This window comes from Pseudophryne corroboree, chromosome 5 (genome assembly GCF_028390025.1).
Source record: "Pseudophryne corroboree isolate aPseCor3 chromosome 5, aPseCor3.hap2, whole genome shotgun sequence".
NCBI classification, from domain to species: Eukaryota; Metazoa; Chordata; class Amphibia; order Anura; family Myobatrachidae; genus Pseudophryne; species Pseudophryne corroboree.
In genome coordinates, this window is record NC_086448.1 from 110,725,241 (window position 1) to 110,797,329 (window position 72,089).

Genomic DNA, 72,089 nt, shown 5'->3' on the forward strand with positions numbered 1-72,089 from the left:
CGTGTCAGGGACAGGGGGTTCCTCAGTAATATGCAAAACCTCTTTAATGGCAATAATCATGTACCGTATACCCTTAGCCACCTTTGGCTGTAAGTTTGCATCTTCATAGTCAACACTAGAGTCAGTATCTGTGTCGGTATCTGTGTCATCGATCTGGGAAATGGTGCGCTTCTGAGATCCCGAAGGACCTGGCGCCCCAGGGACAGGCATGGACTGGCTACCTGACTGATTCCTAGCTTCTGCCTTGTCTAATCTTTTATGCAATAGACTGACATTTGCATTCAAGACATTCAGCATATCCACCCATTCCGGTGTCGACGTTGCCGACGGCGACCTGACATTCAAGCACTCCCCCTCCACATTAAGCGAGCCTTCCTCGTCAAATATGTCGACACACGCGTACCAACACACCTCACACACACACAGGGAACCCCTTTCGTGAAGACAGTATCCCTGTCAAGGGCCTTTGGAGAGACAGAGAGAGAGTATGCCAGCACACATCCCAGCGCAATAACCCTGGAGACCAACACAAAATGTTTTTCCCCAGCAGCGCTGTATAATATGTAAACCGTCAATTATGTGCCCCCCCCCCTCTCTTTTAAGCACCCTTTCACCGTGTGTAAGCAGGAGAGAGTCCGGGGAGCTTCCTCTCAGCAGTGCTGTGGAGAGAAAATGGCGCTGGTGAGTGCTGAGGGAGAAGCCCCGCCCCCTCGGCGGCGGGCTTCTGTCCCGCTCAAACTTAGTAAAATATGGCGGGGGCTCTTTTATATATATGTACAGAGCCCACCTGTACATGTATATAGTCTTTTTGCCATGCAGAGGTTTATATTGCTGCCCAGGGAGCCCCCCCCCTGCGCCCTGCATCCTTACAGTGACCGGAGTATGTGAGGTGTATGGGAGCAATGACACACAGCTGCAGTGCTGTGCGTTACCTCAGTGAAGCTGAAGGCTTCTGCCGCCTGACGACTTCTGTCTTCTGTACTTCTAGCTCTGTGAGGAGAACGGCGGCGCGGCTCCGGGGGTGGACGCCCAGTAAGAACCTGCGTTCACCCCCTCTGGAGCTAATGGTGTCCAGTAGCCGAGGAAGCAGAGCCTATCTTTGACAAGAAGGTCTGCTCCTCTCTCCTCAGTCCCTCGATGCAGGGAGCCTGTTGCCAGCAGTGCTCCCTGTGAAAAAGTAGTAAAAGGTAGAAAAAAATCCAAACAAAAATGCTTCTAGGCAGAGAACTCTGGAGAGCTCTCTGCAGTGCACCTATCTTGCTCTGGGCACAGTGAAAACTGAGTTCTAGAGGAGGGGCATAGAGAGAGGAGCCAGTGCACACCCAGAGTCCAAAGCTTTCTTAAAGTGCCCTATCTCCTGCGGAGCCCGTCTATTCCCCATGGTCCTTACGGAGTCCCAGCATCCTCAAGGACGTTAGAGAAATAGGGTGTATAATCCCCAGGTGTATCTCACACATCACACAGTACAGTATATAGGGTGTATAATCCACAGGTGTATCTCACACATTGCTCAGTACAGATTACAGGATGTATAATCACCAGGTGTATAAAACACGTTGCACAGTACAGTATACATACTGGTCACAACAATGCAGCAGATATTGAGCACTGATCAGGATACTAGAAGTGACACAGATCTGCAAGATACAGCAATGGCCTACTGTACTGTACTATATATGTATACTGCTGGTCACCAATATGCTGCACTTTCCTACTATATACTGCTCACAATAATGTAGCACAGGTATGGAATGGATACTTGCAGTGACACAGAGCTGCAAGATACAGCAATGGCCTACTGTACACAACTATATACTGTTGAATCACCAAAATGCTGCACTGTAATACTATATATACTGCTCACAAAAATGCAGCACAGATATGGAATGGATACTTGCAGTGACACAGAGCTGCAAGATACAGCAATGGCCTACTGTACACAACTATATACTGTTGGGTCACCAAAATGCTGCACTGTAATACTATATATACTGCTCACAAAAATGCAGCACAGATATGGAATGGATACTTGCAGTGACACAGAGCTGCAAGATACAGCAATGGCCTACTGTACACAACTATATACTGTTGGGTCACCAAAATGTTGCACTGTAATAATATATATACTGCTCACAAAAATGCAGCACAGATATGGAATGGATACTTGCAGTGACACAGAGCTGCAAGATACAGCAATGGCCTGCTGTACACAACTATATACTGTTGGGTCACCAAAATGCTGCACTGTAATACTATATATACTGCTCACAAACATGCAGCACAGATATGGAATGGATACTTGCAGTGACACAGAGCTGCAAGATACAGCAATGGCCTACTGTACACAACTATATACTGTTGGGTCACCAAAATGCTGCACTGTAATACTATATATACTGCTCACAAAAATGCAGCACAGATATGGAATGGATACTTGCAGTGAAACAGAGCTGCAAGATACAGCAATGGCCTACTGTACACAACTATATACTGTTGGTTACCAAAATACTGCACTGTAATACTATATATACTGCTCACAAAAATGCTGCACAGATATGGAATGGATACTTGCAGTGACACAGAGCTGCAAGATACAGCAATGGCCTACTGTACACAACTATATACTGTTGGGTCACCAAAATGCTGCACTGTAATACTATATATACTGCTCACAAAAATGCAGCACAGATATGAAATGGATACTTGCAGTGAAACAGAGCTGCAAGATACAGCAATGGCCTACTGTACACAACTATATACTGTTGGGCACCAAAATGCTGCACTGTAATACTATATATACTGCTCACAAAAATGCTGCACAGATATGGAATGGATACTTGCAGTGACACAGAGCTGCAAGATACAGCAATGGCCTACTGTACTGTACAACTATATACTGTTGGTCACCAAAATGCTACACTGTAATACTATATATACTGCTCACAAAAATGCTGCACAGATATGGAATGGATACTTGCAGTGACACAGAGCTGCAAGATACAGCAATGGCCTACTGTACTGTACTACTATAAGTATAATTATATACTGGTGGTCCCCAGTCCCCACAATAAAGCACACTGAGCACAGATATTTGCAGCACACTGAGCACAGATATGGAGCGTTTTCAGGGAGAGAACGCAGCCACGTCCTCTCCGTTCAATCTCCAATGCACGAGTGAAAATGCCGGCGACGCGCGGCTCTTTATATAGAATACGAATCTCGCGAGAATCCAACAGCGGGATGATGACGTTCGTCCGCGTTCGGGTTAACCGAGCAAGGCTGGAAGATCCGAGGCTGGCTCGGAACCATGTAAATTAGGTGAAGTTCGGGGGGGGGTTCGGATCTCGGAGAACCGAACCCGCTCATCTCTAAGCAGTACCTGTGGGATTTTCCAGTTTTTGAGTTATCAGTGAGTTGGATGTAACTGTCAATATATTAAAAATAATAGCTTAGTAGCTCTCAGTACCCATGAGGTGGCTGCCCAGTGTCGTTTTGTGTTTCTGGGGTGTTACCAGTAGCCCTGATCCCCATCTTTTCGTTCTGTTCAGTTTTATAATCACTTTTCCATTGCGAGAGGGGTTTACAGTTTTCCTTCTGTTATCAATGTTGCTATTCAAAGGCTTTTGGGCACACAATATTTTTGTCTTCCCACCTCAATTTCTGTCAGTAATTTTAGTTAATTGACTTATGGTTATTGCAGTCAGTTATTTCAGATCTTTAAATGATGGTTATTTCTGTCAGTTATTACAGTTCATTAACGTTTTCATCTAAACCCATCCAGTGGAAGACCAAAAACAGGCTCCCAGGCAGAGGTGTAACTGTGGGAGGCAACGGAGTAAGCTGCCACCGGGCTCTTGCTCTGTGGGCGGGCACCTCTCCTCCTGTTCCATGTTCAGCGACACCATTCAATTAAGTTAATTAACAGCTGCCCGCTATCTCTTCTGTGTCGACTCCCCTCCCTTACTAGTCCCTGCACCTTACAAGTCACACCCTCTTTATTATGGAAGAACATTTTAAAAGTGTCATACCCATGATTAGAACCCAGGACCTATTACACTGGAAGCAGGAGCTATTTGCTTCTGTATAGGAAGCATGAGAATGATATAAAGTCACTTGATATAGTTATAATACTCATGCTTTTGATACAGAAGCAAATCGCTCCATCAGTAAGGCACTTGCTTCTATTGTAATAGGGCGTGGGTTCTAATCCTGGGTATGACACATGCAAAATAAATTAATTGACAGAAATGATCAGCATTGTGAATAAGTGAGCAGATCTATGTAGTGTGTGGCTGCACACTACATAGATCTGCCTAGTTGCAATGGTTTTGAATTGACTATTCTGCATAGCTTCATGTAATTAGAATCTGCAGGCTTGCTATGCAGGAGCAAATAGCTTGATAAGTAAGGTGACGCAGGTCATGGGTTCTAATCCTGTATATGGGGGTCATTCTGAGTTGATCGCTAGCTGCCGTTGTTCGCAGCACAGCTATCAGGCTAAAAATTGTTTTTTCTGCGTATGGGACGCAGTGCGCACGCGCAAAGTACTTTCACACAAAACTATGCAGTTTTACACAAGGTCGAGCGACTCATTTCAGTCGCACGGCTGATCGGTGAGTGATTGACAGGAAAGGGGCGTTTCTGGGAGGTAACTGACCATTTTCCGTGAGTGTGCTAAAAAATGCAGGCGTGTCAGAAGATAACGCAGGCGTGCCTGGGGAAACGGGAGAGTGGGTGGCCGAACGCAGGGCGTGTTTGTGACGTCAAAACAGGAACTAAACTGTCTGCAGTGATCGCAAGGTAGGAGTAGGTTTGGAGCTACTCAGAAACGGCATGAAAATTTTTTCGAGCAGTTCTGCTAACCTTTTGTTCGCACTTCTGCTAAGATACACTCCCAGAGGGCGGCGGCTTAGCGTTTGCACTGCTGCTAAAAGCAGCTAGCGAGCGATCAACTCGGAATGAGGGCCTATGACTGTTAAGAAAATACATATACATACAGATGGAGCCACGCTCGGCAGGGTGTACCTAGTCACAGATGGAGCCATGCTAATTAGCATGGCTCCATCTGTACATATATTTATTTATATATGGGGGGGGCACCAATATTTATCTTGCATCCGGGCAACTGGAAAGAACTTACGCAACTGCTCCCAGGGTCGATGTTCTACCCAGCATACACCAACGGGTGGTCCGACTGGAAGCCCATTCACCTAGTATGTCTTCTGGGATCCAATGTTACCACTTTGAGAAGTTTTCATCCAAATCTATGCAGTGGCAGGCCCAAAACAGGCTCCCTGGGTCAAAGTTCTGACTAGCATACACCAAATGGGTGGTCTGACTGGGACCCCAACCCACTAGTATGACTTTTTAGATCCAATTTTATCACTTTGTGATGTTTTCTTCCAAATCCATCCAATGAGTGGCCCAGAAAAGGCTCCCTGGGTCATAGATCTTACCAGCGCATTCCGCCACGAAGTCCGACTGACCCCAACCACTTAGTATGTCTTCTGGGATGCAATGTTTGCCCTCTGTGAAGTTTTCTTACAAATCCATTCAGTAGTAGGCCCAGAACAGACTCCCTGGGTCAAAGTTTTGGCAAGCGTACACTAAAGGGAGGTCCGACAGTGACCTTAACCCCCTAGTATGTCTTCTGGGATCCAATGTTACCACTCTGTGATGTTCTCATCCTAATCCATCCAATGGAAGGCCCAAAACAGGCACCCAGAGTTAAAGTTCTGCTCAGTGTACACCAATGGGTGGTCCGACTGGGACCCCAATCCTCTAATATGTCTTTTGGGATCCATTGTTACCACTCTGTAAAGTTTCTTCCAAGTCCATCCAGTGGAAGGGCCAGAACAGGCTCCATGGGTCATAGTTCTGCCTGCCACATTCCGCCGTGAGGTCTGTCTGACCAATGTCAGACTGTGGCATAAAGGGCCCACCATGGGAATGCAGTGGTAGGGGCCCATGCTTAGGGGTGTGGTCATCCACCATAGAGGGTGTGGCCAGGCAATACAGATACTTACCTAACCATTAGAGAGGGTATGGTCTGGGCCCCTTTATAAATATACAAGCTGAAGTATCTGACGTTGGCCGGGTTTAAATTTTCAAGTTCTCAAGTTATCATTAAGCTGAATGTAGCTGTCAACATTAGCAGCTCCTCCCAAATACCCATGCTGCCCAGTGTACTTTTTTTTTTTTTTGAGGGGGGGTGGGTGTTGCCATTCGATAATCCCCAGTTTTCCCTCCTGTTTAGCTTTACAATCAGTTTTACATTGCGAGATGGGTTTACAGTTTTCCTTCTGTTCTCAGTGTTGCTATTCGAAGGCTTTTGGGTACACAACATTTTTTGTCTTCTGACTTCCATTTCTGTCAGTTGTTTTAGTTTATTGATTCATGGTTATTTCAGTCAGTTGTTTCAAGTAATTTAATTATGGTTATTACAGTTCATTAAATTTTTCGTGGCTAATTCAGCATGGATCGCTATTCTGAGAAATTGCAGTTGTCTGCGAGTAGAAAGGCAAAGCCCTGACAGGAAGAGAAAAAATGCCCTGTGCAAGTTTGTCAATGCATCACAGATGCATCCATCGCTATCCATTCTCAGATGCATATGCAATTTCCGGAACATCGAAGATTTTTTGCCATCTGAGCAAATGAAAGTAGGTCGGTGGCTGCCACTAATCTGCGACTGAGATGGCCAGGAAGTGGTCTGCGCTGACGTCAGAGACCCACCCCAAAAACGCCTGGGCATTCCTGCGGTTTTTCTGACGTCAGGTTTCCGCCCAGAAATGCCGGCTTCCTGTCAGTCAAACAGCAGTTACACTATGATTATGATCTGTACGCAATTTCTGTTGCTATTACCCCTCACGCGTGGGAACTGCAAAGGCTGCGCATGCGCAGTCGTTCGATAATCACTCAATTTGCGATTTTTCTAAAAAGTGATCCATGCTGAATTAGGCTCTTCATCCAAATCGATCCAGTGAAAGGCCCAGAACAGGCTCCCTGTATCAAAGTTCTGCCCAGTAAACACCAATGGGAGGTCCGACCAGGGCCCTAAGCCCCCTAAATCCTGGCCAGAATCCAACTCTACCACCTCACATTGGTTTCATGTGGGGTGTCTGAATGCATAACTGGACAGACTGGACAGACAAGCAAACAAATGAAGAAACAAACAGACAGACCAATTAATTTTATATATAAGATTCCATGAATGATAATTTACCAGAGTAATACACTGCAGAAAATACACCATAGTCCTGTGCAGTATAATGTAAAATATGTATAATGTATAATTCAAGTGTACAGTCTCGAACCTGATCCCCACAAGAGGGGTGGGCCCTCAGTTAGTCGACGCCCTCCGGACGTTTCCCCTGTACCTCTGTGTGCCAGTCCGACACTGGGTCCAACCAACCCACTAGTATGTCTTCTGGGAAACAATGTTACCACACTATAAAGTTTCCTTCCAAATCCAGTGGAAGGCTCCTGGGTCAAAGTTCTGCCCAGCTCATTCCACCAGAAGATCTGCCTGGGACCCCCCCTTAAAAGTGGCTAGGATCCAACTGGACCACCTTGTGTTGGTTTCATCCCATTCGGTGCAGGGGTGTCCAAATACCTAACTGGACAAACAAACAGACCAATGAATTGTATATATAAGATATATGGCTCTGGTCCCATGGGTGGATTTCTTTTAGTTTAAACCCTGTCAGTATTTTAAGTTGGATAATGAAGGGATTGGTTGCCATGGGCAACTTCTCCACTGGCTCATTTCTCCACACATTTCACTTCTTCATGAATAGACCACCTATCCAACCATCTGACTTGCCTTTCTCATTGCTATGTTGCTTTGCTGCCCTGCCTTTAAAAGTATATCCAGCAATTATTATTATTATTATACCAAACAAATTAAATAATCAGAATTCCATCGTCAGCAAATCACACGACACAACATTCCAGATTTAGCAAATGACCAGCTTAATATACAACAGTACATTAAGCGGTATCCGATCTTTAGGGGCGACCATTTAGGTCGACAGTCATTAGGTCGACCACTATTGGTCGACATGGTCTATAGGTCGACATAGTCACTAGGTCGACATGGGAAAAGGTTGACATGAGTTTTTCACATTTTTTTTCCATTTATTGAACTTTTTCACACTTTACCATCCACGTGGACTACGATTGGGAATGGTAACCTGTGCCGAGCGGTAGCGGAGCGAGGCACCTTGCCCGAAGCATGGCGAGCAAAGCGAGCCATGCGAAGGGACACGGTGCACTAATTGGGGTTCCCGGTCACTTTATGAACAAAACAACACAAAAACAAACAAACTTATGTCGACCTTTTTCCATGTCGACCTATTTCAGGTGTCGGCCTAGTCACTGTCGACCAACCGTGGTCGACCTAATGACTGTCGACCTAAGTGTGGTCGATCCTATGATCCACACCCCATTAAGCATAGTAAAACTCCAATGAAAATATTGAACAATGCCCATGAAGGTAGTATAAAAATATAATGCATGGATATGCAATGTTTATGCTAGTACATAAAGATGGCAGTTAACAAAACTAAGTATTGTATACTGCTTTTATTATGTTGTCACAGGTCCCCTAGCTATTCATTGTATAGTCATTTGGGCTATAACATTTATACAGCATTTCCCATCAACACATACTGTCATCTTGCAACTGTTGAACGGTAGTTCAATAGTATAATCAGAACAATATTTTGAAGATCAAGGTTCTTATTCCGTGAACGTCTAAGGTGTTTATAGGAACTGCATAAATGTAAATGGTCTCTTGCACAAATTCTTTATTATCTATTGTCCCCATTTGTGTCATTTTCTGGTACCCATCTCCCCCGTCCCCTCCCTTCCCTTCTCCTGTGCACTCTGGAATGCTAGACCAATCTACAACAAGTTGCCAACTATCCACGACCTCTTCATCTACCTCTCTTTTAACCTTCTCGCTATCACTGAAACCTGGCTCTCCTCCTCTGACACCACCTCCCCTGCTGCCCTCTCCTACGGAGGCCTCTCCTTCACCCACACGGTCAGACCTGATGGCCGCCAGGGTGGAGGCGTGCGCATCCTTCTCTCCCCTAACTGCACCTTTCGTGTCATCCCTCCTGAGCCCTCCCTCATTTTCTAAACCTTTGAGGTCCACACTATCCGCCTCTTCTACCCCATTTACCTCCATTTGGCAGTGATCTACTGCCCCCCTGGCCGATGTTCACCTTTCCTTGACAACTTTGCTGCCTGGCTTCCCCACTTTCTCTCCTCCGACTTCCCTCTATCATCCTTGGTGACTTTAACATCCCTATCGACATCACTAATGCAGCTTCCTCTAACCTTCTTGCCCTTTCCACCTCCTTTGGACTTTCTCAATGGTCCTCCACCCCTACTCACAATCTTGGCCACTCCCTCGACCTTGTCTTCACCCACCAATGTGATCTCTCTGATTTCTCTAACTCTTCCTTCCCTCTCTCGGACCACCATCTGCTTTCTTTCACCCTCTCATCTTCCCCTCTCCGCTCCACACCCAGACCTACCCTCACCAGACGCAATCTCGGGTCCCTCAACCCCGCTATCCTGTCCTCCCTCGAGACCTTCCTTTCTCATCTTTCCACTATGACTTGTCCCAACCACGCAGCATCCTTCTATAATGCTTCCCTTATTGCTGCTCTTGACTCTGTGGCCCCGCTCTCCTCTGTCCCCTTCCGCCGCTCCAAAGCCCATCCCTGGCACACCAAACTTACACGATTTCTACAAAAATGTTCACGCTCCGCAGAACGCTCCTGGAGGAGATCCCACTCTCTGGCGGACTTTCTCCATTTCAAGTTTATCCTCTCCTCCTATAGCTCTGCTCTTTCTCTCGCCAAACAATCCTTTTTCCAAACACTCATTTCTTCTCAGTCCTCCAGTCCACGCTGACTCTTTGAAACTTTCAACACTCTCCTTCGCCCCCCTCCTCCTTCCCTCCCCTCTACCCTCACTCCCACTGACTTTGCCTCCTTCTTTATCTCCAAAATTGAGGATATTCAAAATCACATCTCCTCCCGTTACCCCTCTGCTGCCCCCCTGCTCCCACCATCCCTCCCGTCCATCTATCCCACCCTGTCCTGCTTCCATCCCACCTCAGACAAGGAAGTCCACTCCCTCATCTTATCCTCCCCTACCACAACCTGCTCCTTGGACCCCCTCCCCTCCTGTCTTCTCCACTCCCTTCCCCTCCACTGCCTGCTCCCACCTTGCTCACCTCTTTAACCTATCGCACTCTACTGGCATCTTTCCCTCACCATTCAAACATGCTCTGGTATCCCCTATTCTCAAAAAAGCCAACCTCGACCCTTCATCACTCACTAGCTACCGCCCCATCTCTCTTCTCCCTTTCGCCTCCAAAGTACTTGAACGACTGGTCTACAGCCGTCTTACAAGCTACCTCTCTGACCACTCCATCCTTGATCTACTACAATCACCAGTGACCTGCTTTCGGCCAAATACAAGGGCCACTTCTCTTTGCTCATCCTTCTGGACCTCTCTGCTGCCTTTGACACCGTGGATCACCCTCTTCTCCTCCGCACACTCCAAAACGTTGGCCTCTCTAGCACTGTCCTTGACTGGTTTACCTCATACCTCACTAACCGCTCCTTCTCCGTGTCTGCCTCTGGAACCACCTCACACCCTTCCATCCTTCCTGTTGGTGTCCCTCAGGGTTCTGTCTTAGGCCCCCTTCTGTTCTCCCTGTACACCTCTTCCCTGGGTGCATATTTACTGTTATGCTAAGTTTTGTCTCCCTGTACTGTCCTTTGTACGGCGCTGCGAAACACTTGTGGCGCCATATAAATAAAATACAATAATAATAATAATACAGAAATATTAGCTACATAATATAACAAATAATTTTAACATCCTTTATGATGGAAAGCATAAAACATAGTATGTAATAGGCACAGTGGCGTAAGTTCGTCACTGTTGCCCGGAGGCAAGATAAATATTGGTGCCCCACTATTTCCTATATTAAGACAAATATATGTATGTATGTGTGCGTATATATGTGTGTGTGTGTGTGTGTGTGTGTGTGTGTGTGTGTGTGTGCTGAAAAAATGTATATACTGTATTTATACATTTAATTGTCTTTTATTTTAAATCACACATTTCTTAGCAGTCATACCCAGGATTAGAACCCATGACCTGTTACACTAACAGCAGACACTTTACTGATGGAGCTATTTGCTCCTGTAGAGGAAGCATGAGAATTCTAACTTTATGAAGTTACGTATAATTGTCAGAGAAGTATCTTCATATAGTTAAAATTCTAATATTTCCTATACAGGAGCAAACAGCTTCATCAGTAAGGTGTCCGCTTCCAGTGTAATAGGTTGTTGTTTCTAATCCTGGGTGTAATACTTGTAAAATGTATATATTCAGTATAATAAAGAGGGTGTGATTTGTAAAGTGCAGGGACCAGTGAGGAAGTCGGCCACTGAAAAGACAGTGACAGCTATCAATTAACTTAATTCAATGGTGTAACAGAATGGGAGGAGAGGTGCCCCCCTTCAGAGTAGGAGCCCGGCGGCAGATGACTCTGTTGCCTCCCAGAGTTCTACCTCTGAATAGGCAGTTATGCTACTATTAAATAAAGAGCACTAGTATACAATTAATTGGTTGTATAAACTCATATTTTCATCTACAGTATGTGAGTCCACATTATACTTGTGTGTGAAGTCTTCCAATCTTTACTATGACAAATGATGAATTCTTTTGCAATTTGATCATTCCTATATGTATAGAAAATCACCATAAAAAAACCCAATAAACATGTGTTTGAGGATACAAAAATAGTAGGGTATAATCCCCTTTATGATACAGACACAGCGCAGAAGCATGGACAGACACGTGCCACAGTCCAAGCGATAAATTGTGTCTTTTACCATCTAATTTTAATTCTTTCTCCCAACCTTCATTAAAATCTTCATCCTGATTTGTTACATTAAAAATATACAGCGCACCAGATACATTAACCTGGTTGCTGCTGGCGAGGTAGCACAAACCACAGCTATCTCACCTGGCAGGCTGTAAGAAAGATAAAAATATCCCTCCCTGGCATTCATGATCAGTATGTGTTACTTAGAATTGGACCAGTTCATCTAGCGAATAGTTACCTCTGCCCAGTAAGTGCCACGGTAAAATAAGAAAAAAAGGAAATGTTGATGTAATTTAATAAAAGTAATGAGTGCCCACTTTCTATGTCAATAAATGTAATTTATGCCCCCTTTCTTATAATACATTTCTTCGGTGTCCCTTTTCTGTTAATAAAATATTCCTGTGCCTCCTTAATATGAAGGAAGTATATCTATGTCCCCTTTACGTTTATATAACAAGATATTGTAGTTTTCTATATAAATAATATTTTGGCCCGTATTTTATGTTTTGTAGTGGTTAATACTTATTTTCCTGCGTTTTGTTTTTGAGCTGTTTGCAAGGTCTCATTACAGCAGGGATAGATTGGTAACTGGCCTTAGTACTGAAACATTTCCCAACGGGCCATTGGCTTAAACTGGCGTCTGTGCTTTTCCCGCATTCAATTGTTAAATAACGATTTATGTATGCTTGAGGAGAGGGCAGGAACGATGTCCTGTGGCCATAAGCAAGAGCAGACCCCGCTTAAGTGTGCCACCTGATGGGTGGCAACTTCCCAGGGACTAGCAATCTACACTAGTCAGCCTGGCTGGGAGGGGGGGGGGGGTGATCCGTCCCACCTCTTCTGTGTCCCTTACTTCCCTCCATAGCCAGATTATGGGGAGGCGCATGGCATACTGTACCCCAGACCCCCCTCTGTCAGGGGCCCCCCACACTGACATCACTAGCTTTCCCTTTTATGCAGCAGCAGAACCAGGCAGCCAGAATGTGATCAGGAGAGTATGCATGAGATACTAATGGAGCTTCCCCACCAGAGGAGAGATAGGAGGAGAAAGCTGTTCAGTGACCCAGGGATCCCAGCTTCTCCTCCTTCCTGCCTGGGTGTCTGGGTTCTGTGTAACCTGTTACCTAAAGAGAGCATTTGGGTCTAGAGAGACACACACACACAGAGAGTCCCCCTGAGTCCTGTCCCAGTGTGTAAGTAACACAGAGGCTCTGCAATTGCATTTCTATCTGTATTTTAAGGTTGTTTAAGTTGTCTTTGCTCCACTACAGGAAAACTTTATAAAATAGTTGTCTCTCTCTATTAGGTAGAGCTATAAACAGTACCCAGGCATTATCAAACTATTTAAAACTAATACACACAATTGGTTTAAATTTAACATGCACAATCAATTAGCTCAAAATATGATTCATGCAAGGAGGGATAAAATACTGTACATTGACTTCCTTCTTCATTTATGATTGCAATAACCTGTGTTAAAATACCTTTATTATCAATGAAATAGTTCAATACAGGTTGCACCAATCATATATTAAGAGGGAATGGGTAATGTTGGAAGGTGTGCACAATCTAATATACACCGTCCCTTCCACCAAGCAGTCCTGTCTTAAATGAACCAGGCCCCCCAAAGGCTTAATCCAGTGCTGCTTCCCTCCACAATGGTCAAGCACAGATTGCCACTGACAATCAACCCCATGTGACTGATTAGGGCAGCAGGGTGGGTTGCGCCTAGCAATCCAGGCTGCAGAAACACCAGCCACCTGGCAGATGACCAGTTAGTCCCTTACAGAGAGTGACATACTGTGGATTGTATCACATCTGATCTGGGCTGCTCAATTGGATGATAAATATACTATATGGAGGTCATTTGGTATGCTCTTTGTAGTGTTTAACAGCTATTAGAGTGGTCTCTGTACTGTATGGTGGTCAATAGGGTGCTGTCAGTACTTTGTGGCAGTCACTGGGGTGCTGTCAGTACTTTGTGGCAGTCACTGGGGTGCTGTCAGTACTTTGTGGCAGTCACTGGGGTGCTGTCTGTACTATATGGCAGTCACTGAGATGCTGTTTGTACTGTGTGACAGTCACTGGGATGCTGCCAGTACTGGGTGCTAAATGTCATGTATGTCAGTCAGTGAGTTGCTTAATGCCCTTTATGCTGTTACTATGATATTTAATATCCTGTATGGCAGTCACTAAGATGCTCAAAGACCTGGATAGCAATAAATGGAATGCTCTCTGTATCGTATGGCAATCATGTTGATGTTCTGTATTGTAATAAGACTAGAGCTAATGGTCTGCTAAGCTCTCAATTTGCTTTGGGCCCCATCTACATTGCCTGCTACTTTCAGAAATGTTTCCATGGCCACTTTAAATTTCCAATCTACCGCTGCATTACAGCCACACCCTGGGACCTGTTGAGAGACATTCATTATAGTACCTATGGGCTTATTCAGAACTGATCGGTGCTGTTCGTTGTTGCACAGCAGCCATCAGGTCTGAACTGCGCATGCGCCGGCGCATGCCAGACAGCCGATGGCTGTCGTAGCCCAGTGATCTCCTCTGCCTGATTGAGAGGCAGTGGTGGTCGCTAGGCGGGAGGGGGCGGGTGGCGGCATTTAGCCGCCATTTAGGGGGCGCGGTCTGGGCAACGCAGGTGTGCCCGGACCATTGGGGGGGCCGCGGTGGCTGCGTTACATCAGGAGCTGCACTGGCTGGGAGCTGCCTACTCCTGAAGTACAAAAGAATCGCCGCTGTGCAATGCTTTTGTACTGTGCAACCGGGCAGAGACTGACATGCGGGGCAGACTAGCCCTGTGCTGGGCGTCCCCCCGCATGTCAGTGTGACTGATCGTAAATGTGCTAAATTTAGTACATCTACGATCAGGTCTGAATCACCCCCTATGTACATTATGTCAGTGGTCTGAGTACTCATGTGGAGAACTGCCCTGTAATACCTAATGGGACCATTTTAAACATCATTCAAGCAAGCAATTAGAAAGAGAAGATCCCCTATTAGTCATCTCACATTTACTCCATATTTCATTTGGGGGGGTTTGATATCGATTTTCAAGCGTAACGAACTAGCTTCTTTTTGCCCATTATTCTTCATGGTCATCATCCCATATCAAGGAAAAAGATTGTGACATCCAACACAAGTGAGAATATTCCTGACACTTGACACTTGAGAACTTCTTCTGACTCTGGAATTATCATCCATTTAGCCATACATCACCATAATCAAGGAAGAACGCAAACATCATCTACTGGACTCCCACTCAGTTTCTAATACTTTCAAGTCTAGAACTACAGACATTTTAGAATGTGCCTTTGATTTCGCTATCCTCCTGGGATCTGTTTTTCATTCATTGTGTACAAGCATTTTAAGGTAACTCTATTGCTTTATTTCTCACTCAAAAAGAAGTCATACACAGTAATAGAACAAAGTCATAGCTTTCTTTCCCGGGGATCCGCCGTCGCAGCACTGAACTCACTGCTCAGCCTGTCAATAGTCATTTAGGCCGTCCCCGGACTCCCATTGGCTGGCTTCACAGCAGTCCGGGGGCATTCTAAATGACAATTGACAGCTGAACAGTGAGTTCAGTGCTGCGGTGGATCCCCGGAGAAGGAAGCCAGGACATATGTTACATACAACTTCACATGTATGAAAGCTGTTATTTATAAGCAACCCAATTATTAAAATTAAATATATGTGGGTAAATGTGGGCGCTAATGAAAAAATAATAAGAAAAGTATTGAAACAAAGAAATGATCGTATACGTAAAAATGAAAATAAAAATACTATTAGTGGCACCTGTATGGAAAAAAAAACTTGTTAAATGAAAGTTTACATCCCTTCTTGGGTGATGTGGGGAAAGCTGATGTACTTAGGTTTGATAATAGTCCAGATTGACTGTCCCTATCTTACCCTGTCCGTGGTCCTTTCTCACGCTGTCGCCAGGTGCTTCTAGCCGCGATCGGCCGTGTATTGGTAACGTCACCGCCGGTCCCAGGAATTCTCTCCATGCAGCGGCAAAGCAGTAGCCTTCAAGGCACCATGGGCCTAATTCAGACCTGATAGCAGCAGCAAAATTGTTCTCTAATGGGCAAAACCATGTGCACTGCAGGGGGGCAGATATAACATGTGCAGAGAGAGTTAGATTTGGGTGGGGTGTGTTTAAACTAGTGATGAGCGGGTTCGGTTTCTCGGAAACCGAACCCCCCCGAACTTCACCCTTTTTACACGGGTCCGAGGCATACTCGGATTCTCCCGTATGGCTCGGGTAACCCGAGCACGCCCGAACATCATCATCCCGCTGTCGGATTCTCGCGAGATTCGGATTCTATATAAGCAGCCGCGCGTCGACGCCATTTTCACTCGTGCATTGGAAATGTTAGGGAGAGGACGTGGCTGGCGTCCTCTCCGTTATTGTTGAACTTGATTGTGCTGTGCACTATTGCTTAATTGTGGGGAGGGCTGGGGAGCAGCTGTATATAGGAGGAGTACAGTGCAGAGTTTTGCTGATCAGTGACCACCAGTTATCCGTTCTCTGCCTGAAAAAAACGCTCCATATCTGTGCTCACAGTGTGCTGCATATATCTGTGCTCACACTGCTTAATTGTGGGGACTGGGGAGCAGCTGTATTATATAGCAGGAGTACAGTGCAGAGTTTTGCTGACAGTGACCACCAGTATACGTTGTCTGCCTGAAAAACACTCCATATCTGTGCTCAGTGTGCTGCTTTATTGTGGGGACTGGGGACCACCAGTATAATATTATATAGGAGGAGTACAGTGCAGAGTTTTGCTGACCAGTGACCACCAGTATATAATATAAAGCATTACGGTACAGTAGGCCACTGCTGTACCTACCTCTGTGTCGTCATTAAGTATACTATCCATCTACATTCTATACCTGTGGTGCATTTTAGTTTTGCAGTTTGCTGACACGGTGACCACCAGTATACTATATATAGCAGTACGGAAGGCCACTGCTGTACCTACCTCTGTGTCGTCATTAAGTATACTATCCATCTACATTCTATACCTGTGGTGCATTTTTGTTTTGCAGTTTGCTGACACAGTGACCACCAGTATACTATATATAGCAGTACGGAAGGCCACTGCTGTACCTACCTCTGTGTCGTCATTCATTAAGTATACTATCCATCTACATGCTATACCTGTGGTGCATTTTAGTTTTGCAGTTTGCTGAAACAGTGACCACCAGTATACTATATATAGCAGTACGGTACGGAAGGCCACTACTGTACCTACCTCTGTGTCGTCATTCATTAAGTATACTATCCATCTACATTCTATACCTGTGGTGCATTTTAGTTTTGCAGTTCGCTGACACAGTGACCACCAGTATACTATAGCAGTACGGAAGGCCACTGCTGTACCTACCTCTGTGTCATCATTCATTAAGTATACTATCCATCTACATTCTATACCTGTGGTGCATTTTAGTTTTGCAGTTTGCTGACACAGTGACCACCAGTATACTATATATAGCAGTACGGAAGGCCACTGCTGTACCTACCTCTGTGTCGTCATTCATTAAGTATACTATCCATCTACATTCTATACCTGTGGTGCATTTTAGTTTTGCAGTTTGCTGACACAGTGACCACCAGTATACTATATATAGCAGTACGGAAGGCCACTGCTGTACCTACCTCTGTGTCGTCATTAAGTATACTATCCATCTACATTCTATACCTGTGGTGCATTTTAGTTTTGCAGTTTGCTGACACAGTGACCACCAGTATACTATATATAGCACTACGGAAGGCCACTGCTGTACCTACCTCTGTGTCGTTATTCATTAAGTATACTATCCATCTACATTCTATACCTGTGGTGCATTTTAGTTTTGCAGTTTGCTGACACAGTGACCACCAGTATACTATAGCAGTACGGAAGGCCACTGCTGTACCTACCTCTGTGTCGTCATTCATTAAGTATACTATCCATCTACATTCTATACCTGTGGTGCATTTTAGTTTTGCAGTTTGCTGACACAGTGACCACCAGTATACTATATATAGCAGTACGGAAGGCCACTGCTGTACCTACCTCTGTGTCGTCATTCATTAAGTATACTATCCATCTACATTCTATACCTGTGGTGCATTTTAGTTTTGCAATTTGCTGACACAGTGACCACCAGTATACTATATATAGCAGTACGGTACGGAAGGCCACTACTGTACCTACCTCTGTGTCGTCATTCATTCAGTATACTATCCATCTACATTCTATACCTGTGGTGCATTTTAGTTTTGCAGTTCGCTGACACAGTGACCACCAGTATACTATAGCAGTACGGAAGGCCACTGCTGTACCTACCTCTGTGTCGTCATTCATTAAGTATACTATCCATCTACATTCTATACCTGTGGTGCATTTTAGTTTTGCAGTTTGCTGACACAGTGACCACCAGTATACTATATATAGCAGTACGGAAGGCCACTGCTGTACCTACCTCTGTGTCGTCATTCATTAAGTATACTATTCATCTACATTCTATACCTGTGGTGCATTTTAGTTTTGCAGTTTGCTGACACAGTGACCACCAGTATACTATAGCAGTACGGAAGGCCACTGCTGTACCTACCTCTGTGTCGTCATTCATTAAGTATACTATCCATCTACATTCCATACCTGTGGTGCATTTTAGTTTTGCAGTTTGCTGACACAGTGACCACCAATATACTATATATAGCAGTACGGAAGGCCACTGCTGTACCTACCTCTGTGTCGTCATTCATTAAGTATACTATCCATCTCTTTTATCTGCCTCTTTTTTTCTTTGCATCATGTGCTGTTTGGGGACAATTTTTTTGAAGTGCCATCCTGCCTGACACTGCAGCGCCGCTCCTAGATGGGCCAGGTGTTTGTGTCGGCCACTTGTGTCGCTTAGCTTAGTCTCACAGCGACCTTGGTGCGCCTCTTTTTTTCTTTGCATCATGTGCTGTTTGGGGACAATTTTTTTGAAGTGCCATCCTGCCTGACACTGCAGTGCCACTCCTAGATGGGCCAGGTGTTTGTGTCGGCCACTTGTGTCGCTTAGCTTAGTCTCACAGCGACCTTGGTGCGCCTCTTTTTTTCTTTGCATCATGTGCTGTTTGGGGACTATTTTTTTGAAGTGCCATCCTGTCTGACACTGCAGTGCCACTCCTAGATGGGCCAGGTGTTTGTGTCGGCCACTTGGGTCGCTTAGCTTAGCCATCCAGCGACCTTGGTGCGCGTCTTTTTTTCTTTGCATCATGTGCTGTTTGGGGACTATTTTTTTGAAGTGCCATCCTGTCTGACACTGCAGTGCCACTCCTAGATGGGCCAGGTGTTTGTGTCGGCCACTTGTGTCGCTTAGCTTAGCCATCCAGCGACCTCGGTGCAAATTTTAGGACTAAAAATAATATTGTGAGGTGTGAGGTGTTCAGAATAGACTGGAAATGAGTGGAAATTATGGTTATTGAGGTTAATAAAACTATGGGATCAAAATGACCCCCAAATTCTATGATTTAATCTGTTTTTTAGGGTTTTTTGTAAAAAACACCCGAATCCAAAACACACCCGAATCCGACAAAAATTTTTCGGTGAGGTTTTGCCAAAACGCGTCCGAATCCAAAACACGGCCGCGGAACCGAATCCAAAACCAAAACACAAAACCCGAAAAATGTCCGGTGCACATCACTAGTTTAGACTGAAATCTAAATTGCAGTGTAAACATAAAGCAGCCAGTATTTACCCTGCACAGAAACAAAATAACCAACACAATTCTAATCAATTACAGATATTATCTGTCTTCTGGGGGGGGGTTGTTTATTTTTATGTACAGTAGTTTAGGTTGGTAATAGAAGGCGGGGGGTTTTGGATTTTTTTCCACTATAAATTCATGTTCCACATATATTTAACTTCACATGTATGTTTGTGATACGCTGGTAAAACACTATGAATAATAGTGGGTATCACGTTTGTAAATGGACTTACTTGCTCTAGTACTGCAGGGGTTAACACTTCCCCTACTGGATGATGCCAGCAGCTATTAGGGAAACACTAGGACCCAGAAGGATGACAGCCACAGCACCTGGAGAGTGGAAAGATCCAGAGCCCCAGCAACAGGCTGACCTGTGAACTGAGGAAGGGGAGGAGCCTGTGGGGAGAGAAGAGAATGCTGAGTGAGGAGACAGAGCCAAGCTGAGTAGAGCTGCCTGGGAGCTGGCATGTACCTGAGAGTGCTGACTAGAGGAGTGGGGTGCAGCTGTGGAAGGACAGCAGGAAGCTCCAGTGACTGGAGAGATCCCCTCAGCCACCAGGAGCTGCAACACAGGGACAGAGAGTGGTGCAGACATCACAGTGTGACCAGCCAGGCACTAACACCCCAGGGTAAGCTCCTGTAAAATCAGAGGGAGGAGAGAGCCAGCAACAGACAGACCCTCAGGAAATCCCCAGCCTGATACCTGACAGCCAACCTCCTATGTGCCCAGTCAGTCAGTGTGAGCCAGAAGGAGAGAGAGGCCAGATAGAGCAGGAGCTAGAGACTCTGTGTTGAACTTTTACTAAGGGCAGCTGGGTAACCCACACATTGGAAGAAAGGCATTCAGCCAAGTGTGATACAACAGACTGTCAGTGGGAAGTATAGTCACTCTACTACAACTGACATCCAGCTGCTATTCAGAGTAAGAAACCAACAACTCATCCCTTATCACACAAAGTGAGAGACTTGGACAGTGATATAGTTATTGTCACACCCTGCAGGGTGCATTACAGACTGTAGTGAGGGGACATGAACTCACCAAACCAGGACTTGTACTACTTCCATTTGGCTTTCCTAACAAAGAGAGACATATTGCTTTGCTAACTAAAAATGCAACCGCCACCTGGAGGACACTAGAAATATTGCCAAGGTTCATTTATTTAATATTGTACTACATGCAAAAGTGAGTACTACATGTGCAAAGGTGTGCTTAACCGTGAAGTGTGATGTAACTAACTGGCGTTACCAGAAAGATATTACTGTAGCAGTTAGGATTGTCATGTGTTTTACCTGATTTGGTGCCATTGTGTATGTTAAACCGTTTTCTTTCAAAAACAGCAGTGACAACCTTGTTCCTTATAATAAAATACCAGTCACTGTTCTAACGCGTTGTGACATGTTTGGTTGGGATGTTTGGGGTCCTTGTCTCTCTGCCTAATCCCCGAGGAAGCCTGAAGAGAGAGTGTACAGAAGGCCAAGGAAGAAGATCAGGAAGCGCAGGTACCACTCAATCCACTCATACACCACCACTCCATCACTAGTGGCGTATCACAATTTGGCGTCCACGAACAGGATCGGAATGGAACTGCGAGGAAGCAACCCGGTCACAGACGACATCAGGATCAGGGCTCTAAATGACAAGATAACAGAGGCGATGCAAACCCTAGCCCACATGGAACAGGTGTGGAATAACCTTGAGCAGAATCAACTAAGAGCTGAGTGCAGAGATTGGCGACAAGATCGAGGAGGAAGAAACAGGTCGCAATGGGACCGTCCAAGAGAGCCAGGCCGACGCCCCACCAACCTATTTGACTCACTGGGACAACCGATATGTCGACGATGCAGACGAAGTGGGCACATTGAATGGAACTGTCGACAGCCTTCAAGAAGAACAGAGAGAGTACGACCACCCAGGAAAAGACAACCAAGGGATACTGGTACAAATACAGTAGTACAGAACCAGGTTAGCGTGTGCGGCATATTATCTGATGGTGATGTTCAGCAAGCCAGCGCACGAAGAATTGCAGGCAAAGTCATGTGGTTCAGTGTATCACATGGCTATGGTTTTATAAAGCGAGTGGACACTAAACAAAGAGTATATGTGCACTATACCGGCATTCAGAAGACCAACCAGAAAGAGTGCTTCCGGAGTCTGGGAAGTAATGACATGGTCGAGTTTGAATTGGCGAATGGGAAGAAAGGCATCAAAGCCATTAACGTGACTGGTCCTTGTGGTGTTCCAGTAAAAGGCAACAAATATGCGACAGATCGCAATAAACATTGGTGCTATCCGCGTTATGGAGGTCCTCCACGCAACTGTCAGGGAAATGACCAATACTGCGAAGGTGGAGAGCGGATGAGAGTAGTCGAAAGTGTCACTGAGAGAAGGAACGCTGTTCCTCCACAGCCTGAACAGAGAGGCGGAGCGAATCCGGGAAAAGGTCAGAGTGCAGAAGAAGGGGCTAAACTTCAACATCCTTGCCGGGTGTGTTGTTGCCTACCATCTGACCAGAGGAGACCAGAGAAACCCAGACGGCAAGAACCTGGCATCCGAGTGCAGAGTGAATCATTGAGGAAAGTAGACGAAGCAGAGGTGAAGGGACAGAGTGAAGTAGTGCAATTGAGCTTGCAGGAGGCAGTCAGTCCCAAGCCAACTCTAGAGCCAGTGCGTGAGATCACACCGAAAGTGGAAGACACTGATTCTGCTATGGCCGACTCAAGTCAGACGGACTCAAGTACCACTGACGAGAAAGGAGACACTGAAGAAGTGATTGAAATGGTCATGACAGAGAGATTGGGGCCCCTTAAGCCCCAAAGCACAGATTTGGTTACATCACAGTACAAATCTAATGTCCCTGTGGAAACCCCTTGTGTGGGCGAAAAGCCCATGTCGTATCTGTATCCAGAGAGGTATGGCCCTGCTAGCGAGTATAGTACCATAAGTGGTGAAGAGTTTAACGCCATGTTGCAGCAGGCTGTCTGGAGGTCTAGAAAGCGTAATAAAGGTATCCCACGTGTTCAATGTAGACAATAGCCTGTGATGTAGAGTGAAGTCTATATCTACTGTATGTACTTACCTCTTGTTCAAATGTTTAATTTTTATATTGAAATGTTAAAAGAGACTTGTCCGGGACTTTGAGTATCTGTTAATTGCGTGAGGACACGCAAAGTTCTAGCGGGGGAGTATGTGATACGCTGGTAAAACACTATGAATAATAGTGGGTATCACGTTTGTAAATGGACTTACTTGCTCTAGTACTGCAGGGGTTAACACTTCCCCTACTGGATGATGCCAGCAGCTATTAGGGAAACACTAGGACCCAGAAGGATGACAGCCACAGCACCTGGAGAGTGGAAAGATCCAGAGCCCCAGCAACAGGCTGACCTGTGAACTGAGGAAGGGGAGGAGCCTGTGGGGAGAGAAGAGAATGCTGAGTGAGGAGACAGAGCCAAGCTGAGTAGAGCTGCCTGGGAGCTGGCTTGTACCTGAGAGTGCTGACTAGAGGAGTGGGGTGCAGCTGTGGAAGGACAGCAGGAAGCTCCAGTGACTGGAGAGATCCCCTCAGCCACCAGGAGCTGCAACACAGGGACAGAGAGTGGTGCAGACATCACAGTGTGACCAGCCAGGCACTAACACCCCAGGGTAAGCTCCTGTAAAATCAGAGGGAGGAGAGAGCCAGCAACAGACAGACCCTCATGAAATCCCCAGCCTGATACCTGACAGCCAACCTCCTATGTGCCCAGTCAGTCAGTGTGAGCCAGAAGGAGAGAGAGGCCAGATAGAGCAGGAGCTAGAGACTCTGTGTTGAACTTTTACTAAGGGCAGCTGGGTAACCCACACATTGGAAGAAAGGCATTCAGCCAAGTGTGATACAACAGACTGTCAGTGGGAAGTATAGTCACTCTACTACAACTGACATCCAACTGCTATTGAGAGTAAGAAACCAACAACCCATTCCTTATCACACAAAGTGAGAGACTTGGACAGTGATATAGTTATTGTCACACCGTGCAGGGTGCATTACAGACTGTAGTGAGGGGACATGAACTCACCAAACCAGGACTTGTACTACTTCCATTTGGCTTTCCTAACAAAGAGAGACATATTGCTTTGCTAACTAAAAATGCAACCGCCACCTGGAGGACACTAGAAATATTGCCAAGGTTCATTTATTTAATATTGTACTACATGCAAAAGTGAGTACTACATGTGCAAAGGTGTGCTTAACCGTGAAGTGTGATGTAACTAACTGGCGTTACCAGAAAGATATTACTGTAGCAGTTAGGATTGTCATGTGTTTTACCTGATTTGGTGCCATTGTGTATGTTAAACCGTTTTCTTTCAAAAACAGCAGTGACAACCTTGTTCCTTATAATAAAATACCAGTCACTGTTCTAACGCGTTGTGACATGTTTGGTTGGGATGTTTGGGGTCCTTGTCTCTCTGCCTAATCCCCGAGGAAGCCTGAAGAGAGAGTGTACAGAAGGCCAAGGAAGAAGATCAGGAAGCGCAGGTACCACTCAATCCACTCATACACCACCACTCCATCACTAGTGGCGTATTACATGTTCACATGTCCTGGCCAGCTACCCCCTGCACACTTTGGACAGTGCTGCAGCCCAGGGATAGCAGCCGCTGCTGCATCTGTCACTGACACCCTCTGGACAAGACACCCCACAGATGGGGTTGCACACTACAAGCTCCATAGAGTGGCAGAGTTTGCTGCAGGGAGATGGTCTGGCATTCTAGGGTGAGTATCATTCCAGTTTTTACCCAATCCTGATGGAGGGCCCCTCACCTTGTACACTGTCAGCGATGAGACCAAAGGAATGCAGGTGAGTGTTCTGGTGTTGCCTGGGGGATATTTGTCTGTGAGTGTTGGCAGGGGCAATGTGTGCTGTGAGGGAGTCAGTGGCCTGTGAGGGGTTCAATGAGTGCTATGAGGGGGGCAAGTAAGCTGTAAGGGGGGCAGTGAGCTGTTGTTCTGTGAGGGGGACAGTGAACTATTAGAGGGAAGTGAGCTGTGAGGGGTCAATGCGTGTTATGAGGAGGGTAGTAAGCTATGGGGGGTGGTCTTCAGTTTGCCGGCGGCCGGGCTCCCGACGACCAGCATACCGGTGCCGGAATACCGACCGCCGGCATACCGACAGCTATTCTCCCTCTATGACCCCCCTGGAGGGAGAATAGATAGCATGGCGCACGCAGCGCGCCACCGTGCCCACAGTGTGGCGTGCGCAATGATCCCACAATGGGCTCATTTGCGCTCGCCCAGCTATCGGTATGCCAGCGGTCGGGATTCTGGCGCCAGTATGCTGGCCGCTGGGAGCCTGACCGCTGGCATAACATACTATACCCATGCAGTGCCAGATTAAGGTCCACTTGGGCCTGGAGCTGAAATTTATGAAGGGCCTATTGTGTGCTGCCACAGGGGGTGTGACCAGCACATCAAGAGTGTGACTAGTGATGTGGGGGGTGTAACTAGTGTTGTGGAGGTGTGGTCTGCACAGGGGGTGTGGCCTGTAAATATGGTGTGACTAGCTCCTTTCAAAAATCTCCATTTCCCCTGCTCTTCACTCAAATGAACATTGCAATGTGAGAGTCTATGAATGAACAAACCACTTGTTAATGTGACTGTAATACAGATGTAGCCATGCTCATCGTGGCTACATCTGTGCCGAACGAGCACTCTCGGCACAGCTAGCCCAGAACTTGACAGTACAAGGTCCTTCCAACGTGGCATACTCTGCTTGTGCATACCGAGCTTACACCTGCCCCCTTCTTTGCAGCTCTTTGTGTGGCAGCAACCCCTCCTGACTATTATTTATTTATTACCAGTTATTTATATAGCGCACACATATTCTGCAGCGCTTTACAGAGAACATTCAGCTATTCACATCAGTCCCTGCCTCAGTGGAGCTTACACTCTATATTTCCTACCACATGTACACACACACACATTCACTCTAGGGTTACTTTTTGTTGGGAGCCAATTAACCTATCAGTATATTTTTGGATTGTGGTAGGAAACTGGAGTTTGTATATTCTCCCCGTACTTGTGTGGGTTTCCTCCGGGTACTCCACACAGTTAGGGTCATGGTGGGAATCAAATCCATGATTTCAATGTTGTGAGGCAGTAATGCTAACCATTACACCATCCGTGCTGACTACAGCAGTGTGGCTCTCTGCGTTATTTACAATGAATGGGGTATATATTGGAAGCGCACAGGCATCAGAATAACCCCTATAAAACCAGGTGTCCTGTGTCTGCAATAGCGATGAAACATCAGCGGGGCTATGTATGGCAATCATAGAAACAAACACCTTGAAACATAGTAACTACCGACAGAAACAAAATAGCAACATAGTGGTGTGCAGTCCTATAAAGGAAGATAATGTACAGTAAATTTCGACAGCACAGAGGCTGTCAGTATGTAGTATCAATAGGGAATCTATTGGAGAAGACTGACAACATACAGGACAGCATGCAGGCTATAAACAAAAGGACATACTGTATGTGGGAGAACTATAATAATGCAATAACAGCACAGAGGGTATCACCAATAGGATGTGTCATACGGCAAGTAATAGTATAATATCCCATAGCACATGGCATAGCATTAATAGAACAAACAGCACGGCGGCTGATAAAATAAATAACAATACACAAATATTGCAGAATGTGAAATACAAAAGGTACCAAAAAATGATGAAAATAGAAAATGAAAAGTAACAAATAAAAAAAAAGAAAATAGAAATAAATAAAATTAAAATAAAATACACATGCAAAATAAACATAATCCCCAAGGGGTTGGGTATGGCTTTCCGGTGCTGGGGATCCCAACAGTCAGCATACCGACCGCAGGTTCCCGGCAGCAGAATGCCAGAGGTGGCGAGCACAACGAAGCCCCTTGCGGGCTCACTGCCTTCGCCACTCTGCAGGCTAGGTGGTGAGCTGCTCTCGCCACAGGTTCTATTCCCACTGTATGGGAATAGTCCCTGCTAATCAGCATGCCAACTGTCAGGATTTAGAGGGGGATGGGATGCAGCCGTCAGTATTGTGACCAGCGGTCTACTGACCGCCGGTCACATAACTACATCCCTCCACAAGATGACATATGTGATAAATAAGCACATACAGCAGTGCCATGTCAAATAAATATACCCAACCCCCGATGTAATGTCACACAATGACCCAGACCTCAAAGAGGGCTAATACGGGCTCCAAAGGTGGACAATACCAAAACTCAGAGCACATACCGATGCAGTACAAAGGGGCAATGCCTGGTAAAGGGCCCAGCATACACAACAGTGGCCAAATATATAAAGAGCAAAATAAATGAAATGGCCTGGTAACGGTCTAAGGCTATCCATAGAGATAGTGATGTGCACGCACCGGTGCCATAAATCGCATAAACATCACACACACACACACACACACACACACACACACATATAATATAGGTTGCAGTCAATTTACCGGCTGTCGGGATCCTGGTATTCAGGATATTAATGCCGGAATCCTGACACCCAGAGAAATGCCGGTGGTCGGAATCCCGGACGAGGCATGGAATTCCCACTCGGATGGAGGTCCACTCTACCACTCGAGGGCAAATAGAATAGTGTGGCGAGCGAGGGAACTCACTGCGCTCCCTGCCGGCATTCCACCTGATGGGATCCCAGCGTCGGTCTCCTGAATGCCGGGATCCCGAACGGCGGTAAAGCATACCGAACCCATATATACGTTGGCATTAAAACACCACTTTGTTTCACTACATTGGAGTCTCCAGAGTGTCGCCTTACTGGAATATGGTGTGTATATATATATATATATATATATATATATATATATATATATATATATACACTGCTCAAAAAAATAAATGGAACACTAAAATAACACATCCTAGATCTGAATGAATGAAATATTCTTATTAAATACTTTGTTCTTTACATAGTTGAATGTGCTGACAACAAAATCACACAAAAATTATCAATGGAAATCAAATTTATTAACCCATGGAGGTCTGGATTTGGAGTCACCCTTAAAATTAAAGTGGAAAAACACACTACAGGCTGATCCAACTTTGATGTAATGTCCTTAAAACAAGTCAAAATGAGGCTCAGTAGTGTGTGTGGCCTCCACATGCCTGTATGACCTCCCTACAACCCACACAAGTGGCTCAGGTTGTGCAGCTCATCCAGGATGGCACATCAATACGAGCTGTGGCAAGAAGGTTTGCTGTGTCTGTCAGCGTAGTGTCCAGAGCATGGAGGCGCTACCAGGAGACAGGCCAGTACATCAGGAGACGTGGAGGAGGCCGTAGGAGGGCAACAACCCAGCAGCAGGACCTCTACCTCCGCCTTTGTGCAAGGAGGAACAGGAGGAGCACTGCCAGAGCCCTGCAAAATGACCTCCAGCAAGCCACAAATGTGCATGTGTCTACTCAAATGATCAGAAACAGACTCCATGAGGGTGGTATGAGGGCCCGACATCCACAGGTGGGGGTTGTGCTTACAGCCCAACACCGTGCAGGACGTTTGGCATTTGCCAGTGAACACCAAGATTGGCAAAATTCGCCACTGGCGCCCTGTGCTCTTCACAGATGAAAGCAGGTTCTCACTGAGCACATGTGACAGACGTGACAGAGTCTGGAGATGCCAAGGAGAACGTTCTGCTGCCTGCAACATCCTCCAGCATGACCGGTTTGGCAGTGGGTCAGTAATAGTGTGGGGTGGCATTTCTTTGGGGGGCCGCACAGCCCTCCATGTGCTCGCCAGAGGTAGCCTGACTGCCATTAGGTACCGAGATGAGATCCTCAGACCCCTTGTGAGACCATATGCTGGTGCGGTTGGCCCTGGGTTCCTCCTAATGCAAGACAATGCTAGACCTCATGTGGCTGGAGTGTGTCAGCAGTTCCTGCAAGACGAAGGCATTGATTCTATGGACTGGCCCGCCCGTTCCCCAGACCTGAATCCAATTGAGCACATCTGGGACATCATGTCTCTCTCCATCCACCAATGCCACGTTGCACCACAGACTGTCCAGGAGTTGGCGGATGCTTTAGTCCAGGTCTGGGAGGAGATCCCTCAGGAGACCATCCGCCACCTCATCAGAAGCATGCCCAGGCGTTGTAGGGAGGTCATACAGGCACGTGGAGGCCACACACACTACTGAGCCTCATTTTGACTTGTTTTAAGGACATTACATCAAAGTTGGATCAGCCTGTAGTGTGTTTTTCCACTTTAATTTTGAGGGTGACTCCAAATCCAGACCTCCATGGGATAATAAATGTGATTTCCATTGATAATTTTTGTGTGATTTTGTTGTCAGCTCATTCAACTATGTAAAGAACAAAGTATTTAATAAGAATATTTCATTCATTCAGATCTAGGATGTGTTATTTTAGTGTTCCCTTTATTTTTTGGAGCAGTGTATATATATATATATATATATATATATATATAACATATACACATACACTGTATATACACACATATGAAGTGCATGATGTCTGTCACTCCACCATAAGATCACAACTTGTTCAGGTGGCATTCGAAGTCAAAAGAACCACATATACAGTAATAAGGTCCCTGAAAAGTTGACCGCAATCTAAACCATGTCTGGATTATTTAATTGGGTGATTTTTTATATATATATATATATATATATATATATATATATATATATATATATATATATATATATATATATTTAGGATCTGGTTAGCATATCGCCGTTCGGGATGCTGGCAGTTGGATTACCGATACTGGAATTCCAACACTGGCCAGTAGATTGACGCTGGGATCCCGACATTGAACACAATGCTGGCGCCGGAACTCCGACTGACGGCATCTCGATCGTAAGTATGGCGGGGAGGGTTAGGTTTAGACTGTGCTGGACGAGGGGAAGGAAGGTAGGTTCACTATACTACAGGAAGGGTTAAGTGGGGGGAGGCTAGGGTTAGGCTGTGGGGAGGGATGGTTATGGTTAGGCTGCGGGAATGGGTAGGGAGGGTTAGAAAGGTAGAAGGGGAGGGTTAGAAACCTTACCTAGCAGGTGTAGGGATTCTGCGCTTTGGGATGCCGCCGCTGGTCTTTTTTGAGTACTGGCATTACAAGCACCAGGATCCCAATGCCATCCCATAGATATATCTTTTTATATATATATATACACACACATATATTATATATATATATATAATTTTATATATTATAAGGGCACGGTCGTGCCCTTATATTAAGGCTGAATCGAACAAACGGATTTCTCCCATAGGGAACTTCAGAGATGGGGGCATGGTGTTTGAGGGGCTACACCTCAAACGTGATTAGACGTACCGAGCTGAAATTTGGCATGGATGCGTAGAATCGTCACCCGGTGCTGCATGCCAAATTTCAGGCCAAAATAATAAAAACTGAGGAATTGGGAGTAACCTAAAGTTCCAACTGTCAGTTTTTTTCTGCAACTTCCTGTATGGCTTTTTGACAACGTTTTCCTATAGAGTGAATGAGGAGATTTTTGGGAAGGCATAACTCAGGGTAGAGGACAAAGAAAGACTTGGGGTTTGTTTTATTAGACAGAGTATGTCCCAGTGTAGTGCCTTTTGGGGTTGTGGTTTTTGAGAAAGTTATAGTTTTTTTTTAATTAAGTAAAATATGCCCCATTTTAAAGATAGGGCTTTTCAATTTGTTGCGCCTGCGCAGTGGCCGCCAGCAGGGGGTGTACAGAGAGTAGCTTCACTTGAGTGGAGCAATATGGCTGATCACTCCTCACATAGCCAATTTATTTTGTGATTATAAAAATAATTAGATCTATATGTATTATACAAAATGATTGGGGGGTGTTTTGGGACTGAGTGGATGCTGTCTGAGTCTTTTTTTAGTTATGGTGTCGTGTTAGTAAAAATATCTTACATCCGTATTATGCTGTGAGCGTGGCCAGGCAGTTTAGATGACGTCACTTAATTTATTCATGTGTGTGCCGCAATGCCAGATGGGGCGGCAAATTCAAATGTGCTCTTGTACTCTGTGACTGTGTACATTGCTGCCCGGCCGGCCGCCCTGTTACTGCTGCACCTGAAGCTGACATACAGTAGCAGCAGCACAGGACATGTGACGGGAAGACAGAGCGGGCAGCTAGTCGCCCCTGTCCCCATCACGACTGCCTCTCAGCAGTGACAACCTCGGCAGAGTGTTCCTGGGCGAGGCTCCCAGCAGCGCTGTGCACTAGTGATTCATGCGCTCGCCGGCGGGTAGCCTGATCTGTGTAACCCGCTGGATCTGCAGTGACTGGCTTCCACTACCTGCGGAGGCATGAGAATCGGAGGTTACCAGCAGCTACTGGGGATCCTCTGTGACCCTATCTCCCGCTCTATGCTCCTCCTCTACCTGACACTAATGTGCTCCAAGAGCCGGGAGGGCACCGGCCACCTGTACTGCCCCCTGCTGATGACAGTATTTTGGGTGTGGGTGGGTTACTATGGTGCGAGTGCTGGGCAGGAGGCACAGGACACATGCCCACTGTCAGCGCTCGTCATATGCTCCAGAGTCCTGGCCCTAGCTATAGGCAACTACCTAGGACATGGGGAAATCCTAGGGCCATCTGGGCAGGCAGAGCAGCGCGGCATACTACTGTCAGTGTCTGCACAGCTGAAAGTGAAACTACAGAGGAGTCCGATCAGGGGGCGTGGCTACACGGGTCACTGCTGCCTACCTGCAATGTGGGAAACTGAGAGGAGGAATGGCTCTGAGCTGCAATACTGAACATTGTGATATGCTGCCATGTAATTGTCATTTGTTAAGGTAAGGGAGGCACCATCTGTAAGTGAACATGTATGTATAAGTGTGTGGGTGTGAGTATATATGTGTATAAGTGTGTGGCTGTGAGTATATATGTGTATAAGTGTGTGGCTGTGAGTATATATGTGTATAAGTGTGTGGCTGTGTGTATATATGGGTATAGGTGTGTGGCTGTGTGTATAGGTGTGTGGCTGTGTGCATATATGGGTATAAGTGTGTGGCTGTGTGCATATATGGGTATAAGTGTGTGGCTGTGTGTATAAGTGTGTGACTATATTTGTACAGCTGTGTGTGTGTGTGTGTGTATATATATATATATATATATATATATATATATATACACACATGTACGGCTGTGTGCATATATGGGTATAGATATATGCGGATGTATGATTGCGTCAGAGTACGGATGTATAAGTGCACCAGCGTGCGGACGTATGAGAGCGTCAGCGTGCGGCAGTATGAGAGCGTCAGCGTGCGGCAGTATGAGAGCGTCGGCGTGCGGCAGTATGAGAGCGTCGGCGTGCGGCAGTATGAGAGCGTCGGCGTGCGGACGTCTGAGAGCGTCAGCGTGCGGACGTCTGAGAGCGTCAGCGTGCGGACGTCTGAGAGCGTCAGCGTGCGGACGACGTCTGAGAGCGTCAGCGTGCGGCGGTATGAGAGCGTCAGCGTGCGGCGGTATGAGAGCGTCAGCGTGCGGCGGTATGAGAGCATCAGTGTGTGACTGTATGAGAGCGTCAGTGTGCGGACGTATGAGAGCGTCAGTGTGCAGACGTATGAGAGCGTCAGTGTGCGGATGTATGAATGTAAGAGCATCAGCGTGCGGTTGTTTGAGAGCGTCAACGTACGGATGTATGAGAGCGTCAACGTACGGATGTATGAGAGCGTCAACGTACGGATGTATGAGAGCGTCAACGTACGGATGTATGAGAGCGTCAGGGTAAGGATGTATGAGAGCGTCAGGGTAAGGATGTATGAGAGCGTCATGGTAAGGATGTATGAGAGCGTCAGGGTAAGGATGTATGAGAGCGTCAGTGTGCGGACGTATGAGAGCGTCAGTGTGCGGACGTATGAGAGCGTCAGTGTGCGGACGTATGAGAGCGTCAGTGTGCGGACGTATGAGAGCGTCAGTGTGCGGACGTATGAGAGCGTCAGTGTGCGGACGTATGAGAGCGTCAGTGTGCGGACGTATGAGAGCGTCAGTGTGCGAACGTATGAGAGCGTCAGTGTGCGGACGTATGAGTGCGTCAGTGTGCGGACGTATGAGTGCGTCAGTGTGCGGACGTATGAGTGCGTCAGTGTGCGGACGTATGAGTGCGTCAGTGTGCGGACGTATGAGTGCGTCAGTGTGCGGACGTATGAGTGCGTCAGTGTGCGGACGCGTATGAGAGCGTCAGTGTGCGGACGTCTGAGAGCGTCAGTGTGCGGACGTCTGAGAGCGTCAGTGTGCGGACGTCTGAGAGCGTCAGTGTGCGGACGTATGAGAGCGTCAGTGTGCGGACGTATGAGAGCGTCAGTGTGCGGACGTATGAGAGCGTCCGTGCGGACGTATGAGAGCGTCAGTATGCGGATGTATGAGAGCGTCAGTGAGCGGCTGTATGAATGTAAGAGCGTCAGCGTGCGGATGTTTGAGATCGTCAGGGTGCAGATGTATGAGAGAGTCAGGGTGCGGATGTATGAGAGTCAGGGTGCGGATGTATGAGAGCGTCAGCGTGCGGATTTATGAGAGCGTCAGCGTGCGGATGTATGAGAGCATCAGTGTGCGGATGTATGAGAGCGTCAGCGTGCGGACGTATGAATGTAAGAGCGTCAGCGTGCAGATGTATGAGAGCGTCAGCGTGCGGATGTGTGAGAGCGTCAGCGTGGGGATGTATGAGAGCGTCAGCGTGCGGATGTATGAGAGCGTCAGCGTGCGGATGTATGAGAGCGTCAGCGTGCAGATGTATGAGAGCGTCCGCGTGCGGATGTATGAGAGCGTCAGCGTGCGGATGTATGAGAGCGTCAGCGTGCGGATGTATGAGAGCGTCAGCGTGCGAATGTATGAGAGCGTCAGCGTGCGGATGTATGAGAGCGTCAGCGTGCGGATGTATGAGAGCGTCAGCGTGCGGATGTATGAGAGCGTCAGCGTGCGGATGTATGAGAGCGTCAGCGTGCGGATGTATGAGAGCGTCAGCGTGCGGATGTATGAGAGAGTCAGCGTGCGGATGTATGAGAACGTCAGCGTGCGGATGTATGAGAGATGCAGTGTGCGGATGCATGAGAGCGTCAGCGTGCGGATGCATGAGAGCGTCAGCGTGCGGATGCATGAGAGCGTCAGCGTGCGGATGTATGAGAGCGTCAGCGTGCGGATGTATGAGAGCGTCAGCGTGCGGATGTATGAGAGAGTTAGCGTGCGGATGAATGAGAGAGTCAGCGTGCGGATGAATGAGAGAGTCAGCGTGCGGATGTATGAGAACGTCAGTGTGCGAATGTATGAGAGATGCAGTGTACGGATGCATGAGAGCGTCAGCGTGCGGATGCATGAGAGCGTCAGCGTGCGGATGCATGAGAGATGCAGTGTACGGATGTATGAGAGCGGCAGTGTACGGATGTATGAGAGCGGCAGTGTACGGATGTAGGGATGTACAGCAGCGCCGTAACTACGTGTGTGCCATTGGTAGTAGTGCCGCTGCAGCAGTCCCCTCTCCTTCAGCATTGGCTGCCCGGCGCTGCTGTGAATGCTGGGATGCGCTTCCCTCATCCCAGCATTCACAGCGGCGGCCAGCCAATACGGAAGGAGAGGGGATTGCTGCAGCGGTCTACTACCAATTACATAGCGCTGCAGCGGCTCCTGTCCCCCTCCCTCCTCCTCCTTCTTCCCAGCAGCTGCCCGGGATCTGCCACCACGAGGAGCCTGACTGCCAGCGAGGAGAGATGGTAAGTATTTATCTCTCTCTCTCTCTCTCTCTCTCTCTCATATGTCCTAGAGGATGCTGAGGACTCCAAAAGGACCATGGGGTATAGACGGGATCCGCAGGAGACATGGGCACTTTAAGACTTTAAATGGGTGTGAACTGGCTCCTCCCTCTATGCCTCAGTTAGATTCTGTGCCCAGAGAGACTGGACACACACTAGGGGAACTCTACAGAGTTTCTCTAGAAAAGACTTTTGTTAGGTTTATTATTTTCAGGGAGCACTATTGGCAACAGGCTCCTTGCATCGTGGAGCCGCGCCGCCGTCCCCCTCACAGAGCCTGAAGAAAGAAGCCGGGTGAGTAACATAAGCAAAGAAGACTTCAGTGAAGGCGGCAGAAGACTTCAGATCTTCGGAGGTATCACGCAGCGGTCACGCTGCACGCCATTCCTCCCACACACAAGCGGCACTACATGGGTGCAGGGGGGGCGCCCTGGGCAGCAATTAAACCTCTGTTAAGGACAGGCACAGCAGTATACAGTGCATAGGCACTGTATACAGACCCCCGCCAGTATAAATAAAAGGGGGACACTAGCGCACCATTTAGGGGGCGGGGCTTCGTCCTCCAGCTCTAATCAGCACCATTTTCTCTTCACAGCAAGCTGCAGAGACGCTGGTCATGGCCCTTCACTTCTGTCACAAGTAACAGGGTGCAAAAACGGGCGGTGCACAGCAAATTTGGTGTTGTATATATTTATATATAAAAGCGCTGCTAGGTCTGGGACATTGTATATTCCTTCAGACCGGGTGAGGCGCTGGTCGTCAGCTGGCATACTTTCTCTCTGAAGGACCTTACTGTGGGTCTGTCCCCTATAGCCCAGTGTGTTAGTGGGTGTCGGTACGTGTGTGTCGACATGTCTGAGGCTGAATGCTCTTCCCAGGAGGAAGCTGGTGTGGGGGCGGAACAGAATGTGGGAGTAAATCTGTCCGCACCGCCGACTGCTGATTGGGTAGATATCTGGAGTGTCTTAAATGCATGTGTGGCTTTGTTGCATAAAAGATTAGACAAATCTGAGTCTCAGAACCAAGCATGGAGACAATCAATGGGAGATGTTTTGTCACAAACTCAAACCCCCTCGGGGTCACAGAAACGTTCGTTTACCCAGATAGCAGACACAGATACCGCCACGGATTCGGACTCCAGTGTCGACTATAGTGATGTCAAATTGAATCCTAAACTGGCTAAGAGCATTCAGTACATGATTGTGGCAATAAGGGACGTATTACATATCCCTGAGACAAGGGTCTGTATGTATAAGGGAAAGAAACCTGAGGTAACGTTTCCTCCCTCTCATGAACTGAACACTCTTTTTGAAAGGGCTTGGGAAACTCCTGACAAAAAGTTACTGATTCCCAAGAGAATTTCTATGGCATATACTTTTCCCTCTGAGGATAGGATAAGGTGGGAGTCAACACCCACGGTGGACAAAGCTCTAGCACGGTTGTCCAAGAAGGTGGTGCTACCGTCCCCTGACACTGCAGCCCTAATCAGACATCACCGCAGTGGCTCATGTAAACCGTCAAGGCGGCACAAGGAGCAGGGTGGCGATGACAGAAGCCACCAGGATTCTTCGTTGGGAGGAGAATCATGTAAGAGCACTGTCAGCAGTGTTTATCCCGGGAGTGGACAACTGGGAAGCAGACTTCCTCAGCAGGCACGACCTCCACCCGGGAGAATGGGTACTTCATCCAGAAGTCTTCACACAGGTCACAGACCGGTGGGAACTGCCACAAGTGGACATGATGGCGTCCCGTCTAAACAAAAAGTTACAGCGGTATTGCGCCAGGTCAAGGGACCCTCAGGCGATAGCTGTGGACGCACTAGTGACACTGTTTGTGTTCCAGTCGGTTTATGTGTTTTCCTCTCATACCCAAGGTACTGAGAATCATAAGAAGAAGAGGAGTGAGAACAATTCTCATTGTTCCGGATTGGCCAAGAAGGGTTTGGTATCCGGATCTGCAAGAAATGCTCACAGAGGACCCATGGTCTCTGCCCTTAAGACAGGATCTGTTACAACAGGGGCCCTGTCTGTTCCAAGACTTACCGCGGCTGCGTTTGGCGGTTGAGCGCCGGGTCCTAGCAGAAAAGGGGATTCCGGATGAGGTTATTCCTACGCTTATAAAGGCTCGGAAGGATGTAACGTCTAAGCATTATCACCGTATATGGCGAAAATATGTTGCTTGGTGTAAAGCCCGGAGGGCTCCTACAGAGGAATTCCAGCTGGGCCGGTTCCTTCATTTCCTACAATCGGGAGTGTCTTTGGGCCTAAAATTGGGATCCATTAAGGTCCAGATTTCGGCCCTATCCATTTTCTTTCAAAAAGAACTGGCAGCTCTTCCTGAAGTTCAGACTTTTGTGAAGGGAGTGCTGCATATACAGCCCCCGTTTGTGCCTCCAGTGGCACCTTGGGATCTTAACGTGGTGTTGGGTTTCCTAAAATCACACTGGTTTGAACCACTAAAAACTGTGGAGTTAAAATATCTCACGTGGAAGGTGGTTATGCTGCTGGCTCTGGCCTCAGCCAGGCATGTGTCGGAATTGGCGGCTTTGTCACATAAAAGCCCCTATCTGGTTTTTCATATGGACAGGGCAGAATTGCGGACCCGTCCACAATTTCTGCCCAAGGTGGTGTCATCATTTCATATGAACCAACCTATTGTGGTGCCTGTGGCTACAGGGGACTTGGAGGATTCCGAGTTACTAGATGTAGTGCGGGCTTTGAAGATTTATGTGACCAGAACGGCCAAGGTCAGGAAAATGGAGTCGCTGTTTATCCTGTATGCATCCAATAAGTTGGGTGCTCCTGCTTCAAAGCAGACTATTGCTCGCTGGATCTGTAACACGATTCAGCAGGCTCATTCTGCGGCTGGATTGCCGCCTCCGAAATCAGTAAAGGCCCATTCCACAAGTAAGGTGGGCTTCTTCTTTGGCGGCTGCCCGAGGGGTCTTGGCATTACAACTTTACCGAGCAGCTACTTGCTCGGGATCAAACACATTTGCAAAGTTCTACAGGTTTGATACCCTAGCTGAGGAGGACCTTGAGTTTGCTCATTCGGTGCTGCAGAGTCATCCGCACTCTCCCGCCCGTTTGGGTGCTTTGGTATAATCCACATGGTCCGGAGTTACGGAGTCCCCAGCATCCACTTAGAACATTAGAGAAAATAAGAATCTATTTCTCGTAGTCCGTAGTGGATGCTGGGCGCCCGTCCCAAGTGCGGACTTCTTCTGCAATACTGTATATAGTTATTGCTTAACAAAGGGTTATGTTATGTTACATCAGGTTATCTGATGTTTTGTATTGTTCATACTGTTAACTGGGTTTGGTTATCACAAGTTATACGGTGTGATTGGTGTGGCTGGTATGAGTCTTACCCTGGATTCCAAAATCCTTTCCTTGTAATGTTAGCTTGTCCGGGCACAGTTTCCTTAACTGAGGTCTGGAGGATGGACATAGAGGGAGGAGCCAGTGAACACCAGTAGACCTAATTCTTTTCTAGAGTGCCCTATCTCCTGCGGAGCCAGTCTATTCCATATGGTCCTTACGGAGTCCCCAGCATCCACTACGGACTACAAGAAATAGATTTACCGGTGAGTAAAATCTTTTTTTTTTGCTATGTGTGTTTAGCTGTTTGTGTGTTTTGTCATATGTGTGTATGTATGTTTTGCTATATGTTTGTCTTTTACTATGTGAGTGTATATACAGGGCCGGCCTGACCATTACATCGCGGAGAGTACCATATGTGGAGGGTGCTGCTGCTGCCTTCTCATGTCCTCCCGAGGTGTGCTCGCACACCTGCTGCACTGCTTAAAGAGAGAGCCTGGATCACATGGTGAGGTGAGTGGGGAGCCAGGGAGGGAAACCACTGGGACAGGGTCGCACACTGCGGCCGCCATCTTTCTGCACCTCTGCCTTAGTCACTCTATACCTGTCACCCACTATCTCCCTGTCAGCCCTGTCTCAGTCAAAGTATAGATAGCGTGGCGAGCCACCGTGCCCGCAGCATGGCGAGCCCGCAAGGGGCTCATTTGCGCTTGCCCAGCTGTCGGTATGCCGGCGGTCGGGATTCCGGCGCCGGTATGCTGGTCGACGGGAGCCCGGCCGCCAGCATACCCTGCTACACCCGGGCAAGCGCAAATGAGCCCTTTGTGGGCTCGCCACGCTGCACGCACGGTGGCTCGCCATGCTATCTATACTTTCTCCAGGGTGCTCATGGACCCCCAAGAGGGAGAAAAGATGTCGGTATGCCGGCGGTCGGGATTCCGGCGCCAGTATGTTGATCGTTAGGAGTCCGGCCACCGGCAAACAGAAGACCACCCCAGTCACCCACTGTCTCCCTGTCACCCCTGCCTCAGTGACCCACTATCTCCTTGTCTCTCCTGCCTCAGTCACCCACTATTTCCCTGTCATCCCTGCCTCAGTCACCCACTATTTCCCTGTCGCCCCTGCCTCAGTCACCAACTCTACCTGTCACCCCTGCCTCAGTCACCCACTATCTCCCTGTCCCCCCTGCCTCAGTCACCCACTACCTCCCTGTCCCCCCAGCCTCAGTCACCCACTATCTCCCTGTCCCCCTGGCCTCAGTCACCCACTATCTCCCTGTCACCCCTGCCTCAGTCATCTACTCTCTACTTGTCACCCCTGCCTCAGTCACCTACTATGTCCATGTCAGCTCTGCCTCAGTCATCCACTATCTCCCTGTCACCCCTGCCTCAGTCATCTACTCTCTACTTGTCATCCCGGCCTCAGTCACCCACTATCTCCCTGTCACCCCTGCTTCAGTCACCCACTATCTCCCTGTCACCCGTGCCTCACCAGTCACCCACTATCTCCCTGTCACCCCTGCCTCAGTCACCCACTATGTCCATGTCACCCCTGCCTCAGTCACCCACTATGTCCATGTCACCCCTGCCTCAGTCACCCACTATATCCATGTCACTCCTGCCTCGGTCACCCACTATGTCCATGTCACTCCTGCCTCAGTCACCCACTATCTCCCTGTCACCCCTGCCTCAGTCACCCACTCTCACCCTGCCTCAGTCACCAACTCTACCTGTCACCCCTGTTCAGTCACCAACTCTACCTGTCACCCCTGCCTCAGTCACCCACTATCTCCCTGTCACCCCTGCCTCAGTCATATACTCTCTACTTGTCACCCCTGCCTCAGTCACCCACTATCTCCCTGTCGCCCCTGCCTCAGTCACCAACTCTCACCCTGCCTCAGTCACCAACTCTACCTGTCACCCCTGTTCAGTCACCAACTCTACCTGTCACCCCTGCCTCAGTCACCCACTATCTCCCTGTCCCCCCAGCCTCAGTCACCCACTACCTCCCTGTCCCCCCAGCCTCAGTCACCCACTATCTCCCTGTCCCCCTGGCCTCAGTCACCCACTATCTCCCTGTCACCCCTGCCTCAGTCATCTACTCTCTACTTGTCACCCCTGCCTCAGTCACCTACTATGTCCATGTCAGCTCTGCCTCAGTCATCCACTATCTCCCTGTCACCCCTGCCTCAGTCATCTACTCTCTACTTGTCATCCCGGCCTCAGTCACCCACTATCTCCCTGTCACCCCTGCTTCAGTCACCCACTATCTCCCTGTCACCCGTGCCTCACCAGTCACCCACTATCTCCCTGTCACCCCTGCCTCAGTCACCCACTATCTACCAGTCACTCCTACCTTACTCGCACACTATCTCCCTGTCACCCCTGCTTCAGTCACCCACTATCTCCTTGTCACCCCTGCTTCAGTCACCCACTATCTCCCTGTCACCCCTGCCTCAGTCACCAACTCTACCTGTCACCCCTGCCTCAGTCATCTACTCTCTACTTGTCACCCCTGCCTCAGTCACCCACTATGTTCATGTCACCCCTGCCTCAGTCACCCACTATCTACCTGTCACTCTTGCCTTACTTGCATACTATCTCCCTGTCTCCCCTACTTCAGTCACCCACTTACAGTTTTTTTTGTGGTGCATGCGATCCCTAATTTTAGTAAGGGAGAGGGGCCCAATGCATATTGTTGCACCTGGGCCCACTATTCTCTAATTCCGCCACTTCCTTTGTCTGTCTCTGTCTCTCTCGTTGGCCCTGGTATCTCTGTCTCTCTCGCTGCCCCTGGTCTGTCTGTCTCTCTCTTGCTGCCCCTGGTCTTTCTCTCTCTCTCTCTCATGCTGCCCGTGGTCTGTGTCTCTTTCGCTGTTCCGCCATTGTGGAAATGTAAAAGCTGCAGAATGCTGTGCTCCAGGCAAGGGGCGTGTGCTCATTAAAATGGGCATGACCTCACCAGAAAAGACTACCTTACACCCCAGTTTTTGGCCCTGCGCCAACAGACCTTGGCCACCACAGGGAAAAAAGTTTTTCACCATATTAAGCCCCACACTGCACCATATGCCCCACACTTTAATGCTCGTGATACATTATGCCCTACAGTAAAGCTTCTACACGCTGGGTGTCATGCTCGTTCCCTGGGGTTTCTTAGGCTTGCTGTCTTGCTCATTGCCAGGGATTTCATGCTCTGGGACAGGTGTCATACTCATGTCAGGGGTTTGTAATGCTTGTGGCCAGGGGAAATGCTTGTTGCCAGGGGTGTGTTATTGTTAAACATTTAAAAAAAATCAAATGTTTATTCTTACAGTAAAATTTAACATTTCTGAATTACAAAAAATAAATTGAAAAAAAGCTATGAAATTCCATAGACAAAAAACCTTACGGTTTCACAGGTCCCATTAAGGCTTCTTACACATGATCTGGAATTTCAGAAACCTGTTGTGACTCTTCCACTCAAACTCCAAAAAGCAATGAAATTCCGATTATTAAGGCTGACGCCTTAATGGACGTGTTCCTTGCGCAATACAGATATGGTATGCCATCACAGCCTGTGGGTAAGTTTAGATTCAGCACTCTCACAGAGTGAGATTGCTGTCACTCACACAATGGTGGAGCTGCTAATTCACAGATTTGTGTGCTCATTGGAATACACACATGCAGTCTATGCAACTGAAGGTCTGAGCAGTGTTGTGGAGCTCCCATCCCACACAGTGCCCACAACCATCCCATTCGGTCACCACAACAATCCCACCATTTTACAACAGCCTTCTCACTCCATACATCCATCTCATTTAGTCTACAGATTTAGCTCCCTCAAACATCTTGGTTAATTGCTAAAACTATAATACCCCATCTATGGTCTATGCATCTACACTTACTTCCCCTATACACCCCCATGCTGCCCTGTCTTCCCCAATCCCTACTGCTGTGTTCTTCCATCTGTGCTAGTCTGTACTAACTTATCTGCACCATCTGTCTTTCCCCACCTGTGCCTTGTCTGTATCACCGTTTCCTTCTCTCTGTGCTGCTCAGTGTTTCCCTCTTCAACGTCACTCTGTCTCCTCCAGTACAGGGCACACTGTCTTCTCTCCCATCTGTACCAGTTTTCTACCCATCCGTGCCAGTGTTTTCAACCCATCTGCATCATTTCCCCCACCTGCACCGCTCTGTCTCCCTTCCCATACTTGCTGCTTAATCTACCCCCTATCCACACCACTCTTACCCTATTCATATAGCTGTCATCCTGAAGGTAAGTTTCGTGGGTCACTATTGGGGGGGGTTTCCCTATCCAACCCACCCAAGGGTTGGGCCTAGCTGCCACCCCCTAAGGGGAGGTAAAAATACTTATCCCCTCCGATGTTGGGACTGTATTCCCCTCATCCATGCTGCTCTGCCTTCCTCATCCATGCCATTTCTTTCCATCTATACTGCTCTTACCCCTCCCACATCTGTGCTGCTTTTTCCCCCTCATCCACACGGCACTGTCCACCCATCCACGCAGCTGTCTCCTCACCATCTGTGCAACTGTCTTTCCCCCATCTGTCTTAACCCCCCATCTACAATTAATTCAGAATTGATTGTAGATGTGCCAAATTTCGCACATCTACAATCATTTACTCTAACATGCGATGTGACGCCCAGCACAGGGCTTGTCCGCCCCGCATGTCAGGCCCTCCCCCTCCCCTCACTGGGCTCCCGGGTACGCACGCACAGTGCGGCCATTGCGCATTCGCACCCCACAAACTAATTTAGACTGCGGTCGCTGCAGTCTGAATTATCCCGTGTTTCTTTGTCCCCACCCATCAATGCTACTTAGTCTTCCCTCGATCCACACACCCCCATCCACAATGCTCTGTCTTCTCCCTCCAATCAACAACACTCTTACCTCATCCGAGCATCTTTGTCTTCCGCTCAGACCTTCAGTTGCATAGACTGCATGTGTGTATTCCAATGAGCACACAAATCTGTGAATTAGCAGCTCCACCATTGTGTGAGTGACAGCAATCTCACTCTGTGAGAGTGCTGAATCTAAACTTACCCACAGGCTGTGATGGCATACCATATCTGTATTGCGCAAGGAACACGTCCATTAAGGCGTCAGCCTTAATAATCGGAATTTCATTGCTTTTTGGAGTTTGAGTGGAAGAGTCACAACAGGTTTCTGAAATTCCAGATCATGTGTAAGAAGCCTTAATGGGACCTGTGAAACCGTAAGGTTTTTTGTCTATGGAATATATATATATATATATATATAGAGCTACATGTGAGATGGGACAGCTGAGGAAAGGTTGACTGGCCGCCAGGGTAAGTATGGGAGTGTGTGGAAGGGGGATGGGTGAGGGGTTTGTGTCTATACCATGATGGGGGAGGGGAAGAAATTGGGATGAATGTGTGGGATCCACCTGGGATGGATTGGGAAGGAGGCACGATGGGAGGAAGGAGGGGGATTTGAGCCATAAAAGGGAAGGGAAAGGGCTTGGGTAAATATAAAGAGGGTAGAGCCAAGCAGGGGCAGGCATTGACAGAGGTGACCTGTCTTAAACTATTACATACTTACAAACAAAGAGATATATATAGTTTCCAGTCACCAAATATAATTGCTAACATCTTCATTGTGGCAGTGCATACCTTTCTATACAGCACTGCACTACAGCCCTTCCGCCATCAGCAGCAATAGCAGCAGCAGCCACATACCGCAGCTCAGTCAGGATCATCATGCCTTACTTCACGGACCTGAGCTCGGCTGCTCCAGCTGTGCTACAGGGCAGTGCATGTTCCAGTCACCCTGCAGGATGTGCGCCATGATATCATGGAGCGGCAGCGCGGGAGAGGTCCAGTGGCAGAAACCGAAAGTGAAGCACAGGAAGAGCTTGAGAAGGCTCCTGCTGCGCCGCTATTACCGCATTTAAATGCGGTATGCATAAGTGCGGTGATAGTGGCGCAGCAGGAGTCTTCTCAAGCTCTTCCTGCGCTTCACTTTTAATATTCCCGGTTTATGTACCCTCGGGCGGGAACAGGGGGAAGCGTTTGATGTGTGAGTGTACGGGACCTTATGCGGCCATAGGAAATGCTGGGAACCTTTTTTTGATGGGGTCCCATTATTAATCCGGCTCTGACACACACACACACACACACACACACCCACCACCACTACTACTACACACACAAAGTACACACACACACACACACACACCTCCACCACCACATATACACACACACACCCACACACACACACTATACACACCCACCCACCACATACAGTATACACACACGCAGTACACACACACATAAAGTACACACACAACCCCATCACCACACATACACACACCATCACATTATACACACACAGCACACACCACATATACATACACACACACCATCACATTATACACACACACACCATCACATTATACACACACTACACACTATACACATTTAGGACACATACACACATTAATCAAGAAGCTATTAAGTTAACCTTGTCAGGCCTTCTGCAGCAGCATCTGAGCTCCCCATGCAGTCTGGGGGCGGAGCTTGGGCCCATGAGTCACAGCAGGACCCTGGAGAAGGAGAGACAGGAGAGGGAGGGGCGGCCAGCACACTGCCTGCACGGCTCCTGCTCCGTGACATCTCAGGTGAGAGCGCTGGAGCCGGAGGAGGGGGCATGGGAGAGAGGAGGCCGCTGGCAGTCTGTGACAGGAAAAAGTTTTTTCCTGTAAATGCTGCCAGTTTGCTGTGGGCCTATTTTCAATGGGGGGCCTGGAGCTGCAGCTCCATCCGCCCCATTGTTAATCCAGCCCTGTACCCATGAGGGGATAGTGAATACTGCATGGGGTGTCATTGAGCTTTGAGGAGGAAGTAAGCTGTGAGGGGGTCAGTGTGTTCTATGAGAGGGGTAGTAAAATGCAAGTCAGGACAGTCAGCCATGAGGGAGGCAGTGAGTTCTTTGAGGTGGCATGGAGGTGTGAAGGGGCAGTGAGAGCTGCAAGGGGGCAGTGAACTGAGAGGAAGTAAGTGTGGGCTGCAAGAGGGTCAGTGTTACATGGAGGGAACTAACAAGGTAGAAAATAATACATATCTAGTAAAAATATGGACATTTCCAAAATATGGAGTGCTTTATACCAATTTCGTATTTCTAGATTTAAAGAGGTCAAACAAGATTTGATGGTAGAAGATCAGAAAAGCAGTTTTTGATTAGACATTAGAATGCATATTTATGCACTTGGGCCCACTACTCGCTAATTCCTGAACTGCAGGTACCGGTGATGTGGCACAGTTGGACTAAGAAGAGACTGTAAAAGGCAAAAACATGAACGTCAACCAGTCACTGTAGCAATCTTTGAATTGTCATCTGTAACCAACCATAACAATCCTTTACCTTTTATCTGAACTGAATGCCATTCCTCTGCTGTCCATTTGAAGTAACAGTGTGCAGCTCGGTGTTTCTTATTAGTGTCATGCTGGAAAAAAAATCCAGAACAGTGGATCCCCATTTTCAGTACAAATGCTGACCCCAAAGAGACCGCAGAGGACACCAAAGAAGAAATACAGATGGAGCCATGCTAATCGTGCCTCCGTCTGTGCCTGGGTACACCCACGTCCATGACGTGCACACGCCCCATTCACTAGAATGGAAGTGTCTCTGTGCGCTCCCGGCGTGACTAGGCGGACGGATTGCCTAGCCACGCTGGGAGCGCTCGTATGAGATGAAGCCGCCTCAGATGATGTATAGAGAACACAACAGCAAGGACAGTAGAACTCACTGGGCCCATCAGTTGCCCTGAGATGGTATCCAGTAGATCATCTAACCAACCTTGGCCCTCGTGTGATGACTTCTTGCCACCATTGCAACACTGGCTCCACAAATTTTTAGAAGATCTATATTTGTGGGGAGAAGATAATTTGGGAGGTAGGGTACAGTGCCACCTAAAATGCTGCCCACCTGAGGGTAATAACCAATATATGGGGGTCACATATTTGAGGGGCAAGCAAGACAAAGAACAACAGACAGTGATGGATTAAGTGCCACAATGTCCTGGGGGTGAGAATGTTCAAGGCCTATACTGAGAAGGGGAGGAGCTCTGATCAGTGCTGTGTGGGTGTGGCCAGAGCCAAGAGAGTATGCATACCCCTTCCATTTTCAGCCCCACTTTCTTCCCAAATGCATAAAAATATAAAAATTGCATAGTTTTCAAGAAAACTAGAAATACAATTTTAATATTTATGATTTGTGACCAGTGAGGCAGCTGGTCATTATCATGTTACCCCAATGATAGGCCTTTTTTATGTGGAGGCCCCTAGCTATAGCACTATTTACCCCATAGTTAAGGTGGCCATGACAACAGAGAAGAAACAAGTGGAACCCCAAATAGGTAGTCCAGCCAAAGCTGGATAAGGTAAGTGGGATGTGTGTTGGGCCTTATGAGTGCCGGAGGGGTGGCAGTCTTGGTTGACACTTTGCACCAGAACCCTGCAGCCTGTAGCTGCACCTCTGCCACCCTTTCTACTGGATTTATTTCCTTAAATGGACAGATTGAAAAATGTTGGATATTTATTTTCTTGTTTTGCTTTTAGGTTTATTATTTACTGAATTTCAATTACTTGTCAGTGGATTTGACAAAGATGGTCACAATAAATTGTCACAAACAGCAAGCAGTAAAACAGCCACGCTATGAAAGGTACAGTCTGTTTTCTGTACATGTTTTCTATGAATAATCTAAAAGGCTTTGTTTATTAATAACGTCCAATCAACTGGCCCTTTATGCAGTTGTTCCGGGTTTTTTTTATTTTATTTTTTTTACTTTCAACAACTTATTTTAGTAATCGCTTTTATAACTGACACCTAAATTGTCACTGTTAATAGTGTATAATTGTGCTTGTCACTGAGGGAACCTGACTCACTGGCAGATCTCCAGCCTTTCCAGGTTCTGCTGAGTACAGCTATATATTGCTGCTCTTAAATCTAACACCATTGAAGTAGTTTGTGCTTGTTTATTGCAAAAAAAACCCAAGAACCTATTTATAGATTCTGATACAGAGACGGCTGCATGAAACCTAATGTGACATTGTATTCTGCAAGGAAGCAGAACCATAAAATACAAGGATATTGAAAAGCACCAGATGTCTACACAACATTTCATAGACAGAAAATGATATTATGTTTTGTGTGTTGTTGTTTTTTTTTTAATCGAACAAAGGCAAATATATATTTCCTGTAATATTCACCGGTTCCTGCTAATATAAAACCACGCCAGGCAAATCGAAACTGATCTACATGATGTATATTTTATTGTACTAGTAGTAACACACGTGAGAAGGTCACAAGGCAAAACCATCAGATCAGTTTACATTGGTCTCCAGAGTTCACATAACAGATATCCACCGCTGCCAAATGAATATTTGCATTAATTAGCAGTCAAACATTAACATGAGTTCAGTGGTGCATTAGAGACTGACCTGCACCGATAAAAATATATTACTCTGCAGAATGTGTCATTATATTATGATAATAAATGTAATTAGGTCTCTGAAGACATGTGAATTATAGAGAAATATACAAAATAATCCTCCTCTTTTTCCATTTAGCATACATTAAGCCAGGAATTGTACAATTAAAATATTCACTATGCGCAAGTACAGTAATAGTTTCTCAGAATTATCACGAGATAATATAATAAATAATACCTAATGTGAGACCTTTCAAAACAAAGAGAAAATAATAAAAAAAAAACCAGCCATATAAAGATCCTTTATAGCTCAATGTAAAGGTCCTGAATAGAATTACAAATAGAATAAGTACATTTGAACCTATACTATATGGACAAAAGTATTCAGAAGCCTAACCATTACACCAACAGGGACTGTAATGACCTTGTATTTAGATACATATACTTTAATGGAGTTAGTCTCCCTTTTGTAGCTGTAACAGCTTTCACTCTTCTTGGAAGGTTTTCCACAAGATTGTGGAGTGTTTCTGTGGGAATTTGTGCCCATTCATTCTGTAGAGCATTTATGAAGTCAGGCGCTTATGTTGGACAAGTAGGCCTGGTTCGCAATCTCCGTGCGAGTTCATCCCAAAGGTGCTTGATGGGGTTGAGGTCAGGACTCTGTGTGGGCCAGTCAAGTTCTTCCACACCGAACTCATCAAACCATGTCTTTATAGTCCTTGCTTTGTGCACTGGGGCACAGTCATGGTGGAATAGAATAGGGCCTTCCCCAAACTCTTGCCACAAAGTTGGAAGCATAGCATTGTCCGCAATGCCTTGGTATGCTGAACCCTTTACTGGAGATGATGAGCCTAGCCCAAACCCTAAAAAAAAAAACTCCAGACCATAAACCCTCCTCCAACAAACTTCACAGTTGGCATAATGCAGTCAGGCAGGTAACGTTCTCGCAGCATCCGCCACACCCAGACTCGCCCATCTGACTGCCAAACAAAGAAGCGTGATTCGTCACTCCGCAGAACATGTTTCCACAGTCCAATGTCGGTGTGCTTTACACAAGTCCATCTGACGCTTGACATTGGACTTGGTGATGCAACGGTTTGGCCATGGAAACCCATTCCCTTAAGCTATCTGCCACACAGTTTTTGTGCTTACATTAATTCCAGTGGAAGTTTGGAACTCTTCAGCTATGGAATCAGCAGAGCGTTGGCGACTTTACTCAGCATGTGCCTTAGCAGTCGTTGACCCCGATCTGTGAGTTTATGTGGTCTTCTGCTTCGTGGCTGAGTTGCTGTTATTCCTGAAACGAATTAACTGAAAATATTAAACAAATGAACTGCCTTATTGCAAAGGTGGCATACTGTCACCGTACCATGCTTGTAGTCACTAAGCTCTTCAGAACAACCTAATTTGCATCACAAGAGAATGTTTGCAAATGGAGACTGCATGGCTAGGGGCTTGATTTTATACACCTGTGGCAACAGGTCCAATTGAAACACCTGAATTCAATAATATACGGGTATGGCCAAATACTTTTGTCCATATAGTGTATATAATACCGGGTTCCCACTTGGAGTTGATGATGAGTTTTCTTGTGACACATCTGCAGTATATGGTGGCCTTATGTATAAATAACAATTATAATACCCTATATCTAAGGTTGTTGAGATATGTGCAACTGAAAATATAGACGTGGACATGCAAGTGTACAGATCAGGGGTGTCTTATGAAGGGAGGTGGCCGATGTGCAGTGTTTGAGCCCCCCCATCCCCCCCTCCTCATGCCTGCTCATGTGCATAGTAGACTCTGGCAGTGTGTCACAGCTTATAGTGCATGCCTCCAACAAATTGCACTATTTTTCAGGAGTTTTTTTCTGAGGCAGCTGCCGTACAGTGTATACTGAATGGGTGCGGGGTAGTCTCCTCTGGTCCCAGGGGGCTATGTACTCTACACACCCAGTACACATTATAGATATGCCACTAGCAGAGATGTGCAGTGAGGTAAATGGCTGAGGAGGCACTGGCTAGAACCAGAGTCAGAGTTACACACAATATATGAGCCCAAGGGACAAGGGTGCATGTGGGCATTCTGCAAAGGTACAGAGGTATAAACTCCTGCACATTTTGGTGAGTTTTGATAATAGTGCAGAAAAGATTGGTGCCTCACCTGCCATAGACTTTTTACACCAGAGTTTTGACTATAAAAATTATTACAATAATACAAAGAAGATATTTCTATTCTAACATATTCTTTGTATTTTTCATATACTTTATACAGTCAAAACTGTGGCACAAACATTAGAGATGTGCGGCGGGCACTTTTCGTGTTTTATGTTTTGGTATTGGTTCTGGTTCCATGCCCGTGTTTTGGATCTGGATAGGTTTTGCCAAAACCACCCTTTCATGTTTTGGTTTTGGATCTGGATGATTTTTGAAAAAAACAAGACATAAAAACAGCTAAAATCACATAATTTGGGAGTAATTTTGATCCAACGGTATTATTAACCTCAATAACATTCATCTCCACTCATTTCCAGTCTATTCTGAACACCTCACACCTCACAATATTGTTTTTAGGCCAAAAGGTTGCACTGAGGTGGCTGGATGAATAAGCTAAGCGACACAAGTGTGCGGCACAAACACCTGGCCCATCTAGGAGTGGCACTGCAGTGTCAGAAAGGATGGCAGATTTAAAAACTAGGCCCCAAACTGCAAATGATGCAAAGAAGAAAAAGAGGTGCAATTAGGTAGCTGGATGGCTAAGCTAAGCGACACAAGTGTGCGGCACAAACACCTGGCCCATCTAGGAGTGTCACTGCAATGGCAGACAGGATGGCACTAAAAAAAACTAGGCCCCAAACAGCACATCATGCAAAGAAGAAAAAGAGGTTCAATGAGGGAGCTGTATGACTAAGCTAAGCGACACAAGTGTGCGGCACAAACAACATGGGACGTGCTGGAATTTGCCCAGATGTAATACAAGCTCAATATTGGTGGCAAAGGAGAGTGTACCCCTAAACCACACACACACACACACACACACGGCAAAGCCTGTAAAATTAATTTGGATAATAATAACCCTTTTGTTTGGAGCTATTATAATAATATGTAGCACAGGCGAGCGTACCCCTACACCACACAGGGCAAACCCTGTAAAAATTATTTGGATAATACTATAAGTAATGTATATAAGCCTTTTATTTGGATTAAATAATATACAGCACAGGACACCACCACTGGACTTATGGCAGTACAAGACACCACCACTGGACTGATGCAGCACAAGACAGCACCACTGGACTGGACATATACGGCAGTACCCAATGACTTATACGGCAGTACCGCTGGAGTTATACGGCAGTGTCCGACAGGATGGCACTTTAAAAAACTAGTCCCCAAACAGCACATGATGCAAAGAAGAAAAGGAGATGCAAGATGGAATTGTCCTTGGACCTTCCCACCCACCCTTATGTTGTATAAACAGGACACTTTAAGAAACCAATAATTTCGGCAACAGGGTCTGCCACACGACTGTGGCTGAAATGACTGGTTGGTTTGGGCCCCCACCAAAAAAGAAGCAATCAATCTCTTCTTGCACAAACTGGCCATACAGAAGCAAGATGTTGACCTCATCCACCGATTCCTCACCCATTTCAGTGTGTACATCCTCCTCCTCACAGAGTATTAATTCGTCCCCACTGGAATCCACCATCACAGATCCCTGTGTACTTTCTGGATGCAATTGCTGGTAAAGGTCTTCCCGGAGGAATTGAGGAATTTATAATTCATCTTCTCCACATTTTATGGAAGTAACCTCCTACGCCGATCGCTAACAAATTTACCGGCTGCACTAAACACTCTTTCGGAGTACACGACCGGAAGTGCTCGCTGCAGGAAGGTGGCTGGAGTGACCAGGGACTGGCTGACACAAACGAGGGGGGGTGAGTTCATTGAAGTATTGCTTATTTAAGGTCACTGTTTGTCACTTGCTTTGTCTGAAGAAGGGGATAAGTCCCCGAAACGACACAATAAAGCACACCCTGTGGGGTATTTATGCATTTTCACAGCTGAGTACAATTCTCTGAGTGCCGCCTGTTGTATTGGACATTTATATATATATATATATATATATATAAAACCCATCCAATACTGATTACAGATTGGAGTGCCATCTATAACTGCTAGATTTTATATATAATTTATGAACCCATTACAATTCATTTTTTATTAACACACAGAAAAAAGAAGCCGTTTTTTGGGGTGCACCGAGATTCAATTAACTATAATTTAATACATAACTTTTATTGTTTCAAATTTAAAAAAAAAAGGATGTTTCTTAAGCCATATGAAATATAAAAAATATGTAGGTGAATAAAGTCTGAAAATGTGATATTAAAATGATTCTCTACAGAGACTGCTGCTGCTGCAATGTGAAATGTCTTCTAATAAAGGCTTAGTAGCCCCTGCCGCTATCCAAAATGCTCAATTTATACCAATTTAATATCTTACTGATTCTCAATATTTCAATTCAGCAATCACCAATACTTCATACACTATATCTATACCACATCTCCACTGCAATCAATCAACTATGACCAATATCGTGTTGCAATAAAGTTTGTTTATCTTATGAAAATGTGTTTTTTGTCTTTCTTAATTCGCTGAATGAGTTGTCATTACTTCATTTCATACTCATAGTAAATAAAACAGTTCTTTCCATTACACCAATGTGTTTGCTTTATTTTATGCAACTTAATTACAGTAGTTAATAGACACTAGTGTATGTCAGTTATATTGTTTCAAATATCAGCAATGCTGTCCATGCATTTGACCCGGATGCTGGGCTATATTTATTGCGCTCAGCTGGTTATTTTTAATCATGACCCACTGCTCTGTATCATGTAATGTGTGTATATTACATATGTTTACAACCAATCCAGCGTTAGTGTAGTAACTATGACCATATATATCTCGAGCCGCATGTAGCGGCTCCGAGTGCCCGCTGCGTGCGGCCAGTTGACGCTCTCAACCTACTCGTCCTTGCTCCTGACCCCACCGCTGGGTACTATTTGGATGTTACCCCAGCACTATCTGTGTTCCGTGCTTAAATCAGTATAACAGGGATCGGTTAATTTAAATAAAGGGACATAGTTGATATAGGTTTGCTTGGACACCAGATAGAATAAAAGTTTGTTTGATATAATGGATTCACCCTGTTATCATTGTTCATTCACTGTGTCTGTGTGATATATCAATCAATTTAATAAGCTCTCACTGTGTCTTTCAGCAATTCAAACTCCCTAATGAATTCTGTGTCCCTTCTTCGGGTAATCTGTTTCATACACTGCGCTTGGATTAATAGTAGATTTAGACTCACATTACTTTAATACAGTTATAGTGTAGTACGTATGTCACATTACTTTCTAGCCAGACTAGCGCTTGTACATTATTTATGCTTTTAGCGGTTCAAGCCGCGTATAGCGGCTCCAGGTAACTGCCGCGTGCGGCCAGCTAACTCTCCCAGCCTGTACGTCCCTGCACCCAATCCTGGTCCTGCCACAAAGTGATGACTAGTTGTTATTCGTGCACTCTCACTGCACTGACCGTCACTAAGTTTGGCAGAGATCAGTTATTTGTAATTAGAGCATTGTAATTTATAGTGTGATATACACACTTTATTTTTGTCCGGGAGTGCTACCCCTAGCTTAGGAGATATAGAAAATTTTGAGAAGAACTTAATTGAGAGGAAACAACAAAAATTCTTACGGGATAAGAACGATTATATAAATAATACAGTGTTTAAGTGGAATAAGAGGAGCAACCCAAGGGGGAACAGGAGATCTGGAGAGATGAGTTCTACATCGGAAATAGAGACAACAGATGGTGAACTCTCAGACAACCCTTCAGAGAATAAAAGGAATTCAGAAAAAAGACAATATCATTTTTTAGGGGCTGGCCCAATGGACCAAAGAGGCCCTATAAGAGAACAAGGAGGGGACAAAACAACAAGAAATCAAAGAAAACGGGAGAGAGGGGACTGGGGACCAAATCCCCAGAGGAAATACAACACATACAGAAAGTAAAAGAACATGATGCAATGAAAGTAATTAACCTCTCCGATAGACAACTTAAAGAGTGCCATCTGAGTGTCCTCTCTAAAGGCCTCACGTTTTCTCCAACACAATCCATGAATAGATTTGAGATAGAAAAAGATCTTCATCTCTTTGTAAGAAAGATACTGCTTAAAAATGTATTTTTATTAAAAGAAGCAGGTAAAAATGATGAATACAATTGCTCCTTGTTAGATGAATCCAACAGTGAAGCCCTCAGGATGTTGGAAGAGTTATCTACAGGAGAAGAGAGTTCTGAAATGTATAGAGATACAACACTGAGAAAAAAATCTACCTTTTTTCCCAATTTTAATATTTTTCCAGAAGCTAAAGTCTATTTGGATTTAGTCTCTAAGGATTTGGATAAATTATTTTGTGGCAGAAGTAGTCTCAGAAAATACAACCTCACAAAAGATGAGAATGAAGCCTTACGGGAGATTCAAAATTGGAATGAAATTGAAATTAAACCTTCCGACAAAGGAGGTAATGTAGTCCTATGGAAAAAAGACATGTACTTAGAAGAAGTCATGAGACAACTGAACAACCAGGAATGCTACCAGAAACTAATATTCAATCCAACAGCCAACTTTTCAAAACAGTATCACAATTTAGTGGAGAGCGAATTTCATGCAGGAACCATTAACAAGAGAGAGAAAAAGTTCCTGGAGGTTATGAATCCCAGAATACCAACATTTTATGCACTTCCCAAAGTCCACAAAAATCTGAGGAAACCACCTGGGAGACCTATAGTCTCGGGGATTGGAGGACTCACAGAGAAGGCAAGCATATTTGTTGATAAACACCTGAGAGGATTTGTAACAGAATTGCCCTCCTATACAAGGGACACGATGGACAATCTGGTAGTTACTCCTGGGACATGGCTATGCACATGTGATGTTGAGTCCCTCTATACAAGTATAGAACATGAGAGAGGGATTCAGGCAACAGAATACTTTCTAAGTATGAAAGAGAGGGACACTTTTGATGATTTCATTGTGAAACTGTTACGGTTCATTCTCACGAAAAATGATTTTGTATTTAACGAGAGATTCTACCTGCAGACCCGGGGTACAGCTATGGGCAATACGTGTGCACCAACGTATGCCAATCTGTACCTCGGGTGGTGGGAAAAACAGTATGTCTTCTCGCCAGACAATGATCAGTATACAGATCATGTTTTAAACTGGTCTAGATATATAGACGATATACTGATCATTTGGGACGGAGAGGTGGAACTTCTGAGAGAATTTCTTGAAAAACTAAATCAGAACTCCTTAAACCTGAGATTAACAACAGAGATGAGTCAGAAGAAAATCACATTCCTGGATCTCACCATAGAAATTGATGGAGATGGAAAGTTGTCATCAGATATGTTTAGGAAAGAGACAGCCAGCAATAGCATTCTACATGCGGAAAGTTCGCATCTTCCTGCCACAATCAAGGGTGTCCCAAAGGGAGAATTCTTGCGAACACGCAGAAACTGCTCCAGCGATGATAAATTCAAATTAAGAGCTAAAGAATTGGGGGACAGATTGGAACACAGAGGTTATAGTAAGAATCTCATCAAAAAGGGATACAAAACGGCAGCAAGTAAAAATAGGAATTCCTTGATATGTCCGAAAATTAGAAGTAAAGAGGCAGACTCCACATTAAGATTTATAGGCACTTTTCGTGAGGAATGGGGGAAGATACGACAAGTTCTCCAAAAACACTGGAACGTCCTTACAAATGACAAAGATATGGCTAAGATTATAGGAGAAAGGGTTAATACCAGTTGGAGAAAATCCCCCAGCCTTAGAGACAAACTGGTACACAGCCACTTTGAGAATCAAAAAAGAAAAGAAAGAACAACTAATGGATGTTTCCAATGTGGAAATTGCAAAACATGCAAATATGTGGAGCAAACTAAAGAAGTGCAGGACAGATATGGGAAAATACACCCCATAAGAGACTTCATCAACTGTAAAACCACAGGGGTCATATACTGCCTACACTGTGGATGCGGACTCAAATACGTTGGTTTAACAAGCAGACAACTGAGAATGAGACTGGTGGAACATATCAGGAACATCAACAATGCTGCACAAGATCAAATAAGATTGAAAAATCTAACTAGTGTAGCTAGATATTTCCTTAGAAAACATGGTGGTAATCCTGAAAGTTTGAAGATAAGAGGGTTGGAGAAGATACAATTCGGAATCCGAGGGGGCGATATGAAGAGAGAGCTTCTGAGGAGAGAAACGAAATGGATCTTTCTGATGAATAGTGTTGATCCAGAAGGCCTTAATGAATATAATCAGTTCTCCTCTTATTTGGACTAAATACATGTGTTTAGTATTGGAATTATTGGAGCCTATCATCTTTATACAAGTGGATTTACATAGGAGGTAGACAAGGGAAAATCATGAAATTTATGCAGAATGTATATAAATTTATGAGATAAACCCCTGGAGAATTATGAAGATAATTATTACCCTCAGTTAGCCCTGAGATGATCTAGCAATGGTAACATCTAAAACAGCTGGAACACGGATTATAGGAAGGAAGAACTGTGAGAACCGATTGTTGACCTGGGTGAAATGGAAGGGTCAATATATACATCAGCATTAATGATAATACTTATTATAGGATCATCAACCGTAGAATCAAATTCAATATAATATTAGATACTTACAGTGGGGTATTGGTGGTGTGGTCACAGTAGGGTGTGGAGTAAAGGTTGGAGTGATGTGATCAGAGGTGGTTCTGGGTGGCAGTGGGTCCATCCAGTGATAATGGATATGAGGATAGCGATAATAAGATTAGAATAAATTTATATTACAAACTATATTGTAATGGTATATGAGAAAACACAATATTTGTACATATCAATTAGCAGGGTAGGGATGTTTATAAAATAAAGGGGATATCAGGCTAGGTAGGGAGCATGGTTTGGAATCAGTTTGGAGAATTGTTTGACACCTGTATTATCACATACTGTTAGATTGTTAATTGATAAGAATTATATTATAAAATATGAAAATGCACATACCCATGCATCACATCATGGGATTAATAATGAATGATCATCACAGTAATTTAGGACTCACTATATGAATAAATACACATTTTTGGGGGGAATCATGTATATACACTTGTATATCATAGTAGTAAATAATTCACACTTTTTTGGATTAATAATATATTTTTTCACCACTGATATCTGCTTTAATAAATATAATTAAGAGATTAAAGTGGAATTAAGAATTATAGGGTCTCTTTTTATTTTAGAGACTAATAAGATAAAATGGAAGAATCATACTCTGTCACATTTATCACCTAATTGATTAATAAAATAAACAATTAAAAATATTTAATAAACAAATAACAAATAATGAGAAAGTAATTATGAATACACGGCAGATGGACATAATTGTAGAATATAAAAAATTTATATCATGATTGAATTAATTTAAACATAATCCATTCCAGGAATATATATATCTGTATCAATATCAAAATGAATATAAATAATCCAGAATATCTTTAAAGGTTAATAAATAAATTTTAGTAACACAGAGCTAAGAGAGATCTGGTTCCAATATATTTTAACTGGTGAAACGTGCGTTGGCATTCTCAGAGACTGCTGCTAGCTGTAAACTTTGACTGCTGCTATTATAATGACAAATGATGTTTAAATGCTCTAATTACAAATGACTGATCTCTGCCAGACTTAGTGACGGTCAGTGCAGTGAGAGTGCACGAATAACAACTAGTCGTCGCTTAGTGGCAGGACCAGGATTGGGTGCAGGGACGTACAGGCTGGGAGAGTTAGCTGGCCGCACGCGGCAGTTACCTGGAGCCGCTATACGCGGCTTGAACCGCTATACGCGGCTTGAACCGCTAAAAGCATAAATAATGTACAAGCGCTAGTCTGGCTAGAAAGTAATGTGACATACGTACTACACTATAACTGTAGTAAAGTAATGTGAGTCTAAATCTACTATTAATCCAAGCGCAGTGTATGAAACAGATTACCCGAAGAAGGGACACAGAATTCATTAGGGAGTTTGAATTGCTGAAAGACACAGTGAGAGCTTATTAAATTGATTGATATATCACACAGACACAGTGAATGAACAATGATAACAGGGTGAATCCATTATATCAAACAAACTTTTATTCTATCTGGTGTCCAAGCAAACCTATATCAACTATGTCCCTTTATTTAAATTAACTGATCCCTGTTATACTGATTTAAGCACGGAACACAGATAGTGATGGGGTAACATCCAAATAGTACCCAGCGGTGGGGTCAAGAGCAGGAGCAAGGACGAGTAGGTTGAGAGCATCAACTGGCCGCACGCAGCGGACACTCGGAGCCGCTACATGCGGCTCGAGATATATATGGTCATAGTTACTACACTAACGCTGGATTGGTTGTAAACATATGTAATATACACACATTACATGATACAGAGCAGTGGGTCATGATTAAAAATAACCAGCTGAGCGCAATAAATATAGCCCAGCATCTGGGTCAAATGCATGGAGAACATTGCTGATATTTGAAACAATATAACTGACATACACTAGTGTCTATTAACTACTGTAATTAAGTTGCAAAAAATAAAGCAAACACATTGGTGTAATGGAAAGAACTGTTTTATTTACCATGAGTATGAAATGAAGTAATGACAACTCATTCAGCGAATTAAGAAAGACAAAAAACAAATTTTCATAAGATAAACAAACTTTATTGCAACACGATATTGGTCATAGTTGATTGATTGCAGTGGAGATGTGGTATAGATATAGTGTATGAAGTATTGGTGATTGCTGAATTGAAATATTGAGAATCAGCAAGATATTAAATTGGTATAAATTAAGCATTTTGGATAGCGGCAGGGGCTACTAAGCCTTTATTAGAAGACATTTCACATTGCAGCAGCAGCAGTCTCTGTAGAGAATAATTTTAATATCACATTTTCAGACTTTATTCACCTACATATTTTTTATATTTCAAATGGCTGAAGAAACATCCCTTTTTTTTAAATTTGAAACAATAAAAGTTATGTATTAAATTATAGTTAATTGAATCTCGGTGCACCCCAAAAAACGGCTTCTTTTTTCTGTGTGTTTGTACTGTACTCTCCTAAGCTAGGGTTAGCACTCCCGGACAAAAATAAAGTGTGTATATCACACTATAAATTAGTCACAAGGGAAAGAGATTGATCATTTTGAAAAATCTATACTGGTGCGGGAATATTTTTTTGCTCTTCATTTTTTATTAAGTTGGTGGCACAGTGGAAATATAATTGGTGGGGCAGTGGGTGAAAAAAACTTAATTGGTGGGGCAGTGGGAGAAAATTAATTGTTGGGGCAGTGGGAGAAATTATGACAGAGACACTGAGTGGCGAGCGGCTTCCGTCAGCGGCTTACCTAGAAAGGAGCCGCTGCCGGGGAGGGAGCCGCTGCCAGGGAGGAGGAGCAATGTCACATTTTAAACAAGCTATTAAAATAAAAGTTATGTTTTAATCTACTAACAATCATTTAAAAAAGAGTGCACCAAAACGAAAGCCTTCTTTGAATGAACCTTTTCTATGGCTCATTCACCCCACAATAAATATACTGGTAATTGCTTTTGGGTGCACCTCCAACCCTGTGATATATTACAATTGAATGTACACATAAGTAATAAAATTGTTTGGTTTCGCTACACTATCTGATATCAATACTCTGTCCAGTGCATAATCACTAGATGGGCTACCCTCCACCCATATACTATTCTATACTAATATATACCATATATATTCATCTAGTGTGTATGGTCCTTTAAAGGGTTAAATGGCTGATTTGTGCATTTTTTTAAAAAGTCAAAAAAAATAATAAAAACAAACTTTCTCATCTACTTTCATACAACCCCCACCACCACCACCAAACCCCCCCCCCCCCCCAAAAAAAAAAAAATATGCCTAAACAAAAGTAGGAAAAATATATTTTAGGGGTACTCTGAGGTGACTTTAAAAAATGTAAATTAATAAAATTAATAATAAAAAGGATAATGCAATGAAAAAGTTGATTTCAGGATTATTTGAGGTCAATTTTTTTTAACCACAAAAAATAACATGTAATTGTTGAAATAATTACTGTAAGCTAATCAGAAACTTCTAATTTCCTAATTAGTCCTTAGGGAAAATGTCCAAGGGGTTCTGCACGGCGTTTCAACATTTGAACCTTAAAATAAGGATTTTCCCTACCATCTCTCAGGTGCGAACAGAAAAATGCGAGTTTACTCTGCCTGGTTCAATTTCTAATTGGATTGCAAACTGTGAATTTGCAGAGAAAATGGCAACTTGCAACTCGCATTCTGCAGCTCGCACCTTACAGGATTGATACCAAGAGATTGGATATATGCTATAGTTAATCAAAAGGTATATTGGAAAGGAACATCTTTGTAGGCTGTACATGATAATTCATTATACATATTACAACGATTTTATTTCTAATTTCCTGAGATATGTCTTTCTTTTTTCAAATTCAACTCAAAAAATGTACAGTACATAACAGATAAACTACATTCTAGGTATATTTTATTCCATCTTGCAGCAAAAATGTTCTGATCGGCAAATCTCAACACATTTTCAATGGAAAAAATACTTAAGTGATGTCACATTTTATACCATATGTAATGTTCTTTATATAAACCAGAAAACAGATAAGAATGCCAAATTGCTTTCTCACAAATATTTAAAATGCCCGCTCTAATATATATTGTAAACGCCTGCACATCTTATTACCATATCCCATGAATGTGCGCTATACATCGCAAAACACTGCATCCCATAAGAGAAAACAATACACCCACACATTATCTGAGTTACAAAGCTCATTGATGTATATATTTGTTATTAAAAGGATATGGATTCAATATATATTACAAAGTACAGTATACCTATAGTTACATGATTACAACTCACACAGTAAGCAGCTAATACATACAGTTACATACAGTTACATGCCATTACATACAGTTTCAGTTACAGGCCAGTAATACAATTACCATTCCCTCCAATGCATCTTATGTCTCTCTCTCTGTAAATAAATACAGGAACTGATCTGCCAGCAACTCCTTCATCCTCTGGTCCCAAAAAGCAACTAATCTCCTGTGTGATCAATGTGTTATCTAGTTTCTGGGGGAGGGATTCACGATGAGTCACCAGTTCCTTTGTATATGCTAATCAGGTTCAGCCTTGAAGACATTCAAAGGGCTGGCTGAGTTTCCTGTCCACAACCTGTTTGGAATATCTATTGTTCTAATAAAAGTGATTTTAGCTTTTATACATTTAATCATAATTATCCGCTGCAATGTCCCACAACTTCACAACAAGCATCAAATGAATCTACACATCAATCTGGTTGCTTCAATAGTAAACATGACCAGTCTATCTTGTTTCGTTCAAATAATACACATACATGACACCACTCCATCATATACAATTCTAAATCATCATGATGTCTGGCGCTTGATACCACCACAATTATGTACTGTATGAAATGTGTCGAATCCATCTCTGTGGCATGTCCTTGTAAATGCGTGTGTTACCATATATTGCTGTGCTCGCTGCGCGTATTTGCAAGTATAGCGACTTATATGTGTGTAGTTTGTATTTTCTCTTTATGTAATATTTTTGACTTCGACAGTCCACCCTTTGGCAGTAAACAATAACTGCCATCAATTATTAACATAAGAAAAAAATATTTCATACCATAATCGGTGACCTAGACACAAGTATGTATCAATTTCGCAAATCAGACACTTGACTATATTTGGGGAAGACAGGGAGGAGGACGAGACATCCTCTATATGCACTCGGCGGTCACGGGACCACTAGTTGGGTGTGGGACAACATTCAACCTATAGAGTATGCTGGGACAGTGCTTTGGCCTATAATGTCTGATTTGCGATGAACATTTCACACATACATGTACCTACGTCTTTGTACACTGATGTTTGGATTCAATTGAGGTTCTGCTGGGTAGATGAAGAAGACACAAACAAATCGTGACAGTGACATAAAATTTTCATGATCTACATATTCCTATCATTTTCTGAACAAGGGTTATAAGTAGTGTCCTTCCTAAATAACATAAACCTTCGGAGTTCGGGGAGAGCCACTCATAAACCTTTCTTCCACATATATTAATGAGCTCTTTATCTGCAATGTGTGAATAGCCATTGTCTGATTGTTCCTGATTACCTCTGAACTCCATAACTACTAGACCTTTGATTTTTCTCTGACTTTAACAAACTGATTGGCTAATCCTGGGATCCTATAAGGAAATCACTCCTTCCTCCAGAACCAGTTCCAATCCCACACTCGACTCCTCATAAAAAAAAACCTCACAAAAATAGAATATCCTGAAAGAAAATGTTTGTCAGCGGGAAAGAGAGAAATAGAACAAAACAACTCTTGTTCATAACAAATCAATTACAATGACTGGTCTTTCTGCAATCCTTTAGTACGCTCAGGTAGTGTTCAACAGTGCCGCCTCTCAGTCTTCACGGAACAGAGTCTCTGGTGATACGAGGTTCTCTTTGCCTTGCTCTTTGGACACACAGTTCACTTGGAACACACAGTTCACAAACTCGATGAATGTGAGCAATAAACTACTTTGTCATGAGTTCTCTCCGGGTCAGCGACCTTCTTGCAGTGGGACGAGTGGACCCAAATCTCTTTCGGCGACCTTTAGTGCTGTCAACAAAACTTGGTATGGTCCTTCCCACCTGTCTATTAGGCAACCTGAGCGTAAGAACAATCACACAGTCTCTTGGTTCACATTTGGCATTTGGCATACCAGCAATCAACAGTTCCAAGTTCTTTTGTCAAGTTCTCAAATGCTGGCTCATCTCAATAAGGTACTGTACTGTCACCTCATTGGTGTATTTCTGATCATTGTGCAGATCAATCATGACATGAGGTTGTCTTCCAAAAACAACCAAAAAAATCCACAAATACCAAAACCAAAACAAACTTCGAAGAGGGTGATTCGTCGAGTGAAGATCTGGGAGTGGTTCCGAAGCTACATAATACTAGTGGCAGTATCTATGATCACTATAGTACAATTTCAAGCTTTGCTCCTACTTCTAGGTGTACCATTATCTACACACAAATTTCTGCGCAATTTTTCTTTGCGGTAAACACAGCAGCATCCGTGGCGGCAGGAAATGCCTCTACCGAGTTTGAGAAAACATCAGTGCACACCAATACATAACAATAATTCCTAAAGGGTGTTAACTGTACGAAGTCGATTTGTATTTCCTGAAAAGATCCGTCTGCAGGAGGGATATGGGATGGCTCTGTTGGTATTGCTTTACCAATATTCTTCCTCAAGCAAGTAAGACAGGTCATTGCTCTCTTTACCTGCATGAGAATAGAATCCTGGAACACACCAGTAGACTCTCATCAGCCTGCACCTACCCTCTTTGCCTAGATGAGTCAGACCGTGTGCCACCTCAGCTAGACTTGGAAGGTATGCTCTGGGGGCTACTGGCTTACCGTGTCCACCTGCCCACAGTCCTGAGGACTCCTGGTCATACCCCTTTGTCCTCCAGACTGCCTCTTCCTGCAGGGAACACAAATTTTTGTATCTTTATTTAACTATCGTGTGTTTGCAATGTAGAGTACCATGAGCATAACTCAAAAAAGAAAAAAAGAAACATCTCTAGAGGAGAGAAAGAATAAGAAAATGAAAAAGAAAATGTCAGGTTTGCCATTCACCAACAGGCATATCAGTGTCTATACAAAATTTCCCTTCACCAGTATTCCCATTCTCCACCCTTTGTGCATGACAAGGCACACTGCAGTAATACTGGTGTCATCGTGCTGTTGAGATATACTGGGTTTGGGCAGAACTCTGAAGGACCTAGGCATGTGGAGTTTGAACTGTACTTGGGTCCATGTATTGTACCACCCTGTGTGAACGCAAAAGATGAAGAGGAAACTGTAGAGAAACAGAATAGAGGTTGGTGACAGATGAGTTTGTAGAGGTGAAGAAGATTTTATAAAAAATTTGACAACTGGATTGGGCACTATGGGGAAATGATTCTCTACTTGGTCTATACCCCTAAAAAAAAATTCTGTGTGTCTTATCTCTACTGGGACTATCCCAGCCATCAATCCAGTGTCCTGTCCATCCTAAGTTCATAGGGAACCCGGTATCTGTGAGATAATTTCCTCTACCTGTGATGGACATGCATTTAGAACAGCAGAATGCGACATTAGTCTTCAAGTTTTGTCAAAGGGTAATGTTGCATTTATTTTGTTCTTCCCATTAGCCGAATCTGTGTTTTCTATATGGCTTATGATTCCTTACTATATGTCCCTTGGTCTCGTCTATGTGTTTAATAATGTGGCTTGTGTTTTCTGTCTAGGGGATCTATATTTACTATGTGTCCTACTACTCCTACAATCTCTGGCAAAATGCCCTTCCTTCCTACAAGTGTAACATATTATTGACCATTAGGGATCTGGGGTTTGGACTGATGGGTCTTTCCTGTATGTGCCAGTATACTTACCGTCCGCAACCTCTCCACCTGTTGTTCTCTGCGCCTAGCACTATTCTGGTGATGTTCAATAGCACACTATCTAAGATTAGCTACTTTGACCCCTTTCCAATTTTGCAAAGAAGTCTGCACCCTGACACTCAATGCCTTATTGAGCCCGTCCATTTGCACAGAGACAGCCACCTCCCATTTGCCGAATTAGTGTTTACCAGTGGTCTTATCCAGATGGAGAGTTTTCTATTACTGCAAGAGACAAAAACAAAAAAAATTTTACAAGCTTTTAGGTCATGCGAAGTATTTCATTCAATCCTTCTCATCCCATACTAGGGGTCTATACATGGTTCAACAAACATTTCCAAGCTCATCTTTACTAGGGGCATTACTAGGAATGAATACTTCTTATATGGTAACTGAAAGAAATACCCGGGAGTTACCTTGTCTCTGTCTGCTTTCCTACTGGCAAATACTAATGTGCGGACAGGTTTTTTCTCCATTTCTGACGTTACTTTCTTGATTTTTTTTGTTTTATTTTTGGGTTTTACTATATATGTACACAAATGATACCATACTTACCTGTTCCACTGGTCTCAGCCACTTCCCCACAGGCTACTGCTCTTCTTTTACCAGTTGGATACTCCTCTGGGTACATGAGAAATGGCTGAAAACAATCAGGTCACCTTCTCCTCCTAAATAAAACTTCAACATTCATTAGTACATATATAGGTTACAGTCATATTTTTCATATTTTTATTATTTTCTATAGTTTGTATGCTGGCCGTAACTGCTTCCACATCTACATATGGCGGTGTACTTGCATTCTCTTTTTTTTTTCTTCCTACTTATTTATTGTTGCTACAAGTTCAAACAGTTCTTATATTTCCATTCTTGTCTTATATGACTTTGGTTAGACATACCACCTGCAATACCTTAGGATCAAACTCACCAACCCCTCTTGCTGCCACAGGTCTAAACAATTTGTATGTCTGACCCTTTGTTTTTTTTATTTTATTAGACATATCCTTATCCTTAAGTTCTGCAATACCTCTGGTTCAAAGCTGCTCACCTTAGGGAATGGTTCCCTATCTTTGTCAGTCATACGTACCCATTCAGACAAAAAGTCTTCTGTGTGTGATCCATATTTACCACACGTAACAAACCTCGCTGACCCCTTGGGCCGCGGCTCTTCAACCTGAACCCTGGCTACAAAACGTCCACCGCTTGTGCAATTGGATCCCATCGCGGACTTTTTCCTTTTTACGCAATCCCCAATGCACAATACGAATAGACGGTGAAAGTTCTTAGAGCGCTTTCACCCACTCCTTCTCCGCTGAGTACCACGACTCACTCCAATAGTGACCACCGCAAACCCAGTGAGGCCCCTATCTGGTTTCTATTCACTGGAAGTGTTTAGGAGTGCCTTACCTATTCCAGTGAATATACACCGCTGGAGATTTTCCTGAGAGAGACCAGCGAAAACTCCCTATACACTTATACACAAATCACGCTTGCGTATGCTCTATATAGCGCTAATGATACCGTGATTTTACGCAAAAGTTCGTAAAGGGGTATCAAGTTGCCCTGTATATATCGCACGCACAAACGCTCGGTCCAATTGCACAGCGTATAGGTACTTGTTACCTATCTGCCATACAACCACGGGTCAATGTACAAGCTGTGACCCTCAGCCCGGAGCGTAATACAAAACCTTTTTACTTCAATACTTCGCAATACTTATGCACTATCACGCTCCTTTGCAAATCACCTCATGATTTGCGTATTAAACCTTATACTAACGTGAGTCAGCCACTTCACGCCATCAAGCCTCCTCTTACTTGATGTACCACACGACGGGATCCCGAATTCCCTGGGTTCAAATATCCACTCACTCCTACGTTCGCTCACTCAAATACACTTTGTTTTTCTATACAGAAAATTTGGATTCATTCAGGTTGGCAGCTTTACCCCAGAGGCAATTAAAAAAAATGTTTTTATACTAAAAAAAAATTTTTTTTCAATTAATCTGCTTTAGAAACAGGGCAGTTTTGTGCTATTGTAGCGTGGCTACTGTCCCACCTTTAAACTAAATGAACTATTGTGTAGTTTTATTATGCGCACAATACCCTACGCAAGCTTGCGTAATTACGCAATCGTGCGTACCTCTATGCCACGTGTGCGGCCTTGCACCACGTGCACGTTTTTGTATGCTGTCCTCACGTTCCCTATCACGTGTACCAATGTGCGTATGCAATAAAACAACTCACACAACTTTGATAAATGTGAGCAATAAAAACTATAATCGCTCACTTAACACAACACACATTTTTTCTGTATAAACCTTTACAGCCAGGCCAGACTGCGTTTGTGCTTTACACTTACTTTTTTAAACATTTATTTTAGTTTTAACTATATAGCAACAAATGTATCCGGTTTCACACAGATTGATAATGACTCTAGCAATAATCAATAATTTAAATGATATGATTCAGATTGGATAGCTATCCTGCAGAACATACACTGATACAAACACACACATAATTATAATAATATTAATTTAATGATTTTGGTTGGTCTGTTGACAAGTATAAACTGAGTCGTAAACTTAGACTAGTAGAAAAATTTCAGCAAACTGATCCATTACCAATGGAGATCAGTACTTTTAAGAAAAAGAGCACATATGACCCCCAATCATACAACCCGAGTATCAAAACCTTCACGCGGATGCTGGATCATGGTATAAGGGACTCTATGAAAAGACAAACAAGAGTCAGATACAATCTGAGTCCTCTAGAGAGGAAAGCGATAGGTGAAATTAAGAATAATTCACTTATCACTGTGAGACCGGCTGATAAAGGTGGCGCTGTGGTGATTTTGGATACCTGTGACTATGAGGCAGAAGCGTATAGACAATTAGCCGACCAGGAAACATATAGACTTCTTACATGTGATCCCACTATACCCTTCAAAAACCAATTGGATTCACTGCTACAAAGTGCTTTGAATAACAATTGGATAGATGAGGACATTTTGGCATTCCTTGAGACGGATTTTCCAATCTGTCCAATTCTTTATCTACTACCCAAAATCCATAAAACGTTAGACAGACCTCCGGGCCGGCCTATAATCTCGGCACGCAATTCATTATTTTCACCAATAGCACAGTTTGTGGATAGTTTTCTACAGACTTGTGTTAAACAGACTAAAAGCTATGTACGAGATACGGAAGATTTCCTAAGATTATTGAAACCCATGCCTCATGAGTCACAGGATATCCTGGTCACCATGGACGTCACCTCACTCTATACCGTAATCCCACATGGAGCGGGTATAGAGACAACCAAACGGGCCTTGATGGATAAACACAGAGGGATGCCTCCCATTGACTTCCTCATTGAGTTACTCAGACTGACTCTGGTTAATAATTATTTTTCTTTTCAGGGGCGGTACTATCTCCAAACGGCCGGGACCGCGATGGGGAGTAATATAGCGCCGTCTTACGCAAATCTGTTCATGGATGCCTATGAAAATGAAAACATCATCCCGCCGTTTGGAGATAGTATCGCCTTTTATCGTCGTTTTATCGACGATATATTTTTGATTTGGACTTCTTCAGAAGAGTCCCTACTAGCTATGGTAGAACATCTGAATCACCTAGACTCCCCTATTCGCTTTACCATGCAGTATCACAGAGAAACTATCAATTTTTTAGATGTAAGTGTCTACGCCACTGAACTGGGTTATGGCTATAAACTATTCAGGAAAACGACGGACCGAAACACCTTATTGCACTTTGGGAGCCATCACCCTGGCCCCTTAAAACAAAACTTACCGATCTCTCAATTTTTGAGAGTCTTACGCAACAACTCTAATGAAGAGATGGCTGAAACTCAACTCGTGGAAATGAAGAATCGGTTTTTGGTGCGTGGCTACAGTCTACAAATCATCAATAGATGTCTAAAGAAAGCAAAAAGAATTTTCCATACAGGAAATAACAAGAAGCGTAAGGTCATAAATCCTTTTGTGGTCACCGCCACATTTGATACAGCTGGTCCTAGTATACGGAAGGCCCTAAGGGAGGTCTGGCCCGTAGTCAAGACTGATCCGATGCTGACTAAAAAATTACCAGATAAGCCATTGATGAGCTTTCGACGAGCACTAAACCTGAAAGACATCCTTATGCAACCAGACAGAGCATCTCCAAAACCTCCAGTGATGTGGCTTCAACCAAGAAAGATGGGTTGCTATAGGTGCATTAATTGCACAACATGCAGGAGCATGATGACTGGTGAATTCTTCCACCATCCCCATACTGGAAAGAAGATACACATACGACACAGGGTGACATGTACCACCGATTTTGTGATATATATTCTTATATGCCCCTGTTCCCTGATATACGTGGGAAAAACAATACGCCCATTCCGAGAGAGGATGGCGAACCACTGTTTATCTATCAGGTCTGCACTGGAAAATGGGAGCTCCGATAAGCCAGTTGCTAGACACTTTGTGGAAGCTCGTCACTCATTGGCATCATTAAGGAGCATGATTATTGATCGAGTGGACCAACCTAGGAGGGGCGGTGACCGTGGTAAAATGCTTCTAAAATGTGAAGCGGGTTGGATTTATCGACTGGACACCATACGACCTAAAGGCCTAAATGATGGCATCCAATACAGTGTGTTCTTGAATTGATAAGGAATTTTTAAACTTCAATTCATATATATTGTTTTCATTATTTTTATTTTTTCACATTTGACATGTGTTTTTTTGAAATTTTTTTCTTTTTTCTCCCTTCCCCCTCTTTCTCTTTTTTTTGGGGTAGTGCAATAAGGTTCGCTCCGTGAGGGTTTATAGCCTTTTTAATGACTTTTTTTCTATTTATTTTTCATCTATTTTCCTTATGGATTGTTGTCTACTATTAGGTCAAGATATGTGTATGAGACTTATGCATGGATCCATGTTATTGTAATATGGACCTATGCATAATCTATCTATATGCACATTTGATATATATGGAACAGGTTTTCCTATGTGTATTTCTATTTTGTCATGAGTATACACGCCCGGACACTATGGAGATATTCCCTGTGTCCTCACATATTAATAAATCCTCTGAGAATCACCAATGATATGGATTTAATATCTATTACCCATCTATCAGCGCTGATATGAGAACTGCCGCGATGCTGCCAAATCAGCACACATACAATACTCATAGATGTGTGAGTACGCAGTGGAACGCATACGCTTCCGGGATCGGGAGCGGATATGCGTTCCACAGACAGGAAGTGATGTTGCCGGAGGGAGACGCGGCCGTGAGCTGAGTCCCCGGCGTTCTAGGTCTCAAAGAAACAACTGATGGCGGCGATGGAACGCACGCCAGTCAGCATGAGGAAGTGCTGGACACAGGGAGGACATCCGTGGCTAAAGGTGTGTATACAGGTGTAATGGGGATATGCTAAGTGTTATAACTTGATCACCCACACATGTGTATCTTTTAATGGTTAATATGTATTTCACTCTGATTGGTTTTTATTGAAGTGGTGGGTGGGCACATACTGGGTTTATAAGTTTGTCCGTTCCACTGTATAATTATCCTGACAAAGGTCCAAGTGAGGACCGAAACGTCGATGCTCTGTCTGACATGATATTCAAATAAATTACCACTATAATGAAGACTGGTGAGTGCTCCCATTTCTCTTCGTCTATACAATTTACTGGTGATTCTGTTTAAGATCCCCAGTTTTGGAAGGCACCCCAGCAGAAAATTTGAAAACGTGAGTGTGGACCAAACGTTTGATATATATATATATATATAGTTCCAATATGACCGGCACTCCAAACAAAAGTTTAAATACCTGGGTGCCCTCCACGGTCCAGACGGAGCAAACACAGAGAGAGAAATACTGGCGGCACTCCACGGGTTTTCAAGAAGAGACAGCTACACAAGCTTAATGTCAACGTTTCAGGTGCTGTTTAATCACACCTTTCGTCAGGATGACGAAAGGTGTGATTAAACAGCACCTGAAACGTTGACATTAAGCTTGTGTAGCTGTCTCTTCTTGAAAACCCGTGGAGTGCCGCCAGTATTTCTCTCTCTATATATATATATATATACATACCACTTGACTCTCATAGAACCCCCACACAGTACACACCTACTGAATGAATGCATTTCCTTCAAAGTCTCTAATTTGCATATCAACAGAGGTTCATTTGCCTGTTCAAGAGGGCAGTGGGACAGGTTAATTAACATTTCAATGGCTATCCTAAACTAGCAAGCAGAGTTAACTAAATCCTAGAGGTAAAAGAAAAAAAAACTTTGTTTATATCTGTGTGTAATTCTTACATCAAGTATTCATCTATTAACTCTCACTAGTCCCAGCTGAAACTATTTGTAATTGACTATGGCATGGGTTAAATAAATGCATTGGTAACTCATAAATTGTGTTTGATGTGACCAAGGAAAGCTGATTATTCTGAGCAGTGAAAATTAGCCATTTAGAAAATTACCTTCCCAAAATGGCCGCTGCTCCTCCCCCTTCCACATCCATGAGGGTTACACAAAATGGTGGACAGGCCATGTGGTTAGTCCAAAATGGAGGACAGACCATGCAGCTTCCTTTGTCACAAAGAAATCACACATCGGGGGTAATTCTAAGTTGATCGCAGCAGGAAATTTTTTAGCAGTTGGGCAAAACCATGTGCATTGCAGGGGGGCAGATATAACATTTGCATAGAGAGTTAGATTTGGGTGGGTTATTTTGTTTCTGTGCAGGGTAAATACTGGCTGCTTTACTTTTACACTGCAATTTAGATTGCAGATTTAACTCACCACACCCAAATCTATCTCTCTCTGCAAATGTTATATCTGCCTCCCCTGCAGTGCACATGGTTTTGCCCAACTGCTAAAAAAAATCCTTCTGCGATCAACTTGGAATTACCCCCATCATACAAGCACCAGAAGTTATTTTAGGCCTGAGTTAAAAATAAAAAACTATATCAAGGCTATGCAGCAACTTTTAAATATACTTTTAAACCTACTTAAACAGATAAACAATCCAATCTGAATCAAACACAATATGACTTATTTGAACCTTGTTTTGCAACAATAAAAATACATTTTAGTATCTTAAATATTATGAGAAACGCATTGTCCCTTGAATTTCATATCAGCATCTTACTAATAACACAACAATACACACGGATATGATTTTCTCAGCTTTAGGATGCATCCATCACAAGCTGATCGACCACAGCATCGCGTTTATAATGTACAGTGCATCATTAAGAACGTGATATCGCGGACCAGCCCCATCTAAGAATGCCAAATTGCTTTCTCCCAAATATTTAAAATGCCCGCTCTAATATATATTGTAAACGCCTGCACATCTTATTACCATATCCCATGAATGTGCGCTATACATCGCAAAACACTGCATCCCATAAGAGAAAACAATACACCCACACATTATCTGAGTTCCAAAGCTCATTGATGTATATATTTGTTATTAAAAGGATATGGATTCAATATATATACAAAGTACAGTATACCTATAGTTACATGATAACAACTCACACAGTAAGCAGCTAATACATACAGTTACATACAGTTACATACCATTACATACATTTTCAGTTACAGGCCAGCAATACAATTACCATTCCCTCCAATGCATCTTATGTCTCTCTCTGTAAATAAATACAGGAACTGATCTGCCAGCAACTCCTTCATCCTCTGGTCCCAAAAAGCAACTAATCTCCTGTGTGATCAATGTGTTATCTTGTTTCTGGGGGAGGGATTCACGATGAGTCACCAGTTCCTTTGTATATGCTAATCAGGTTCAGCCTTGAAGACATCCAAAGGGCTGTCCTGAGTTTCCTGTCCATAACCCGTTTGGAATATCTATTGTTCTAATAAAAGTGATTTTAGCTTTTATACATTTAATCATAATTATCCGCTGCAATGTCCCACAACTTCACAACATGCATCAAATGAATCTACACATCAATCTGGTTGCTTCAATAGTAAACATGACTGGTCTATCTTGTTTCGTTCAAATAATACACATACATGACACCACTCCATCATATACAATTCTAAATCATCATGAAGTCTGGCGCTTGATACCACCACAATTATGTACTGCATGAAATATGTGTTGCATCCATTACTGTGGCATGTCCTTGTAAATGCATGTGTTACCATATATTGCTGTGCTTGCTGCGCGTATTT